The sequence below is a fragment of the Apteryx rowi genome, unplaced genomic scaffold, assembly GCF_003343035.1.
Source record: "Apteryx rowi isolate R43461 unplaced genomic scaffold, aptRow1 scaffold_471, whole genome shotgun sequence".
NCBI classification, from domain to species: Eukaryota; Metazoa; Chordata; class Aves; order Apterygiformes; family Apterygidae; genus Apteryx; species Apteryx rowi.
Window position 1 is genome coordinate 155,312 of NW_020450729.1, and position 72,089 is coordinate 227,400.

General features: G+C 40.9%; 1 protein-coding gene across 1 annotated transcript; it reads left to right on the forward strand.

Moving 5' to 3' along the window:
• Positions 1–6,323: 6,323 nt before the first annotated feature.
• ACER3 (alkaline ceramidase 3) lies at positions 6,324–53,114 on the forward strand. Its single transcript, XM_026078148.1, has 12 exons — positions 6,324–6,413; positions 7,659–7,710; positions 16,267–16,377; positions 24,494–24,546; positions 28,616–28,668; positions 30,877–30,958; positions 32,115–32,150; positions 40,229–40,287; positions 43,049–43,150; positions 46,438–46,542; positions 47,775–47,820; positions 48,047–53,114. Exons 1-12 carry the CDS (start codon positions 6,324–6,326, stop codon positions 48,098–48,100), a joined length of 843 nt encoding a protein of 280 aa, XP_025933933.1. The 3' UTR covers positions 48,101–53,114.
• The last annotated feature ends 18,975 nt before the right edge of the window (positions 53,115–72,089 follow it).

Below are 72,089 nucleotides of genomic sequence, written 5' to 3' on the forward strand. Positions count from 1 at the left end.
TTTATCAGGCTCCTTCAGGGAGCTCCCTCACCTTAGGGGACAGTATAGACGAAAACGTAAAGGGAAAATTAAACTAATTGATGGTGGCTGTAAAGTCAAGTGGAGTATATAGAATGGTGCTTAGCTGTGGGATGCTTTTTAAGATGAACACTTCTCGCTTGCTTTTTGTGCTGCGGAGAGAAAAAAAAGTTGATAGAGGGGTTCCTTTCTTCAAAGAGTAATGTAGCGGAAGTAAACTCATAAGGCAGGCAGATGGTCTCTACTGTCACACTTTCTCCTCTATTTAATAATTTGAAATAACTTTAAGTCATTGGCAAATGTCGCGTTATTTTTGCTTCCCTTCTTAGGTCACAAATGAATATACTTGATTTAAGCCATCAGATAAACTTGTGATGCTGTTCTGATGCCTTTTGCTGCAATGAATGAATTTTTTAATCCTTCCTTTTTTGTCTCTSTGGGTTTCTAATCTATGATGAAGCTTTACCTTTTACCTCCTGACAGCTTAGTTTTCTGTTTTTCCCCAGAATTTCATGGAAAGACAGGGTCAAAAGGCTTTTGAAAAGTGCAGGTTTGTCCAATCAACTAGCTCTCATTTATCCATCACRTTACCGATGTGCTTAAAACTTGCTGGATGCTGTGGTAATTCACCACATGTGTGTTTACCTACTAATACTTGTGTAGTTATTAAGTGACAATAAAATTCTTAAATATGGTTTAACAAAGCGTTTGATTACGCTATAATTAGCACTTCATATTCAGTTCTTGTACAGCTGGCAATTGGACATCTGCCACTCCAAATGTTAACAGAGCAGTGGCATTTGTACAATTTAATTTTGCTATRCGCAAAGTAAGGCAGAAAAGTTCATGAACTGCATTATACAAATTTGCAGAATATATAAAAATATACGTATTATAGTAAGGTAATACTACTGGCTTTTAAATGACTTTAAATGAGTTTTTAGCCACAGATAAAAACTACAGTTGTCATAATTGAAAGATAAAAATGTCTTTAGTCTGTTTTTTGTTTTTTGTTTGAAACTGATATTTGTGAAATGCATATTCCTTACTTGCTTGAGTCTTTCACAGAACAGTGGGGAAGATACTTTTTAAACAAAGCAAAGATTTAATAATCACTCCAAAAATGTTAAAAGGAACTCTGGGAATTCTRTCCGGCCCCAGCAGCTCAGCAGTATGTGGTCATTTTATCTTGGAATAAATGCAAGTGCTAGCATGGTTTAATGTTTCTATAACTAGCTCAAAAGCCTAAAGGGAATCATAGAAAGGTTCATGGATCATGCAAGATTAGGAAAATTCTAAGAGTTCTTTTAGTTCAAAACATGTATCATAAATTTATAACAGTAACAGAGAACCAAGAATAATTTTTGTTTTTTTGTAGTGATTTACAAATGGTTAACAGCGGTGTGGGACTCTTTACACCTGCCTCAGTAATTACAACGATTTTTCAATCCCTTAGTGGAGAAGCTGAGCTGCTGCATGAATTAAAGGTGTTTGGTTATTCTGTGTTTACAGAAGCATCACAAGGAAGGAAGAAAGGTGTCAGGAAGAGAGAAGTTCCTAGAGAATGTTACAGCTGGAAAAGCAGAGAAACACTGCTTTAGTATTGATCTTCTACCATTAATTGATTTGAATATCTGAAAATCCCCATGTAGGCAAGATCTGGGTGGAGTCACAGTGATTATTTTGCTGAGCACCATCTAGATGTAAGGTTTCAGACGCAGACTCCTTTGTCCAATTGAAAATGCAAATGTAATATATCCTGATTTTTTTTTTTTTGTGCTATCTGAAAAGGCTAAAGTGTCCAATCAAGCTATCTTTTTCTGTCTTTCTTTTTGTTTCCCAATTAATTTGCTTGAAGAAATATGCTGCATATGCAATATGATCAGTGACTGAAAAACTGACGTTTGCTTGGTGATCAATGCAGGCAGCCTCTGCAGAATCATCATTATCTCCTTTGCGGCAAGGTCTGTAGATTTCCTCCGGCGAAGTATTTGCTCCAGTCCGTTTGGAGCTTAGGAAGTAGAACGAGCCCTCTCCGTCATTCATGCACCCCTTGTGCCCCCCTACCGGCACAAGGTTCATCTCCATTTCTTTGCCTTTCCAGCAACTGGTGACTCAGGCTGCTCTCCAAACTGCAGAACTTTCCTGAGGGAAATTCCAAACTTTATTTCAAAATTGAGCAGTTCAGCAGTGTATCTGTTTCCCAGCTGTGTCCCAGGGCTTTAGTTTATTTTATCATTCTATTTTCTTTTGGTTTTGCTGGGGAGAGATTATTCCTCTTTGGGCTTGTTTTCAGAACCTCGTGTCCTCGCTAACTTCCAGGAGTGACCCAGGAATGATCTGTACAGGGTCAGTGTCCCTTAAAGGATCTCAAGCTGGTTCTGTGAGCAGAGGACATTTTCCCTTGTAGCTCAGTACAAGCAAGGTTGCCTTGATTCCCCTCTCTAATCAGAGGAGCTGGAGAAGGAGACAAGAGTGTGGGCTGGTTCTTCTGGACAAAGTTCAGCCCAGTAGTTTGATATTTGACTTTCACGTTTGGGGAGGAGGGAAGGCTCAGTCATCTTTAGGCAGGAAAGCAGACAATCAGAATTAGAAAAAGAAGTGGTGCCAGAGGGGAGCTGGACAGCTGCCTGCCCCTAACAGTTTGCATAAGGTGAGTGAAGCCAGGACAGTGTACATAACGCACACCAGCCATGCCTCTCCCTCAGTTTCTTCCTTCACATCTGCTTTTCTGTGAGTCATGGGTGTTTGGCACAGGACACCTGAGAATGTTTTGTATGAATTCCAGCGCTAGTAGGATTTTAAGGTATCAACCTTGTGGTCATAAAATATGACCTTGGATGCTCTCTGATTCATACAGTGCTTTAATGAGCTTAGTATTTACAGCAAAGCTTCAAGATGCTACTACCCTGTAGGCTAGATTTTCAGTAACTGCTGATGTGGGTGATGATTTTCATTTGGACGAGATCCAGCATCCAAGAGTCAGATGCAGTATTAGGTCAGAGAAATAGTCTGGACAGCTGTTTTAGCATGGTTAAGCATTAGAACTAATCTTTTGGAGCACTGACAATCTTGGGACAGAGTGTGTCTGTCCCCTCTATTAGATGTGCCATTTGTTCACCTTTTTTTTTTTTTCCTTCTTCCCTAGTCAACGCATTTCTTTGTTTAGGCAGAAGCCTGCTTCTCAACTGGAAAGCCTGCTACTGTGATCCCTTCTGATGGGTATTTTGACCTTACCATGAAGAAAACCAAGAATATCTGAAGAAATATTTGCATGTTGTCTTTGAGAAATGGGATCTGCAGACATGACTTTCTCTAAAGACAAATGGATCACCTACAACAGGGAGATAAAATGACCCAAAGAACTGAGTTTGTTGTCACGACATGGCATTCGCATTTGTTCTGCTAAGTAAAATAGGTGTCTTTTTTTTTCCTCTATATATACTTAACAAAATTCCCTGTGTAAGAAAGGGCATGTTTGCACGATTCTCGTTTTGGACATGATTGCTCCTGGAGGGAGTTTCCAGTGCTTTCCTCCTGCCCGTGATTGCCAGGTCTAGTGCTGGCCCCAGCCTGCTCTGTGGATTGTTGCGCTCAGGAGGAGGAGTGTTTCAAGGCATATTTTTTCAGACAGTCTCTTCATTCCTCCCACAGGATACAGACATTTTTAAATCTTGTAGACTTATATATATGTATATAAACTCAGAGCTGCTCCAGGCCATATTTTGCTCATGAGTAGAAAAATCATGCCTTCATCTTTTTGTTTGTTTGTTTGTTTGTTTTTTTCCCCCAAGTCTTTTTCACAGTTGTGGGAATTACCCATAGAAGCAGAGAGGACTAAATGTATGCAATGTGCTGACCATTGCGTGAGTAAGCAGTCTAGAAAACTGGAGAAGCAAAACTCTTTTCTTTGATTTTTCAATTTAGTAGCAGAAGTTTAGAAAGAAGTTTGGCAATGCACTTTTGTTCGTAGTCCCCTGTGCCTGCAGGTCTGGCTTCTGCAAATGGATACAGTTTAATGCCATCTCCATAAAGCTGCAGCTAGCAGCAGCAGTAATACCGGAGCTCATGGCTTTCTTTAGAAGTAGCAGAGTGAAAAAACAGATAAGCCTTGCCAGCTCGTATTGCTTGTACCTCTTTCAAACTGGTGAGTGGACTGTCTAACAAGAATAAACTCAACTGAATTGTGTAGATGCTTTGGAAAGTAGCAGAGAAATGTGCTGTGGTAATGAAATCATACAGCAGATGTTGTTTTTGTTCTCTTAAGCAAACTGCTGAGACTTGCATCTGTGATATCACAGTTACTTTTCACTCCCAGGTTTGGAACTTAGTGGCTGTTAAATCTTTAAAGGCCCAAGTTTTATGTTTCTGTGAGGCCTCTCTGAATATTGTCTTCAGCACAATGTCTAATGTCAGGATTCAGTTGTCTAATCCTAAAATTCTCAATCCATCCCAGTTTCACTTTCTGGTGTTTTTTTTCTTCTTTCTCTTTTCTAGGCTGCAGAAGAATAGTCCTTTTCTTTAAATACCTTCCCTTCCAAGCTCTTCAATTCTTTTTCCTGCCTTTAAACCCCTACATGCTAATTTCTTTGTCTTTTGTATTAATTCATATTTTTCTGCTTTTATCATATTTCCTCTACATTAGTCTCAAACCTGTCCTCTGAAAGTTTCCTCTACCACCATTTGTGCTGGGAACTCAGTCTGCTATGTGTTCAGTTTTCAACTATTTCATATCAACTTACTTCTGCCCCAGCGCTTGCCACCCACCATGTGAACTGTTTAGGTACTATCTTAAGTTTTATTTATAACAAAAAGACAGTGTTTAAAGCTTGAACCTTCAGTATGTCTTCCTGTATTTGGTTTAGATTGTGAAATACTTAAGATTTGGTCTTTGCTCTTGCTGTCTTTGTGCAGAAGTAGATTCATTCCCTGTATAGCTAAACAGCTTTTGCCAAGGTTTGTGGGCTAGCAGGCAACTGCCAAAAATGTCTTTTCTTTTTCAAGCAAGAACATTAAAATTGTCTCAAAGTGGCATTTAGAGAATGACTGAAGAGGAAAAACAGAGTTGGGGTTAGAAGTTGCAGACTAAGCCACAACTTTTGAGTCTATGGTTAGTGAATTGTGTACAGTTGAAAGTTCTTGCTGGAGGTTGGGTATTTAGGAGTGAAAGAGAAGAGCCAAAATCATTTCTCAGATCAAATATCTTTCTTTTATTGCATATTCTGGGTGGCCCTAGGCTTTTAATTTAAAGGAGTCATGCGAAAAAAAAGGAAGTTAGTTGAAGTAGGGAGTTGCTACTAGTATTGCCGGGAAGAGGGCACATCACCAACCAATGTTCAAACAGCTGCTGTGTATCTGAATGAAGCTATGGTTGCTGACCAGTTTCATTATCCCTGTGTGCCTCATTTTACATTTAGCATCAAATAGCATCTCCACTTTATGTTCCTACCGTCCAAGTGGGCCAAACTGCAAAAGAATGACATGGAATATTAGTAGGACAGACTTTAATTACGATGGACACCTGGGGGGAAATCCACGGTGACAGCAAGAAAGGGAAGAAAGCAGGAGGATTTGGATTTCTAAGAAATGCTACCCAGATTAAATCTACAAATACCTGGAAAAAAAGCATAGATACATTTTTCTATGCCACCCACCATTCAGTCAGTGCATTGGGCTCTCTTAATACGCTGGTCTCTTATCTCAGTGCACATTGCATGGAAGAGTCCTACCAGCGCCTCTGAAGTGATACCCACAGCATGTTCTGCCTCAAGTTGATATCTCTGTGCTGAAGACAGGAAATGCTGGGCTGGATGTACTCTGGTAGCTCAAAAACATCAGCTGCTGAAAGCTGTGCTTTCTGCTCCGGACAGAGCCTTAGGCTTAGAGGAGTTGGTGCAGGCACTTACATGAAGCCAGGATGCTGACAGCAGCTATGACTCATACAAGAAGAAAGGGGTTTGGAAGGCTCTAAATAAGATGAAAAGTAAATGGATGATCCCTGTAACATCATATTGGTCACCGCTTAGTTGTAGTGGTGGCTCAAGAGTAATCTTGTCCTTCTTGGCTGTTTCCTTCCAATCCAACATCATGTCTGTCTTAAAATAACATTTAAAATACATTTTATTTTGTTTTCCAGTAAAGGCTATAATAGCAGCAAATCTGCCCTTCAGCAATGAGCTTACTGAGTGTAGTATTTTAACTTTACATCATCTCAGCCTGATCTGTTTAGACTTTGATTGCATTTTCCAGCTTTGAACACTTGCTTTCAGTGCACTTGCTAGATTAATACTTCAAATGGTGTGCCTATGTCCGCCATTTTTACCTTAAATTTACTTGAGAAGCCTTTCCAGGTGTACTTCAAAGTGATTGGTCTTCTTGCTATCATCTTAAGTGAGGTATCCTGCATGTTTGCCTGGGAAATGATGTTTCCTTTTCCATGAGGCTTCCCGTACTCCATGAAAGTAAAATTCAAAGGTAACTGGATGGCATATCTGCTAACTGTAGTGCAAATTTGTTTCTTATATCCCAGTGACTTGTGGATATCCTGGATTGGAAAAAATATACTATTAAGGAGCTGTGCTCCATCCTGTTTGTCCAGGTTTCTTTTTGAAGTCTTAAAAAAATGGCCAAGGGTAGATTTCACCACTTTTTTGACTTCCTCTAAGATTGTTACATATAGTGTAATAGTCCCTTCAAAACCCACAAACCATGTATTAAAGCTTCAGAATATCCTACACTTGTGAGCAGACCTGGGTGTGGTAGACATAGTTACAGCCACAGTGAGATAATTAGCGAAACTAGGCTTTGAAAGTCATTGGGAACATGACTTTTTTGATATAGCTGGGGTAGCTACCTTTATTCTGGCCTGTCACCTCAGAATATTTTTCTTGCCATTGTGTTCATAATGATCTGCCAAACTTCATGGTTGTTCCCCATGTTTTTGTAATCTGCCCTCCAAAGCTGTGCTATTAACTCCATTCTGAAGAACACTATCTCATGCAGATCTCAGTACAAGAAGGACATGGACCTACTGGACCGAGTCCAGCGAAGGGCCACAAAGATGACTGAAGGACTGGAGCATCTGTCCTATGAGGAGAGAATGAGAGTGCTGGGACTGTTCAGCTTGGAGAAGAGAAGGCTTGGGGTGGAGGGGGGAATCTTATCAATGTCTTTAAATACCTGATGGGAAGTTGTAAAGAACACAGAGCCAGACTCTTCTCAGTGGTGCCCAGGGACAGGACAGGAGCCAATGAGCACAAACTGAAACACAGGAAATTTCACTTGAACATAAGAAACCCACTGTGAGGGTGACAGAGCACTGGTCAAGGTTGCCCAGAGAGGTTGTGGCATCTCCGTCCTTGGAGGTATTCAAAACACAACTGGACACGGTCCTGGACAACCTGCTCTAGGTGACCATGCTTGAGTAGGGTGACTTGGACTGGATGATCTCCAGAGGTCCCTTCCAATCTCAATCATTCTGTGATTCCATGATCTCAGACATCGCTCATGAAAGACCTCAAGACAGATGCCTCTGAAAAAATTTAGTCATCCTTCCCCAAAAGAACCATAAATCCAAGTTCTGGCATGTTAGGTCTTAAGAAACCTTTTCCTCATTTTGTGATTGTCTCTTCAAATGCCAGGAGGAGGAGGAGGACTCCATGATGCTAAACATTGCAAGAACTAGTAACAAAGGTGATGATTCTAAAAAGTTCTTATGTACTTTACTTAAGTTCTTATGTACTTTCTACTTTGAAGCTCTTTATTTACAAGAGGTGATGTGGTTAATTACTTCATTTTTATTGTAGCAAGGAAGGATGATCTGGTGGCTAGAGGAACACTCTGGTGTTTAGAAGGCCTGGCTTCAGTTTTATGCAGGTTTCTTAGTGACTCGACCACCCTCTTTTAACCTGTTCTCCTCCTCAAAGGGTTTTGAGGATATGTATATTAAAGACTGAGGTTGCTTAAACACTGCAGTAATGGAAACCATATAGCTAACCAATATGTTTTACATTGAGGGGGGGAGGGACAAAAAAATTCTTAGCCTACCAACAAATGTTTCCCCATCCAAGGTTAAGTAACTGCATTATGAACACAAATGCTGTATTTAAGGGATTGCAAGGGCATCAGTTTCTTATGAAACTTCATATGTTTATATGAAGGCTTAAAATTTGGATTTATATAGTATTACTTTTCATTCTTTTCTTTAGTATAATGCACACAAGAGGCAAGATCAGCATTAGTATAATCTCCTCTTAGGTTCTAATTTTTTGGTATCTTTACTACACAGTAGCAAAAGCACTTTGCAGAGAGTTGAGGATAAAGAAAGGGATAACTTAATTGTAACCTAGGGCAATTCAAAAGCGGTTTAATAACAAGTGCTTTTGTAAGACTTAGATACCAAAGGGAGGCTTGTGCATTGGAAAACACACCCACACTTTACAGGTTTGAACTGAGCTTTCTTGTACATGCTTTGTTAGTCAGGAGTGTTGAGAGCTTTTTCTTCTAATTATCTTCTACTCTTTGATTGTTTTGAAGAACACAAATGTAACATGAAATACAGTAATCGGAGTAAAGGCATCTGCAAAAATATTAGCTGAACTAGTGTTATGAATGCCAAGAGAATGAATTCTGCACAGGGATATAAAGTGTATAAGGCCATAAATCAAAACATATCACTTGACACAGCATGTTGGAACCACTCATAAACCAGCACTGGGAATAAAAATCAAATTGTGTTCTTAATAATTAATCATTTTTTCCCCAAAATTACCTCATTACCCCTCCCCCATCCACTAAATCACTTAAATGGTTTACCTGTGCAATTTTTGTTTAGAAGAGCATCAGCATCTAATTGTGTATTCTGGAGAAACGATGGCCCAGCAAGAGAGAAGCAGCCTAGAAGGCCTAGAAGCACCAGTGCTAGACACTGACTTTTAATACTAAAACCTCCTTGCTGGCCCTCAGCTCTGCACCGGACATGCTGCCTGCAGTGCTTTTGGCCTTGTCGCAGCACTTCGACCCGTCACGAGCAGCTAGCTGTTGCTGCTGGGGCTGGGATGTGTGCGGCTGGAATGCGGTGTGCTCATGCTAGTGGTATGTGTTTGTGCTGGTGCTAATATTGAGGAGCAGGCACTGCCTTCATGCCTCGTTTGCTTCCTTTCTTTGCCCGTGGAAGCTTGTTCTCGCCGTGTGTCTTGTAGTACGTTATCTAGTCTCGTTTGAAACCATTCCAAGATTCATAGCTTCTTCTGGGAGGTATTGCTGTTGCCAAGTAAACCTAATTCTAGATGTTCTACCTGAAATTCCCTTTTCCTTGTTTCAGTCTGTTAATGCTGATGAAAATGCTGTTCTTCAGCAACCCAAACCATTTCTTTCAGTGCTTGCACCTTGTAAATCTGTTGGCTTCCGTGTCACTTCCTTGCAATTGCTGCCTGGCCAGTATTTGGACACTTAGTCCTTTTTTAAGAACTTTCCTTTCCTTTGTAGTACTCTTGCTTGCTCTTATTTGAACCCCTCTGGTTGGTCCTTTAGAGATGTTTTCTTAATAGAATGCTAAGAGGCATTTCGGTTGTATTTGCTAACAGCAAAATAGAGCTGTGTTTAATATATTATTCCTTTGTAATGCGTTTACGCTATCTCATTTCTCCATGGTGTTTTATCTGTCTTTTTAATTTTATAGTTCTTGTGACTTACACGGACTTGCTGTTTAGCTATCTGGTTTTATTTTAAACAGCGGGAGATCTAATAGTCACTCTAATAACCTGTTCATTTGAATTGTTATTTATCTGTACCCATTTTTATGGTTCTTCAGTAAGCTTTCATGTATAGCTTATACAGTTCAGTAATTATTTAACTCTCTGCATGCTTGAATAATTTTCCCATTTTGTTAATAAAACCATGGTGGCTAATATAAGTTGCAACTTAATCGCCTTAGTTGCAACTTCAATTAATGTCCAGCTAAATAAAATCAAGGTTTGCTTAGTATTTGGAAGGGAGACCTGAGGAATTATGGGATGTGAGAAGTAGATCTTGTCACTTAAAGTATCCCTCCTCCCCCCCCCTTTTTTTTTTTCTCTAAAATCAGAGTAGGTCCTGAGCTCCAGCCTGGGGTAACACTGTGTCCTGTTTCTCTGAGTAACAGGAAGTTTACATTGATGCTTCTATGCTTATTAGAAAGTCGGGAGTTTAGTTTTCATATACTGGCCAAATTCCAGTTGGGATGACTCTGTTTTCTCCCCCAAGGTCATTCTGAAATATCAAATGGAAACAGGATTTTTCATTTCCTGACATTCCAAAGTGTCGTTATTGTGAACTCTGAAGTGGAAGATATTAAAAACAGCTGGTGGAAGTGAAAATCCAATTGCTATACTGTCCTCCTGGTGATAAGTTGCAAGCAAAAACAGCACAAGATGCAAGTCTGTGGCCAAAACTGCTTCATTTGTGTAGTTGCATTTTCTGGAGAATTATGAAATGCCTGCGTTTTCAAAAATAAGTGATACAAACCTGGACCTTCTCTGGGCTCTGACTTAGTTTTTGTTGATTGATAATATATAGCATAAATTGAATGGAAACTTGCTGGATTTTATTCAGATTTATTTCTCTTGTTGACACTTACAGTACTGTGATAGGTGCCCTATGAAGTACTCGCATCTTAGCAAGGACTACTGTGAATGAGTTTTATTCCTCTAAGGAAATGCCCCAAAATCCTTCTCTCTCTTTAAGCTGTTAGGCTACCTCCTTCTCCAGTTCAAATCTAATTTCCAAAGACCTTTTTATCTTGTGTTGTTCCCCCTTATCTAGTGGTGTTGGGCCACAAGACTACCCTTTTAACTTGCTTTCTTTTCCTGTTACTCTCCCCTGAGTGGGTTCATGCTTGATTTCATATGCCTGCAGATCCTTCCAAGAGAAATGCTTTCTTTAAAAAGAGAGGCTATCCCTGTGGTAGGTGGTCGTGCTCTCAAACATGCCTGAATCAGTCCTTTCTTTCTGAATTCCTTTAAATTTGGTAAACCCTCTAATAATGAGCTGTAGTCTGCACTGGAGCTRCCTGAGATGATTCCAGAAATGAAAGTCTTGATCTACAACACCTTATATTTCAAAGTAGCTGGAGGGATGGTTCAAGTACAGCATGTTTCATGATGCCATCTGACAGGCTTTGTGCTTTTAAATTATTTTTATATTGTCTTCATGCAGCGATGGAAAAAGAAAAAGCTGCACGGTCTGGGTAGTGCACTAAAACTGACTGTGCAGTGCACTGCAAAATGCACAAAGTGAAATGGATTTTTTGGGGCTCAGATTATGATGATGATGATTATTATTATTATTATTATTTTATACTTACAAAGGGACACATTGACTTTATAACAATTTAGGTATCTAGTTTAGAAAGTAGTAGCCGCTTCCCTTTCTTTTCTTTCACAGTAAAATGCAGGTGTTCTTAAAGGGAGAACAAAAACCTGTAATGAATGTCATGTTTGTCAGTCCTGATTTTAAGTGAGCTTTTTATGTATAGTCACATATTTTATTTCAAAAATTTTCTTCTTTCCTCTCTGAGGGTAACCCTGATTTATTTCTACTGTCCTTTTTGTCTTGTAGAAACTACCAGAGTCAAAAGTCTTCATTTGTTTGAGAGAGAACATTTTAACATTTGAAAAGATCCTTGCAGTTTGTAAATCTTACACTCATTCCAAGTACAAACATAGGAGAAAGGGTTTCTTAACACTGTGCAAATTGCATTGGTCACCTTGTCAAAAGCTGAAGATGATATTTGCTGCTTTTTTTTATACCACTTTTCCTTCCTTACTACAAACTTTCCTACATTCTAACTCACTGTATTGTGTTCCAGATGTTTTTATACCGTGAATAGTATTTCTTTAAGACCGAGTTCTGTTACAGTTTGACTTATTTATAACATTACTTGTTTTACCCTTTTGACTCCGTGTTCAAATTTATTGGAGAAATGACTTTCTAAAATACAATTAACTGGATTTGGGGGGGAAATTGAAAATTTATGCAAGTAGGGGCCTTCAAATTTTTGTGTGCTCTCTTACTGCACTGAGCTCTCCAGATAAGAGTAAGAGGTTCTCTGTATTGTGCCCATTATTGCCTGTAAATACTATTTCCTCGTTGGGTTATCTTTAGATTTTTTTTTTTGTTGTTGTTCATTTGGTGTGATTTCAGTATTTGTGCAGATAATGTGCATTTATGTGTGCATTTATGATACTATGTAAATTTTCTTAAGGCCTGTAAATGACTCTGAATGCAAATGCAAAGTAGAAAAGACTTGTCAGTTTTTGGTATTGTACTTGGAGAACACTGTGCAGATGTGATGAAACACTGATATAGCTGTCCTCATAGACAGAACCTGTTTAATTGATGTTTTGTGTGGATTTGGTTTAGTTCTGGTACAGCATAGAATTCTTACAATGAATTAAAAAAAAAAGTTTGAAATGATGTTGTGCATTAAAATAGTCTTGAAAAACTTTTGGGGCAATTTTCAAGTTCAGTCACAGAGTCTCTGCCGTTTACCATGATTATAAATTAAACTAGCATTTTACCTAGTGCACTAAATAGCCTCTTTGGACAGAGTCTGATCTGCTACTGTCAGAGGTCACAGTGTCATGTAATGCAACTTTTGAACTTACTGATCTTCCCCTGAAAGTAATTAAGTTTGTCATGCTGCCCGTTTCTATTGGGAAGCGGTTGTAATTGTCTGTTCCTCAGCTGGAAGCTTTCCCCTAACTTCCAGCCCTTATTTAGGTAGGGWTAGTTCATATCTTTTTATTCTTTTGTCAGTGTTGTCCTTTGKTTCAAATAGCTCCCTTTCATCCCTAGCATTTACCCGTGATGTATTTACAGAGCACAGCTTTACTCTTTCCGGCCTTTGTTTTGCTAGGCTAGGCAAGATGAGCAATTTTTGTCCCTTTTCATGATGTAAGGTCCCACTTTATCTTAGAATCTAAAAGGTGCTTCTCTGTGCCCTGATATGCTTCCTCTTTTATCGATAACTAACGTAGAACAGCATACTCCAGTGTATTCACTGCTGGCTTGCATAATGACATTACTGTTTCCCTGCCTCTACTGGAAATAAATTTGGGGGTTTTGATGCCTGCCTTGCCATCAGTCCCCCTGTGATCTTAATTCACTTTTCTGCCTTTTCAAGTAAATTAATCCCACATTTGTAGGAGGGCTTTGTATTAGTATTCAAAGGCATGCTCTTGACCATCAGATTTAGTCCTGTTTCTGGCCATTTCAGCCTGCGAATTGATTCATTTCTTCCTGTGCAGTAATCCAATCCTCCTTGCTGTTGGCAGACATCGCAGCCTTTGTGGTGACTGAAGAAAAATTAGATCACTCCCTGGGACAGTATTTGAGGAATCCAGTAGGGACATATAAGAATTCTGTACAAAGTTAAAGCCAAGGTCTGTCCACGTGTATTCATCCTCATCTCACATACTGGTTTTCTTTTTGGTGTAAGCAATTATTTCTTCTTTAATTATTTCGTATACCTTCTACCTCTTGCCTTAGTTGCATATTCTTCCATCACTGATTTTCCAAGTAGATTTACTGTTTTTGTTTTGTTTTGTTTTTAATCGGGTATAAAAAAAAAAAAAAAAGGGTTAGATTTTCTTTGACAGCTTAATTTCTTTTGCTTTCCACTTCCATATCTATTTGTTTCCTTTGAAACCTGTTTTAAATCTGTGCATGCTAATTAAGGTTAGATTAGTGGATCTATAGTTACTTGTCACCTTTTACTTCTTTCTTGGTACTATTTGCTAGTCTCTCTGCATATCCCACTGCCCTCGTTTTGAAGGATGTAGCAAAAATTCCTTTTAAAGAATTTATGAACAATTCTGTGTAAGTGAGGATAATCTGGGAAAAACTAAATAGACTTTTATGAAATATGCATTATGAAATATGCAGTCCTAGGGACCTTGGATTTGGAAGAGGCCTTGCAGTATGTGATCTTGAAAGAATTAGTTTTGCTAGCGGGATGCCAGAGGACTTCACTGTTTCCCCACCCCCATTCCCTTTTTAAAGAGTTTGCACAACTTTCAATAAATATATTTTGCAAATAGGCTTACCTAATCCCTGCTATAAATGTTCTGAATAATACGGGCCAAACAGTGCAGAGAAGGAGTGGCAGGAATTTATAGCTAGATTAGGGCTATGGTATTTCCTCTCTCAGCAAGATGGTCCTAGATTAAACACTCATAAATTTCTAATAATTTAACATAATTACAGCTTTACAGCTAGTGTTGAAACCTTGAAAACAGGCATGTTTAAGAACTGCTTTAGAAAGCAGAAGATTCATTATCCAGGCCCCATTCCATACCATATAGCGTTTACTCTGCTTTTTGAGGCTACGTGACATCTTTGCGTGATTTGTGGGAGGACACGGTAATGGTTAGTGTACCAAACAATACCAAGTTTTAGCAGGTTTCTTCCAAACCTGGTCTCTGCTGAATGTGAATCACTGCCCATTGCATCATTACAGGAATGGGGTACAAGGTTAATGGTTCCGCAAGAAATTAAGGGTGAAAAAAACCTTTTATATTGGTACAAACTTGTGCGTCTTTGCAGAGCTGGCACCTCTGTTTCAGTTGTTATAACTTGGTCAAATTTGTGGCTGTGCAGTAAATGAGAAGCAGAAATGAGAATTTGGAAGAGCTGATGGGTTAAAGTTAACTAGATATACTTCTGCTTCATATGTTCTGACATAATCATTTTTCCCTTTGAGTTTGAACTTCCTGTAAACCTCCAAAGTATGGATCTTACCCCTGCCTCCCTGCTCTGCCACCCTGCCCCAGTGTGCCATAATATTGCCATAATATTTTGGGGCTGTATGATCTCAGTTTGATAGTTTTCACTTTTCTTTGGGCAATAATGCTGGGGAGTAGGACTCATGAAAAGTAGACACTTGAGTGAGAAGAGTAATATGGGCATGGCCTGCTCACTTTTGTTCTTTGCTTTAGAAAGGGAAACTGTTCTGAGATGCTCTGCTGAATAAAAGACCCCGAAATAACTTGTTTTGCCTCGTACGTTGCACTTGTCATTGGAAATTAGGAGTTTAGATTTCAACGTTATATATATTTTTAACTGATGGAGTGTGAAAGTGTGCAGTTTAATTTATGTAAGCCTTTTTTATACATCTGCTCTTTTGGCCAAATTGCATGTCATTTGGTTCTTATTACATAACCTTTATTCTCAAAATTATGATTTGTGGTTAGGCTAAAAAGCTGAATTTGCATTTCTTCTGGTGAGAAATTTACCCATTTCCTTTCTTTTCACTTGCACTTCTCAGTGTTTCTCTGCATTTTTGTATAGGTCATTAGCACTAGTGCCAGGAAAGTTTGAAAATGCATCTAAATAAGACTGGGAAGGTAGGCTTAAAAAAGGAAGACAAAAGAGAAATGTTCATTCTTCTTCCTCTTTGCTGGAAGAGTCCTCAGAGCCGAAGATTGTTCTTGCTTTCTCTGATCTCTACAACACATATATTGTGGGGTTTTTTGTGTAGTACCACAGCTTCAGCAGGAGGGATAGGGACCAGCTATGTCTTGACGATGTTTAGGCTCTTGATGAGTCTTGACAGTTGCCCATCATGCTGAGCATTAGTGACTTTTAGCCTTATGCTCTTCCTTATCTTACCGTACTGCAGTCTTTGGACATACATTGTAATCTGTGATGCAGCACCAGGTTTGTGGTGTGTGTGTGTGCGCGCAGTGACTAGCACATTTATAGTAAAGATTGAACTGTTTTCATTTGGGAATGAGTCCTTCAGTGTCCCTAAAGTATCTGAGAGGAGTGTGGAGGACAGTTCCAAGAGTAGCTTTAAAATTAAATAAATAAATAAATAAATAAGCCCTTCTAAAATGCCCAACTTGAACTACACAGGGCTTAAATCTTCTTAAGGAATTGGGTTTTAATTCAAGAGCTGTGTAATCAAAGCAGCCCTTTTTTCTGCTTCCTGCCAAGAAAATAAGTGCCATCTAAATTAGTATTTTATTACTCTCCAAACATGAAAAATGACATAAAAGTTACAATATCATTAGCCTTCAAATAAAGTTACCCAAGTTGTAGCAAAATTTAACTTCATATCRTGTGTCAAAGTAGAATAAGAATTTCAAAATGGTGTAGCTTTCTGGATGAAAATGATTGAAGCCATCTTTATTGAGGGAATGCAGCTTTGTTCATTTAAAGTGTAGCGAACCCAATACTAAATCTCTGTTTTTTGTTTCTGCCCTACAGGGAACACAGTGAGTAACCTGATTTTCATTCTACCTCCAATCTATGGTGCGATTCAGACCTATAAAGATGGCCTTGAAAAACGGTATTTAGCTGCATATTTGTGTCTCACAGGTATGTGTAAAACTTAATTTGCTCTTTAATTATAAAAGGAGCTCAGATGAGTAATAAAACAATATCCAAACATTAGTAAATCAAGTAACAAAAGCCAAAAATTGTGTGTGTGAAACTTAAAGCTCAATTTTGTTATAGTTCTTAATGTTTTCAGAAAATTGCTATTTGTTGGAAGGATATAAAGTTAGAATTCACAAAATAACTTTCTGATGTTGTAAAGTGATCCATCCTTGGCTTTGTCCTGCTTAGTGCATCTTTGCTCACTGGGTCCTTCTGTGATGGTTTACAGAAGATGTCTTGTGTAGTCTAGTTCTATACAGTTTAACACTGTATTAGTGTTTTTAATTTGATACAGTTCTATGGAACAATAACACAACAAATGGGCAAGATCTTGGAGGAATAGGGTGAGCACTCTTTAACCAGTTTTAATTTGATCTCGATTCCTCTTAACCATATTTCAGCCAACAGCCTAACTGCCATCGTTTAGGAAGTTCTGCAAGGATGAAGAACAATGTGATATTGGTACATGGGTGCACTTCTAGGGAGTTCAGCTTTCTATAGTAGCAAAATATCAAAAAGAAACTTCCTTTGAACCTTTAATTGATGTATTGTGCAACTGGAGATCATATTTATTATCCTTCCGAGAAAAGGAGATGTTTTAAGACGGTTCGGATTTGGCAGCTGGGTCTGTAGAAGTGAATTGCTGTGTTTGCTATAGCTGCTGTCTCTGTGAAGGCTATCTTCTCCCTTCTCAGTGATAAGAGTTTGGTTTATTATAAATGTTATTTTTAAGACTGGTATACAATACTTAAATATTTAGGTAAACATCATCAGAAAGCACATATCTGTATGCTAGAAGTATTCTTGATACCAATTCAGCTGTAACATACACCTGATACAACTTCACGGTTTTTCAGGTACTCAAAGACTTGGTTCGGCTTTACTGATGTACATTAAAGATGAGCAGTAACAATGTACAACCATGGAATTTGTGTGAATGCTTTCCAGATAGCTCTTTGCAGTCTTTTTATGGTTTTGAGTAACTTTAATTTTATCTCTGTATAAAAGAGAGTTCTGTAGAAGGAATTCCTGAAGGTCAGCATTTCCTTTCTAAAAGACAGTTTCATTTCCTGACAAAGAAGCAGTGTTTAAGCACTTGCTGAAGTGAACTCTTTGCTTGCTCTTGAATCAAAGAATCTTGCACTGTCCGTTCCTTTAAACTAAATAAATGTAAAAGTTCTGTATATGAGAATCACTCTCTCCACAATGACTTGTGGCTGCCTCTGTCAGTTCACAGAGGACAAAGCATGCCCCTGTCTGATCAGAACGTCAAACCAAGAGTGCTAGAGGGATTTCCAGCCCCGAATGGGAATCTGTCTTATATGTCATTTAATATGAATGTTTTTTTAAAAAAAAGTCCATCTTCAATGACAATGAGTAGCAAGGACTTCTGCTTTTGTGTGGCACTTGGTGTTTGTGAAGAGGAACTCGGTCTGCGTATTTGACAGCAGTCCTGGAGGGCAGTCCTGAGTTCCAGCTGGGCTCTCTCTGCTCGTCTGTGGCTAGGAACGAGCCTTTGACTCCTGTCCGAAGTGATAAATGCTTGCATGGCTTGACTTTCATATCTTCTGTTGGAACCTAACATGAAAGGTCACTCCCCAAAATGTTTCTCTTATCTCTGCTTCAGAAATCATAACACTGGACTGGTTTTACAGCAGCTTTTACAGCAGTTTAAAGATGTAAAGGAATATAGAAGGCTTTATACTTTCTCAGTGAAAAACACCAACAAGATGGTTGGGAACCACAAACCTCTTGTGTTTGGTCTACTACAGAATAAAAACAGCAAGTGCGAAGATAAATAGAATTTTAAAAATAGTTGAAATGTGCCAGGAACCCTAGCATTTTTTCTGTGTTTGTGGCAGAATGAGAAATGTACTGAAGTGGAGATATGGTTAGTGTACAGAAATGTCTTTTTGTAAGAAAGTGCCAGAGGAAATACTTTTCCTTACAATGATTTTGCTTATTAGCAGATTTTACTCTCTGCAATTAATTTGTAACAAGCAAGTATAGACTTAATCCATAAAGGAAATAATGAATTTAACACAGAACTGCTGATTTCACTTCAGGTTCCATGCTTCATTAAAGACCATATAGAAGATCTTATAACTAGTTAGTAACCCTTTATGGGTTGTTTTGTTAAAACAGAAATTCTTCTCAGGTCTGCTGTGAAGTTGAGAGGGGAGAAAAGGGGCATTTTAGTTTAGTTTTAACAAATTCAAATCATTACTGAGATTTTACCAGAAGTTAAAGACAGCTGTCAAAAAGGACATTAAAACAAAATCTGTTAGCATTTAGGAACATAAGAAGTGTTGTTTCTAGACATTATTTTGATCCAAATCAGCAGTTTCTTTTGGATGCTTCCAAATATTTAGCTGATTGTCAGTTCCTTTGTGTTTTACCACGCTGTGTTCAGTGCTTCGCTTTATACCCCACCATTTCTGTTGTTGACATCTATTTCCTCTTTGAACCAAATGCATTTTGAATTAGGGAAGCACTGCGCATTTCACGTACATGCTAAGATCCAAACTTGGCAGGAGAAGAAGGGGGATTTCTAAATAGCTATTTAAATAAATTCCTTGTTCATAGTGGTGCCAAGACTGAGTTGCATTTTTCAGCAAGTTCTTTGAGATACAGCACACTGTTCTAAGTCCTCATTTCTGCTGCATTTCAGCTCAAAGGGCATATTGTCAATGAACTCAACAGGGACTGAATATGATTTTTAAGCTTTAGCTAACTAAAATAGCTGAGCTATCTAAAATAATCAACCTAAAAATTATTAAGAATATTTTTAAGAAATTACTTCAGCATTTTGCATCTCATGAAGTAGGTAGAACAAATCAGACCTCTAAGAATATGCAGCTGCTTTTTGGATGGTTCCATTTAATGCTTTGGTACATTATCAGATTCTACCATATGTAGGTACATTTTTCTCATGTTTCCTGAGGAGCCAAGATTCCCAAATGGTTTGTAATCTAGAAGGGTCTTGATTATAAAATATATTCAGTCAAGTACTGAATCAAGTAACTGTTTTGGACCTAAGGAAAAGCAGAGTCAAAGTCATATACTTCATCTGATGCTTTCCTTGAAATTTGGGGAGTTTCGTTGCCTTTTGTATTTGTCTTTGGCCTGTTTAGTAAAATTCTAGGGCTCAGTCATTCAAGCTGTGCCAAAGTGGAGAAAAAAAGGAGGGAAGAAAGTTGCTACATTAGACATAGCCATAGGAACTCGTAAACACCTTACTAAATGTCATTTCCGGTGAACCTCTGCATCTGTGAAAATAGTTGTTAGAAGCCCTTCAGTCAAAATTAATTCCTTTATTCTTACCCAACAGCCCAAGAGAAGACATACAAAGCGATGTCGATGCTAGTAAATCAGCTGTGCTCAGGAATGTTCCTGAGTGCTGAAGCCACACAGTGTGGAGTATCCTGTGTCTATGTTAGTCTTAGCCTCCAAAACAAGGTGACTGCATACAAATTCCCTTCTGGGCACGGTCCCTGGACTTTTCTAACTGCCAGGCTATGCCTGGGAGCTGCTTGGAAAAGTCCTAGTCAGAGCAGGCCAAATTCATGCCATAGTCTGTTCTAACAACTTATTAGTTGCATTATAGTGTGTGGGAACATTCCCAGCCATACTTGAGTTTACTTGTAGAGCTGTACCCTTGGAGTAATCAAGGTCACTCCTGTTCCTTAGGTCCTGGGGAGAAACCATTATTAAATGTACAAATGTTCTTTTATTTCTACTTTGTCTTCTTACCTCATGTTACATTCTGTGACCATATATGATGTAATATGCTTGTTGTTGTTGTTTTGCTTATCTTTAGTCCAATCTTATCGTTTTAGTAAACCATAAGTGGGATTCAGCTCCGGATTCAAACACCTAAATGTGTGTTTTCTGTGCGGGAGGCATGTGTCTCCCATTGCAGTCAATATAGCCTAGAGACTCATTTAGCTCATTCTAAAATAACTCCTTATACTTGGCCAGCTGAATCGCTCATATAATGCCATTCATTTTAGTGGAAGCTTTGACACATAGTTCGTGTGTACATACCTAAATATAGGTGTTTGGAGTGAATCCTATCCATTCCTTCAGAGTATTTTCATACAGCATTTGCATAGCTTAAATTCAAACTAAGTTCATGGAATCCTAATAAAATGCTTCTTCCATAAAGGCATTAGGCTTGTGATAATTCTGAAGGCTGTTGGATAGTCTTATATCAAAATAAACTATCACTGATTATATGAAACTTCTAATTCTTATTTAAACTATTTTTAAATTCTTAAGGGATATGTGTTTGTGTCCCTCTAAGATTGGAAGCATGAGAGTACATACGATGTGTATGTATAGTTGGATCTTATGTATAATGTCAAATTCTTTCATGGATGAAAGCATGGATGTTTCTTTGAAGTCTCTTATGGTAGTAGAGCAATGTGAAATAACTGTGTATGAACTAGAGTTTGTAGATAGCATTGCATTTACATCACCACTTACACTTAAATATAACTGTTGTATCAACTGGCAGTAATCACACGTTGTGTTTGGTGCAGGAGAAAAATGACCATGTTGCTCTACATATAACACTTAATTTAACCATGTATTTCCAGTCCTTTTAAGTGGTTTTCTGATCTCATAGTACTGCATAGAAATACTGTGACTCAATGTGTAGTCAGTGCGTAACACTTTTTTTTTTTTTTTTGTAGTTCCCCTGTAACTTGAGAGGTTCCTCAATGTAAAAAGCTGAGTGACCTGTAGTATCTGTTTAACTTTGAAAACTGAGTTATAATAGTTAAAGTGGTATTGCTTCAGATGGTGTCAGAACTCCTCAACTGATATGTAGCCTTCAGTGAGTTGAAGCTTCTTTGTAAAAGGAAACACTCAAAAGGAAATCAGTAACCTCTGCTTACAAGATAAGGAGCAAATCTGTTTCTCAGTTTGTCATGGGAAAGTTACTTTTATTGAAAATTGCTGTAATTCCTGTGATCAAGTTTGTTTATATTCTGAAAAGTACAAAGCTTGATAGAGGATGTCGCGGTAGAACATCTCATTGCAGTGGTATCTTTTGTGAAGCACGTATTCCCTAGAAATGTCTTGATCCTGAAGTTACTGTGTGATGTGAAGTATATCTAAAGGTGGCTGCATTATAGTAGAGCTTCAGGTAGAAGCTACGTGTGAAGACAGTTAAGCTGAAGTATTTAACTATTTAACTATTTATTGGGGAGAAATAAATGTCAAGAACCTTCTAAGTTTACTAGTTGTATTGTGAGCATGATAGAAAGAGCTGGTGTGCCCTTGACATAGCAGAGGAAATAAAGATTTCTGTGATCCCTGGCATACGATATCTGCTTCCTCTTTATACTTTGCAACGTGTTCACTGCAGAATTAAACCATGAGATAGCAACTCTGACTAGCACAGCTGTTGACCCAGTGGAAGCAGTTTTAAGATATTAGTTCCTTTCTGCTGAAGTTTACCAGTAATATAGTGAAGTTAGTGGAACAGAGTATGGCTTATGCTTCTGCTGCAGCTGTTCAGTTCACCATCTCTTAATGCACAGTTTCCTTCTTTCTTTCATTTTGAACAGATTCATGAAGCATTCTGCACAGTTCTGTGTTAAGCCAAACAGATTAACATATGCCAAAGGTAGCAAATCTTAAGCTTGGTTCTTAGCTCTTTCAGTGTTTTGATGTAAAACTTACTCTACTTAAGTTGTCCCCTTACAATAAGCAGGTATGACGGGCTAGGTACAGAATCATGTTTCATCCTTCAGTCTTCGTTTAAACCGTCTCGTCAAGAAGATGGTGTCATGCACGTTTCCACCACAGTGTTTGAGGAAATGGTGGCTGTGGCTGTTGAGAGGGAGTGTCACCTGATGAATAACCAGTTTCCGGTCATCTAAAATCCTGGATTTTCCACTGAATGCTCTTAAATGCCAAACAGACTTGACCCATTGCTCTTAAACACCAAACAGACTTGACCCATTCCTGAACTCTGTCAAGATTGCAACAACTAGTATTAAGGCCATTTCCTAAAGAGGTTTTTATTTTAAGAAGGACCATATGATCATTCCATGCAAACTCCTGTTACTTCATAGAATTATTCTTTTGGTACAAAATATAGCTAAAACATACAGTCCATAGTAAACTTTCATAATCAAAGAAGCTCAAAGTGTGATCATTGTACAGAAGCAACAGTTTTTTAATTAACTATTCTTGGAAATTAATTGTAGATCGGGGATTAATGACCTGAAATACTAGAAACTGCAACATTCTTGATTTTTACAAAGACTGGAGGGGAAAAACTGCTAGACATAACTGCTTCTAATGATATGGGAGGGAGGGGAGGAGTAACGATTCAGTACAGTTCAATAACCGATTGAGATATATAACCCCAGTAACATTAAAAAAAACCCAAAAACTTAAGAACATACTTTGTTAATTAAAAATCAGTTAACRTTTCCTGTGTGATGAGTCGGCCCATGTTTGAAAATTACAATTGTTACAAATCATAAGGGATTTTATCATGAAGATATTGAAATCACCATGACAGCCATGATAATGGAAGGTACTGTTTTAATGACAATCTTAATGCTTTTTTTCTTCAGAATGAATGGTAGTTGCAATATATTCTGTATTCACAGAAAAATGGCTATGAGAATATCTTAATGAAGGTGCAAATAGTTGTTGATCATTGTGTGAAAAGATTTTTCAGAAGGAAAACAGTTTAATCAGAAGTGCCTTGCAAGTGACAGAAGTGCATGTGGTTGCTGTGTGTTTTTACAGACAGCCATGCCTCGTTTACGCAAATCATGAATGACATTCAAGTATTTGGAAATACAATTTTAAATATAGCTATATTGCAGTTTTAGGTTTCAGTAGACAGTTATGGGTTTATGGACTTAATGAAGAGAAATACCTGTAATAATCCCAATTCTAGTCTAATAACATCTACAGAAACATCTCCAGAGATGTCTATCAACTGTCTTAGGATTCTTTCACAAAATGCACCATTTGTTAGTGATACGTTTATGCATCATTAAAGCGTAGCTGTTATGTTTAGAAAAGAAGGTTATGTTCTTGCAGCAAAGCATAGCATCCCTACCCAGTGATCAAGGATTGAATGCAAAGTACTTTGCTTTCCCTGAAACTAGGGTCTGAGGTAAAGCATAATTTCTTGAAGTAACAGAAGACAAAAATAATCTTATTCTTGCAAAATAAAAATGTGCTGATGCTTAACACAAGTATTTTATTTATCACATTTCAAAGCAATGAATGATGTATTAAATAATCTACCAGCTTTGCTCTAAGTAAAATCTAACTTCCAAGAAACATTGTCTTTGTCTGGCTGAGGAAAATCCAAGCAAAGTATATGTCTTGTAAATTAGTCTCAAAAGTAAATTCAGAGTTTAAAAGTAAAGCATTGCAAATAAATAAAAATGCAGGACATAGAATGGGCTTCCAAGAAGAAAGCTCAGAAAGGGGGATCTCATTGCACAAAAAAGAATCGTACTGCCTTGATTTTGTTTGTCTACTCTGAATTTCAGACTGAGTGGTAGTAGCAATTCAGTATTCTGCTTCTATAGCTGACAAAAAGCTCCTTGTAAAATTTACTTTTAGAACTGGAGAACAAGCAAAAATATCACAGGCTTTTTGTACGGCTAGCTGTAGAATGATGCTTTCATTTTGGAAAGATTGTGACAGATAGATCTTAAGGCACTAAAATTAAGAGCAGTAGAATAATAATACTCCATTAATTCTGGGGTTTTCCTCCACTTGTAGTGCCAGGGGTGTCACACCAGTTCATAAAATAAAGTGCTGAGAGGAGCATCCTCCTCCCTTCCTGGCTCTCCCCCCACCCCAACCCCAACAACAACAAATGTTCAAGGACATCACTAATGACTAAAGTGTCGAGTAGGAGGCCGTGAAAGTTTGGGAATGTTTCCCTGGAATGGGATACTGATGGTTTTAAAATTTGTTTTTAGTAAAGTTTACCTGTTTAAGTTAATGTACTTGAAAGAGATTTTTAAAGGACTTCTATGCTAACCATGTTTTGGTTTGGTTTCAGCTGTGGGATTGGGATCTTGGTGCTTCCACATGACCCTGAAGTATGAAATGCAGGTCAGTATTCATAAGCAGCTGTGGATCATTTTATACATATATCTCACTATATAGTCGTATTGTCATTTCTTGACTAGATGAAACTTGTAGAACACAAGTTAATCTACCTTAAATATAACTGCCAGTGAGTTCCACCCTCAGCAAATATCTAGTACAGATCTTGTTTCATTAGATATTTTCACCAGTAGATAGACAGGAATATATACTTATATCTAAAACAGACGCTGTAATTAATTGCTTATTTTGGTAGAAAATACTTTCGCCTTTAGGGAATTATACAATCTTTTTACTGGGGATGTTATTTTAAAATTCCTACAGCTTTGGCTTAATAGCAAGCAATATAGACTATTGTTTTTCATTGTATCCTTCTGTTTGTCTTGTTGTATTCTTGTTACTGATCTGGATGTGCCTTTACACAGAAAGCAGAAGACGAGTCTCTCCCTCTTTCTGTCTCTTCTTTTGTTCTCAGGTCAAAGGTATTCAGTAATACTTCACTGGGCATAAGGATTTGGTCCCAGTATTTTCCCTTTGCTAAAGGGAAGAGTCTTGTACTACTTTAGATTTGAAGACTAATGAAATTCATCCTTGAATCAAAGTCAGGAGGGATTCAGTTCAAGATTGAGAGACCTACATTTTAAAGTGTGTGCTAGAAGTCTGTGCTCCACTGTAGTCAGTGGAGATACAGTTAGTACAGTTGGAGTTTAGAGGGCTAGGCAGGTGGGCTGAATCAGTCTCTAGGCACCATTGGCAGTCTTAACTTGTATATTTTTGCCTAATTATAGGTATTTAGCATCATTTTAAGCCCTGTGAGTATTCTGTCTGGCCCCCAGCTTCCATCCCGCAAGGATGGAGGTACTGGAGATCCCAGAGCATCTCAGATAGCTGTAGGCACCTGTGCCTCGGCAACTGAGTTGAATCCTGGATCTCTATTGACCATGATGAGACCTGAAACACTTCTTGCATATGTAGACACCAAAATTTAGGTGTCTTAAGCTTGAACTGAACTATAGTCCCTAGTGATTTTTGCCTTTATAATGCTCTGCTTCATGCCTCTGGCATGTGTTGGAGATTGTCAGCCTCAGAGGAGCATACCGTTGCCACCATCTAAGAATATCTGGKGATTTTTTTTTGGCATTAAAAAGGTTTCTAGAGCCATTTCTCCACTCTCTCTCATCAAAACAAAACTTGGTGTGATTTATCTGTATTCTTTTCAGCATTGAAATTGCCTCAAATTTCCACCTTTTTCACCTCTGTTACCTCAGCTGTCCACTAGTCCTGCCACTGTTCATGTCATCTTTCTTGCACTGATGCAGATGTGAGCAGTGCCACCCTGTATCCCAGATCATTGAAATGATCCAGGCTTAAAACATCCTTAGTGGTCTTTTTGTATGTAGAGGCTTTTTTAACACACGTAACTGCTGCTTATGGCATAGCTCCATCAGAGCAATTCAGGGGCCTGTGAACTATGGTATAAAAAGGGTGGACAGAAGCAGATGAGGGGAGCGGGAATTTCTTAAATCATCTTTCCCCCCGGAATAAAAGGCTTGGTGTGAGACGGAGCATTTTTGTTACTTTGGCAGCCTAGCTAAATCTGCAAGTGGTCCATAATTACTCTGACTGCTAACTGATGAATCACCAGAGAGGAAACATTTCAACCAGTAAATAATCTTTTCTTGTTCACTTTATTTCTTATTATGATTAAAAGTCAACATTGGTAGCTGTTTGAAGAGAAATTTTCTTYTGAGCTTTGTTTCACCATCTTAATATTGTAAATGGTCAATTAGATTGCTTAACTAAGAAAAATATAAAAACTTCTGTTCTTGAGAGCAGATACTTAGAATACTTTTTCTGAAGCTATCACCCCTGTTCTCTCTCTCTCCTGGAATTTTAATTTTATTTGTACGGAAACCATGCTGGATTGTGGCTTGAAGAACAATTGAAAATGCTTGTTTAAACAGCTAAATCAGCTCACCAAGTTTCCTTCTATCCATGTTTCTTCTGTGTTCAAACATCCTGTTAACAGGATTTCTGTAAGGATGAATTCCTTTTGATGAAAGAACCATTCTCTTCTCCAAGCAAATTCTATTCAGGATCTTTTGAGAGGCTCTTTCTATTACCTTTATGTCCCTGGAAAGCTGCCAGCAAATGAGCTTGAAAGTGTAACCAGCCATCCAAATTTGAAAATGTTTGCTATCTTATATTTTTCTTTTTTTTCCCCCTGATTTTTTTATTATGAAGTCTTAAATGAGGCACACTTTGAAATAAAGACTGGCATGAATTAATGCTTCAGCTAATTCATATCAGGCTAGACGAGAACAGTGTTCCATTTCTAAATAATAACTATTAGTATGTAGCTAAATTTAGCTATGGCTTCTGTTTTTTTCTGTAAGGCTGTGGCATAACAGTGGAGATTAAAAAAAACAATCCGATGGCAAGGTGCCGCTTAACAAGCTGGTCCCGTTCTTACGCTGCCATCTGCGTTCCTGACACTTTGTGGTGACTCTTGCAGTCTCTGACCCAACGGTACACAGGTTCAGGGATTTAAACCAGCAGAATATTATTCCCTTTTTTTGCAAGGTTAGTTTTGTGCTGGTTCAGCGCTCTGAATTTGCTCATTGTGGATCAGATAGGTGAGCATGACTACAAGCTGAAGAGAAGCTCTGGGAGTGTGGGTAAAGAGGCAAGACGTGCCCTTTCTGTGGCTGCTAGTCATTGAATCTGCTTAGCTGTATTGTGAAACATTTCCCAAAGTTTCTATGACCAAACCCAAGAAAAGGTAATAGTTCACACTCGGGGTAGATCACTTTTTTCTACATGAAAGTTCAAAATTAAAGGAAAGTTTTTGCCTGTTCAGTTAGATAAATTCTCAACTGAGCACGATCAGGATGGCTGTATAAAAAGGCTTATGTTAGCTCGTATTGCTCTTAACGTTGTTCCTTATTCAGAAAAAATGTGATCTCGTTAAGTACCTTGCACCAGTAATGGCAAGGGATTTTCTGTACAGACACACAGCTTTCAAAGTGATGGGGAAAACCACCAAAATCAGTTTGCATCCAGTTCTTGTTGTTCTTTGGGAAATATCAGTCCTGGTGGCAGAGTAACAATTGTAAGATGTGTAAGTACTGATGTTTGCTTGACATATTAGAAATTAGAGGCAGTGGATCTTAACTGATCTGTTTGCATGCTTTTGCATTTTCATGATTTTCAATCCTCTTTCAAAAGAAAATCAGTTAACTATAAGTTTATGAGCAAAAGTTTGTTAATGTTCTTTGTTGAGCAAAGTTTTAGAAAAAAGTGATGCTATGATGTCCTTATTTTTAAATATAAATGCATGATGTATATGAGCATATGGGTACCTATTCTTGAAAGATCACCTTTCTTGTGTTTACTGTAGTCCATCAAAATTGGTTTGTAGAGTTCCTGGAGAAGTAACTATTTTAGCTGTAACATACCAGTATTTTCCTACAAATGGTATAAAAATGATTTAAAATTATTTAAGGTAATAAAACTGCATTATTTGTCAGTCATAATTTGAAAAAAAAAAACCCTTGAGTTAAAAATGTAAGAAATTTTCAAAATTGGAAAGTAAACAGATGCAAACCCATCACAAAGTACTTCTTACTGGAGTAAAGTTCTATTTTATGTTACGGATAAAAGATCTTGTTACATTTTCTCTGTGAAGCTTGCATAGAAATGAGAAAATGCTACTGACTGTTTTRAGCAGGTTATAAATGGTGCAGTCCTGTTTGATATGGCTTAAAAAAAAAGATTCTTATAAATGTTTAAGGAGGTATGAACATTGAAAATGGCATGATTCTTTGAAGATGTGGGTTTCTTATGAAATGTAATATTCAAAAGGTTCAGTATAATAAGCTTACTAATGCAGCTACCAATTTCAGTAGTTGAACAGGATTTGACACTGCCATGTACTTGGGCACAGTCAAGAAGGTGGCTATCGAGATGACTTAAAAACTCTTTGTTTTCTTAAAATGTGTCTTTCCTTAATTAACTTACCCAAGCGTGTGAGTTAAAAGTAGTTTTCATGTTTTGATGTCTCTGCTTTTTGTAGCTGTTGGATGAACTGCCAATGATATACAGTTGTTGTGTGTTTGTCTACTGCCTGTAAGTATTTGTTAAATGTTTTTTCCTGAATATTTTTGAAACATTAATATTTATAATATAGGATATGTSAAGCCCAGTTTAGTGCTCAGTGAAGCTGACACTGTGAAACTTCTACTGATCTGAATGAGATGTCAATTTTGCCAGCAGAAAAGCACTGCGRTTTAGCCATTAGAGCACCAGGCTGGCTTTAGTCCTAGCTTTTGCTAATTTAGAGATGTTACACCAGTGTTTGTTTAGTAAGAAAAAAAATGACTCTTATTAAAGACTTGGTGCTGTTTACAACCAGAGCGTAGCATCATTTAGTATGTAGACAGCAGACATAATAAAATTAACTTCAGTAACGCCCACTGAATTATCAACACTGTTATTTATTGGAGCTATGTTTCTATGATATACTCTGCCTCCAAATGTGAGTCTCAGACTTCTGGTTAAACCTGCTTTCTACTTATCTCTAAAATTAAAAACAAAACCAAAAACAAACAAAACCACAGAAAACTAAAAAGAGCTGGGTACGTATGTTATAGAGAGTATCCTGGAACATGCATTACAGCTGTATGCCGTGACAAGAGGTTTTCTCTAAATTTAGTGACGAACAGTGTAGCATTTGGTGACTGTAAAGACACCGTGTGCTGTCTTTCTTACCTGTTACTGCAAGGCCTAGATTTAACATGATTTGTTCTGTCACTTGGAAAATGAAAATGTTAAAGAACTCGCTGCAGACGGAAAAAAATGTCTTTTTTTTCTATTTGAAGCTATGATCAAATCTTCAGCTATTGAAAATTAGAGTATCTTTTGGTGAAGGTTTCTGGCAGCTTGCAGCTGAAGTGGAATGCTATAGGACTAAATCCATATCTGTGTAAATTACCATCAGTTTGTGGTTTATACATTAGTATGATTTGTTCAGACTCGGGACTAGAATCATGTCGTTTCTGTTAGTGGAAATATTTCCCTTGTAGCTGAAACTACCCTATCTCTTTGAAGKCACCTTTGCATTTATTTTGCCTGATTTGAATGTGGTTGGGGAAAGAATGGGAAGAGGCTTTTAAAAAACTGTTTGAAATAATATTACGCAGTGTAGCTGCTCTATCATCTTCAAACCACTGAAGTCTGTTACTGCACATATAGCTCTAATAACTTTTTATGTATATGTTTGATAGTAATTAAAATGCTCTGAAGAATGAGCTAATGCTTGGTATTTTGGAAGGCAAAACAGGAGGCCTTTAATAATCTTTTTGGTTTTCTTGAAGGTGGTTGGCCGGGTCGTTGCACACAGGCCATTCCCTTATACTCCATTCAGTAATTACACAGCTTGAGTAAGCTATGTAATTACTTTAGCAAGTTGTTTTGCAATGTGATGCACTGTATTGTCTTGTAGAATTTTTTTTCTAGATATTCCTCCATTTTTCTTCCTTGTTTCCTTTTATCCTTTCATGATGGTCACCATTTTCAAACGGCTATAAACTGTAATAATAAACTAGACAGATGTAGTTTCATATACAATTTCCTCTAGCCCTAATAAATTTGTTCTTAAAGTTCATTTTGAGTTTTTTTTTTCACTTTTTTTACGGTGGTGATATGGTCTGCGATGTGTGTGTAATCCCATTACAACTGTGACTGAAGTGTAATGCTAGGATCTTGAAGCTAATTTTAATTAGCTATTTTGCATACCAGCAGCAATTAGCTGTTTTTACCTTCCACTTCTACCAATCCAAAACTAGCAAATTAACTGCACTGCCACTATAGCAAAGCCATAAACAACTTGTGATTTTTAACAGATCTCCAGAGTTCACTGATTTGTAAGTCAGGCCCTTTTCCACACTGACTTTTAACTCACAGATGTAATAATGGTTTTTGGCAGCTGTATTGCATTTTAAATTCGTTTCTAATTTGCTAACCATTATCACCCTTTAAGCACCTTTCAAAAATGCTTCTGCTTCCCAGGCTACTTCTATCGACTGGATTATTTTTTGTATGTTGTGCATAAGCGTAGTGGTTTTTCACAATATATTTCTGAAGCATTTATTGGTAAAAGTATGAATTTTCATACTGAAATGACAAATCTTTGGAGGAGGAGCTACAATTTCTTGAAGGGCCTAAAACTCATTTGGGTCAGTGTTCTCCCAAATCGTCTGATAATATACCTTGAAAAATATGTCCTTTATGTGGTAAGTGAGGAACGTTATTGCTCTCCTTTATGTTCTGTTCCAGGTATGAATGCTTCAAGTACAAGAACACAGTCAATTATCCACTGCTTTTCTTGTTAATAACCTACAGCTTCGTAGTCAGCATAGTAAGTAACTCTCTCTAATACAGCATTTTCACCTGTGGGTTGGCAGTTTTTCCTGCCACTGGAGGAATGTTATACAGGCAACACTGAATCTCCCTCACTTCCAGCCAAGAAGGGGTAAATTATTCTTTTGGTGAGAAAACTACATTCTGGCCAGAAAAATCTGAAACCTTTCTGTAAGCAAAGATGATTTTAAAACACTTTCTATGTGAAGAAGAAGAAATGTAGTAATCCAGGTGCTAGAACGGGACTGTGTGGAAAACAGTCGCTTCTGACTTGTTATGAGACCTTGGACAAACTCTGATTACCTCTCTGGGCCTCAGTTTAACTCTGAACAGAATTATTCTCATTTCTGTAGATATGCACTGCAAAAAGTGCACTGTGATATACAGTGCAATACATTGACTGGTATTTTAAAACAAAAGCCAGAGTAAGAGAGAAACCTAGCTGTTTTTAAACTCAGAAGAATTTTAACTGTGTCATGGTTAACTCTGTTCCTTTTCTCAGTGTGGTGTGCTCCCTGTCTGAATAAAATTAATTATGTACTGTCTGTCAAGCACAAATGAAATCGCTTTCATTATTTTTATTGATAACTATTTTTTAAAGGAGTATTCCAGGTCTTGTACCTTTAAAGAACTTGACTGTTCTGTGTCTCTTAATATTTATTTATTTATTTGTTTATTTAAACTCATGGCATGTTAGTAGTAGTGCTCTTCTCACTTCAAAAACAGAATTTGAGTGACCTGCCTAAACAATAGGAAGAAATACCAGCTTTTTGTAATGTGAATTGAAATGTTGAGGTATAATTTTTGAAAACAATAATAATACCAAATCAGACTTAGAGTGCATTTCCTTCATACAGTGAATTTCAAGAATGGTCTGGTAATTTCTGTGTTTTAATTGTTCTTGCATGTGGTGCAACTTTATTAAATGAGATTTTAGATATTAATGTCTCTATTTGTGCTTCTTAACTTAAAATACTTCCACAGTTAAAATCTGTGGAAGAATCCACAGGTTTTACCAGAGGAAACTGCAAATGTTTAGTCAACTCTAATGGTAAATTTATTCCAACCGAACAAATCTTCATGATATTCARATTAATAATAATATGATAATTCTCTGTTGCAAATTACTCTTTTTTTTTTTTTAATCTTTGCAGGTTTACTTAAATTTGAAAGAGCCTGTATTCCATCAGGTAAATCTTGCTCTGTTGAAGAAGCTAATCTTGTTTAAATCTTGCTTTTTTAGAGAAATGCTTTATAGTGTTTTCTAGTTGAAAGGAAAGAAAGGAGAATGGAAGGCAAACACAGTTTGCTGAGTATTGCTGCCTGTCATGTTGCCATCCTGTTACTTGGTGGTCTGAAAAACTAGAATGTGTTTAATGTGTTTTTTTTAGTATTTGACCTAATATTTTTATTTGGTTACTAGTATAATAAGAGGTGATCATAAATATAATGTAAGGTACCTCAATTTAAGGTAAAATGTAATATAAACTGAGGTGTTTGAGAGCAAGGGAGTAATGAATTCTCATCTGCTTTACTCCATTAGTGCCTGCTGTGAAATTGTGCCCCAACGTAACATGGCTTGGGTGACTCAGCCCCATTTTCTTTTCTCTCCTTTAATATATTAAACTTTTTTAACAGCTCCATTGCATTTTGTGTAAACTCAAGCTGAATTTAAACACAGGCATGTCTTTTAGGGTTATATAGAGGACTAGGTGTTACGGTCTTATAGGCTTAATGATGCATTTGGTACCTGTTCTTTTGCAGTAGCCTAACAGTAGTAATATGCATTCACTGCCTTTGGGGATAGGATTTGTATCACTTGCCTTTTCACAAAAGGTTAGAAATCATGCTTGCTTATCTATGCTATAAGTGGTTTTCCCTCTTTTATAACTTTATGGTTAGGGATAACAGCTGAAAAATTGCCAAGTAAAAGCACGGAGCTCTTAGCAAAACAGAGCTTTAAAGCCTTAATTTCTGAAATTGGTAGTGCCATCACTTGTCAAAATGTGCCTGCTGGATCAGCAGTCATGAGAAATGATATGTGATTCCTGTTGGTGGGTTAGTAAAGGGCTGATGAATAAAATTCTCTCATAGAATCAAGAATCTTTACCTCTAGATTAAGAAGAGAAACTTGCACGCTGTTTTTAATCATGTTAATTAGATACTTTCTTTTTTTCTSCTACCTACATTTTTGGCAATATGATGTTGGCCAGGGTTAAAATGGCAATTTCTGATGCTTTTACTGAGCTGCCCTGGTTTTAACTAAATTATTTCAAAGAATTTCATTTATCAACAATGGCAGAATTCATTACTGATGGTGGACTGTTATATTTAGTAAATCAAATATCCATTCAATATACACGTGTTATAATAAATATATCACAGCTTCACTCTACCCTGATTTGGTGCTTTCACATAGGTATTGTTCTGTRTTAGAGATATTAAGGTGGTAGATACTATGACTTGTCTGAACGAAAGAAATAAGGAAACATTAAGCTGTTTCCCAAAAGCTTTAATTTTTTGCATCTGGTTTCTYTTAGATTCAGAATATGAATTCCATGTTGTAATTTATCCATGAGGAATTAATGTGGAAAAGATTTAGACACATAAAAGTACTGGACTCTTTACAACAGCTCTTTCCAAATTGATTTTTATAGAGTCATACAGTTATGGACAAATTCCAAGCATTCAAGTACTGCACTCATTTTTTTTGCATAATCTTCACAAGCTATGTTGTAAATTCAGAGGAGACATTTCTCTGACTACACAGCTAAGCAAGGTTGCTTTCTTAATACTTGTCCTTTRTTTTGGAATAGACCAAAAAATCTCTATATAATTTCAATAAATATCTTCCAACTGACTGGGTTGTGCAGACTTAATGTAAACTTAAACTATGATTGCATGTCTATATTTAACTCTTAGTCTCAGTCCCTACCTCTGTGGGAAAGCAGTTTTAGGACATAAAACAGCTTTTGATTCCTCTGGGAATTTGTCTGTGTTCATCTCCATTTATCAGCCTTGCAGAAAGGGGAATAACTACATGGCCAGCTTTGAACTGTTCATTGTTTTAGTGCGTTTCTGTTGCTGTCCTTTTAGGGAAAAGAATGGAAAAGGGTCCTATTATATTTAGTAGCCAGGATTCAAGTCTCATTTTTCAGTGAATTACTTCTTACTTTCCTTCCCAATTTATTCCCATAAATTGCTCAATGCCAGCAGGGCATGATGAAGGGAATTTCAGTTTGTTATTCATGGTAGAGTAACAATAGTCATCATCTCTCTCTCTCTCCATTCAGATATTGCAGGTCTTTAAGGGTCTCCGTGCTTTGGTTGTGGGAGGGATGGGATGCATATTTTTCGACTAGTTGGAGACTACACATTTTTAGTAAGAAAAAATACTTGCCTGCCTGACAGCCTACCTGTTTGGGGGTGGGGGACGCATTTTTTTTTTGTTTGGGGGGTTTTGTTTTTTCCACAGCTTTTATCAGTTAAAGATACCAGTGCCCCTTACAATCATATATTGTCTTGCTTATGTCTTAATCTCTGTGGCTGGAACACTATTACTGCCTAATTTCTATAGCACTGAACAGGCCTAGGTGCCAGTTTCATATCTGTTTTATCTGTTTTATAAACCAACATCATTGTCAAAGGAAACGGCTATATCCTCTCCTCTCTTTCCTGTCTGGCACAAAAATTAACTTTGTGACGTGAATTTTGTTGAGGAACTGAACAGGTTAAAACTCTCCTCGGGATTAGTTTTAAATCAGATTAGTCGCTCATCCCTGTTTACCACGTATATATTTGTGCTTACACAAGGGAAAAGGTGGGGGAAGATTGCCTGCTGGTGTGGACTGATCCATGGACAGGTAGAGATATAAGACAGTCCTGTAAGTGAAAGAAATGACCCTGACAGTTAAAATTTTAGACTTATGTCTTACAGGTGGCCTTCTTTCTGATATAAATAGCATGGATAGCTATCACCTACAAACTTTCGTTTTCCATCCTGATTTATTTACTTACTACATACGATATGCTGGCTATACACCTGCAGTGATCAAAACCTGATTCATCTAGTTGGCCAGGTTATGTGTCTRCTGAAATAGATCTAAATACCTGTTTTCTTTGCATAGTCTTCTGCTACAAGACTTCGAAGCAAATTTTGAACAAACAAATAATAAAAAGGTAAATATAAAATGAGATGAAATGTCCAGGCTAACCTGATAGCTTGTTGTTGTTGTTGTTAGCTGCTTTTTCTACATTAGGAAATGTGGTTAAAAAGTTGTCTTTTGTCTAGACATGACAAAAACGTTGAATATGGTGTCCCATGAGAAACTAAGCAAGCTGGAGAAGATGAGTGTAAGAATTGCAGAGAGGGTAAGGGAGCAACTAGTGGAAAAATGACAAAAAAAGATGATGAAAAGCAGCCTCTGTCTGGACTTTCTCAGAATCTGTAGTGGGAGTGTTTTTGTTTAGTGACCTGTAGCCGGAAAAAGGGAGTCATATATTGATGGAATCTGTGATGATATGAAGTTGTGAGGCATCACTAAGGACAGCGGAGGGTGAGAAAGGTAGCTGGAATACCTTGAGGGCTGGAATAACAGAAACAGGACAGTATTTGAAATGATTCAAAATGGAACAACTTGCACTTCGGGGGCAAATACCAACCATTCTTGTTCTAAGCCATCCACTGATCACTGACGGAGGAGTGAGTGCCTGCATGTGTTCTTTTATCACAGCATAAATATGACCAGTGAATTTCCTGCATCAATGATGAAAGTAAAATGCAAGTATTGGATTTACCAGTTAAGATGACTTTGGAGAAGGGAGGAGAGAAGACAGAGAGACACAACATGGGAGAAAAAGGCATTTCATTTGGCTAAATGAAAAATGAATGAACAGGATTATCCTCCACAGATATTTTCAATATATAAATGCAGAGAAAGACTAGAATGATTTAGGGTAGTATGGAAAGTGTGTATGGGAGTACATATGGGAGCCTGAAACTGCATGAAGAATACTTTATGGCAGGGTACAACCTTTTCAAACGTATAAGACTCCTCATTTTGGGGAATCTCTGTAGACCCACTCAGTGTCTTACAGCTCTCCAGAGTCCTCCTGCTGCTAAGGCAACAGATAGTTGAAGGCTTGTGACTTAATATATTGTGCCTTTAGCAGAATATGTTTCTTACTTTCTAAATATTCAGGTTACCAGGCAATCTGTTAAAAATGACCTTTTCAGTGCATGTCTTCACCATGGAGGTCTTTATACTTTGACATTGCCCTGCTCAAGACCATGTATAAAACTAATCTGAGGAAAGTTTCACTCTCAGTTACATGGCCTGTTTGGGGATGTCTGCTGAAAAACAAGTACAGCTTTTATTCCAACTAGTAGCTTTACCTGCATAATAGCTTAGGAAATGTGGAAGGTGTTCAGACTGTCCAGCAGATCAGCTCTGCAAGTCATCAAAGGAGAGCTCAGGAGAAGCTCAGTTTACTGCTGCAGACTGTGTCCCAGAAGCTCCGGAGAGCTGCTCTGCTCTGTGCAGCAGCAGTGAGTTGTGTGTTGCTTTATCATCTGTGCATTTAAATAAGACTAAACCAGGTGCAGGTCATCTGAGTTAGCTCTGTTGTTAGCTCTCTCCTCAGTGTGTTTGGACAGTGTGTAGTACTAAACAGCCATAATTTTGCTGAATTCCTAAATGTTTCAGTGTCATGGTGAGGATTTTCCTTCCTCTTTGTCCGCTCAAATTTCTTCCCCAGAAAGCCAAGAACACGCAGAAGTCTGGGGGTTTTTTGTTGTTGTTGTAAATTGCAAGTACKATTTCCAGCCTCAAGGATTTAAGATAACTCCTTTTTGATAGATGGTTTGTATATTAATAAATAAGTGGTGACCAAGAACCCCAAATCTCTCAACACAGTTCTCAATGTCTGCACTAATGTTTGAGGCTGACAAATTGACTTTATTAACAAAAGATGGGCAGAAAGCCAGGAGCACAGGGAATAGTAGAAATCCCAGGCTCTTGAAGCTTTCTGTAGTAATGTATAGATGGAGAACCCGTTTTGTGCACTCTCCCCAGTGTGGAGTCTCAACCTTGCCTCTGACTTGCATAAGAAGTGAATTTATATGTATTACTTAACCGCTTACACTTCATCTCTGAAAGTGCTGTCAAATAGTGCCCAAATGCTTACCTTCYGTTTGGAAGCTAGAAGCATGTTCTTCCCGTTTGGCCTTCTTATCAGGTAACATACTCCGTATCAATAAGATTTGGGGGTTTTCCCCGTTGCAAAGACAGGGACTTCAAAGCTGAAATACATGCAGCTTTATTTGCATCTTAAGCAGCAGAGAGGGAACTGTCTAGCAACAACAAAAGATGATGAGGTGCTGCTGTTTCCTTTTGTTTAAACTATAGTGCCAGYGTGTTTATTTGGCTTACAGTTGGGAGGCACTTTGAGGCAGAATTGCACAAAACTAGCTTGGCTTTTCATCTGTCACTGAAATGATGCGTTAGTTAAAGCAGAAGAACAAAGGGAGCTAAAGGAATTAAGAAATTCAAGCAGACTTGAATAAGGTGGGGCTTTTGACTTATGCTTCTTTGGGTGCAAAGATAGTATCCGACGAATTTGTTGCGTGATTAAAACAGTAAATCCGCAGGTAGTAGAGGAATAAAAGTAAGCAGTGCTCCCATAGGAATGAGCTAAGTTACATCGCTCTGTTTACAGGCCTCTGGTAAGAAACGGTTGTAGCGAGACGTACAGCTACAGTCTCTGCATGTCACAGCAACACCTCCTCGATGTTGCCCTCAGTGGGAAGAGGAGGATTGGAGCACGCGGAGAAGAACAGTTTGTTGTTCCAGGCTTTCACAGGCTTTTAAACACAAATGTGTTTTACTGCTAACAACCTGTTTGTGTGGGGAGCGGAAAAGGCAAGAAATTGAAGTGTCAACTATGGGCATGTTTTTCTTCAGTCACTGTAAGGCTTTTTTTTTTTCTTCCTCCCTCCGACAAGACTATCTTCTTTTGCGAGCCATTAAGCAACTCGCTAGGAGATACCAAGTCAGCAGCTCTACGAAGAAAGCTTTCCTTTAGCTTTTGCTCTTCCATGCTTTTAGCARCCGCCGCAAAAAAATAGCAGTTTTAGCCAGTGATTTACGTGAACTTTGGGCTGGCTGTAAGCCACGTTTCTCTAGATGCTCTTAACACTATTTAACTCCTTGTACAAAGAGTCAGAGAGCAAGTGAGTTACACGATAAAAGCTCAAAGATGGTCATGCCASTATGATAGAAAGCTGTCTCTTCGTGGGTAGGTTTTTCTGTGTCTGCGCAGCAGACCTTAGCAGTCAAAATTGTAGGAAAGAGGAAAGTCGTAAGGAAATGGGGTGGAACTGTCTCCTGGGTTCCTTTTTATGAGTTTCTTCCTCAGTGCCTTCCGTCTCTTGGAATAAATTACTGGATTTGATTAGGAAAACAAAATAGGCTCTTCTAAATGAGTTTCGCAGAGTAAAATGGTTGTTGACTTTTAAAGTTTAGCCTGTGTTTGTCATACAGTGAGATCTTTCCAGCTTCAGGTTGGGACTGATAAGCACTTGATACTTGGGCCATGTCTAGCAGGGCGTTTTCYGGTTTATGTGCTATGCCCCAGCAAGGGGATTGGAAGCTAGTTAACAGTTTTGTATAAAGTTCGTCCAGAACCAATTAGCCTTTCAAGCAATTTTGTTTTGTTTAGCTCTCCRGAGCAGAACATACAGTAGCAGTAGTTCAGTTACTGGAGTTATTTGATCTCACTCTGAATGCAAATAAAGGACTGCTTCTGCTGAGTGACTTTACATAGTCAATACTGGAGCTTTGTCTTRCCTGTTGTGAAACCTCGGGACTGAGTTGTGTGTCATGTTCTGTATATATACATTGATAATACGATGTGTGCTACTAACCTCACCTCTAAAGTTCAAATGAACTTGGAATTTGCCTTTATGTATTTTTAAAAGGTAGTTTTTATTTCACATCGGTGCACCAATCTGTATTATGTCAAATGACTAGAAGTAGGYGTGTGCTTGCAGGATGGTAATAGCTGAATTGCCCTAGTTACAGCAGRGTAAGAAGTAGTCCTTGCCTTGAAGACATTATAGTCTAAAAGAACGACGAAAGGGGTGAGGAAGTCGATAAAACATTTTAAGAATGCTCATTTGTAAATATGCTACTTCTGTGAAGTTGGGTGTTTTTTAAAAACAGCAAAAGTTTCTCGTTCTATTTCATGTAAAACAAGGGAGAGTTAGGTGGGAATTGACTAAAAGCAAAAATGAGAAAGGAAGCTCAATGGACGGCGAAGCGAARGGTAGAGAGGGGCTGGTGGGCCACTGGCRAGAGTCAGAGAACAAGGCACAACTGCTTGGGACAAACTGCCTTTTTGGCAGGAAGAAGACAATATTAGGGTAAAAAGCATGAGAAAATACTCTGGTGTTGCCAGTGTCTGAAAATCCTCACTGCTGCAGTGGCTTCTGCATCACTGTGTTCAGGAATGGCTCTGGCTGTATTTCTTCTCTTTAGTCTGTATGCCTTGGGGATGGTGTTATGTGGATCCTAAGCTTCTGAATAGAGAAGGGCAGGGAGATTGAGAGATCTCAAGACAGAAAAGAAATGATGACTTTGACCTTTTATATAAGTCAAGCCATTACGTTAAATTTCATCAAGCCTACATTAAGCCAGGTTTTGATCGTGTCCTTTTTTCAGAAAATGCAGCCTTCTCACTGTATAATTAGAATCCTAACAGCCTGTAATAGTTGATTTTTTTTTTTTTTTAAATGCTTCCTGGAAAGTTTCTTCCATGGTCGTGTTCAGTGTGGGCATACTGCATAGTCTGTTCAAGTTTTGGCTTTTAGTAAAGAAAATAAATCTGAAATATCCATGAAGGAACTATAACTTTAATGCAGAAGAGATGACAGGAGTTACTTACCATTTTGACTTCAGGATGCTTACTGAGTGCCACCTAGCGTTTACTTTCTAATTCAAAGTAGTAAAACAGCAGTTTAACACAACAGTTTTCCTGTAATTGTATGAAGATCATGGATGTAATCGTATTTTTGTTTGAAACTTTTTTTTGGAGGCTTTGTTGGAGAGGCATTTAGAGGGGAAATTTTCTTGAGACTAAGAAATAAAAAWCAACAGAGGCTTCAGAAATTTTTACTTCTGTAGTATTCTGTGTATATGTTCCTTATGTGTATGTGTTATGTAGTGTTCCTTGAATACCACTGCTGAATTTTRTCTGTTTTTATTTTCAGATCATGTATGGAACGCTAGTTTCCATTATAGTTCTACGATCTGTATATATAGTATTATGGTAAGTAGCCATTTAATTCTTCATTGTAAGATAGGCTAAAACTTAGCATTAGCATCTCTTTCTATGAGCTTAACTTGAGAAATTGGCATTGACAAACTTTCTGGAACTAGGTGTGTGATGCTAGCTCCTGTGCTCTCTTTGGTTTGGAAGGGAATGGCTCACCTCCTTGTATTTTCTTGAAGCCAGAGGGATATCGCTAAACAAGAGWAGCTTCTCTGTGCTTATGATCAGTATTAACCGCCAGGTGTTCTGCTAGTGGCTTCAGCAGGGGCTTCAAGGGGGACAAAGTTTCTGTCTTCATAGAGCTGGAGAAAATGGGAAGGCTACTGCTGGTGCCCAAACTCTAGGGCTGATACTTGGGGAGAAGTAAGAGTAGGACTGTGGAGATGGAGCATCAATGTTTTCCTTTCCTCTCCCATAGTCCGATATCTAAAACTCAAATGGAAAGTATATTAATACAAAAGGTTTAAATGATAGTTTGCTTACTGTTTTTGACTGTGTAAAGTTAGATATACATGATGGAAATTCAAATAAAAGCTATTTATAAGCAGCAAAAGGATATTAGAAATGTTGGAAGACAGTGATAAGAAGCACCAGAGCACAGAGTTGGTGGATGAAACTGAAGAAGAAGGAATTGAATTGCTATTGGAATAAATATTTTTGTTTAGCTTTCAGGGGCCAAGTTCCTGGCCCTCTGCTGTCTCTTTCCTGTGAGCAGTTGGCATTCTCATGAATATGGGGATTGCCTCTGAAAATTATTGATTTCTCTATGCTACATCTTTAAGCTAAATGTGTTTTTCGTTAAGCTTTGTTTCAGGTTACACATATAACTGTTCAGCAACACAAGGAAGAGTTTAACAAAAGSCGTGACTTTTAAAGCAGACTCATTCAATCATCTTGCAATTGCACTTCTAGTTCATTTGATTTAACTTTTGCTAGGAAATCTTCACAGACCAAGCATAACTATTCACAGACTTTTTAAGAAAAAAAAAAAATTAAAATGGATTGTGTGTTTTCCTTCCTCTATAGTAAAAATTATCAGTTTAAAGTCACTTTTTGAACCCATGAACATGGAAATTCTAATCCTAAATTAGAGATCTTAAATGTTACTGCCTTTATTCACTTCCAAAAGAAACTGAATTGAATCAAGTTCCAGTCACTTTAATTTTGTGTTTGCACAAGGATTTAGCACAGTTCTAGCCATTCAGTTTAAATTTATGCGTGTCTGTTTAGACAACCCTTTAGGTCTGCTATCTTTCCAGTTTTGCAAATTCCAGACACTGGTATATTATCATTAATTCTGAAGCATTTTGTTGTCTTCTGTTAATACCACCATCCTCCCTCTCAGGGTCTTGTTCGTTGTTAGGCTTGCTTCAGCAAAGACTGTCTTTGATGTTGCACCTACTTTTTTCCCCCTTTGATTGCAGTTTTTTCTGGTGTGTATTTTCTTCATTGGCCACATCACTTCATTACAGCATGGCCCTGCAAAGACCAGCTTCTCCCTTCACTTGTGCTGATGCAAACAGTAGTCATAAAGTTGAGATGGGGAAGGAATAGGTACATTTTAAACTAATTCTGCTGCTAAAGAAGCAGTGCCAGCCTGACAGTGCCCTTTTGCTTCTCTGCAAGTCAACCCTACTTCCATTTTCAGATTTACTTCCGCCACATTGCTAAAATGTATTTCTGTCTCTCCATTCATAACGCTAACACTTGTCCAAGCGTGTTTTAACACATTTCTGCTTCTTTTCAATCTTATTTCCTTAATATGTAATATTAGCTTCACTTATTGCTTAGTGTAAGGCTGGAAGTCAGTCTGAGCTCAGCATAAAAACCTCGAAGGAACAGCACATAGAATTCTTTGGAGCCAGGCTTCTACCTCCTTCTATCCTCATCGTTTGCAGTGTATTCCTACTTATTTCCCCCATGTTCTTCATCTGTTTCTTGGTTCTCTCTGTTTCTTTCCCAAGATTATGACTTGGCATATGTTGGCCTCTGTTCGCAAAGCATGTTCTCTGTTACTAAGTCATGCCAGCCTCTCGCTCCTTCACAAAACCACCCCATTTATTCCTTGAACCATTTTAGCTATAGTTACCTAATTACCAGCATGTATAACATACCATTTAATGCTCTTTCGTGTCCTGTGACATGTGTCCTTGTGTCTCTAGAACGGGCATACTGAGTTGGGAATGTTACAGTGTGRCTCCGCTCATCTAGTGCATGGTGCTCTGTGCATTTATTTGACTAAACAAATACTGATTTTTGCCAGTTTATATTGGCAGTATTCTTGYTGTTAACGTGTACAAAGGGTATCTGATTAGTTTGCCTTATGAAAGAAGCTATACCTGTCTGTTCTGCATGTTTCTGTTGCTTGTGCTCAGAGCTCTGAAATGTGCACTGTGTATAACATGTTGGGGAAAAAACAGCTTAGGAATGCGTTTTAAGCTGAAATCTAAACTGTGTACTCATATCGCTTAAAAATAACTTAAACTATATTTCCTGGAAGCCTCTTGAGACTGGAATTGGGCTTTTCTTTGGATGTGTCTTTTTAGTGAAAAAAAGGAGCAAATGCCACAAACTTCTGTTAGGAAGTTAACGATTCTGTGACGCAGCATGMATGCACAAAGTGAGGGTGGGTTTGTTAATGATGCACTTAAGTCAATCTTTATTTTTTAATCAAGCAGTTTATTTGTATGTAGTAGTATTATGTATGCTACAAGCTGCATCTTGAACTAAATTTTACATTATTTGTCTCTCTCTCTAGGGTATACCCATGGCTTAGAGGTCTGGGCTATACATCTTTAACTGTATTCTTAATGGGATTTTTTCTCTGGAATGTGGACAACATTTTCTGTGATAAGTTGAGGTGAGCACTTTCAGTTTGTCCAGCTAGCTCTCAATAATCTTTCAGCACGCAGCTTTGCTTTTTCTGTGGAGGATGTTCAGATCCATCTCGTGGTGTGTGTGRTACATTGCTACAAAACATTCACAAGGGCTTTATCCAGTTTGCTCATGACTAGATTCAGTGCCCAACAGTTTTGTTTTGGGTTTGTTGGGGTTTTTTTGGTTGCCTGATGATATAACTATTTGCAGTGTGAAATACTCTAATTTCCATTACACTTGAAAATTTCTTTCAGGAAATAAAAGGTAACTTAAGGGCCAAGTAAAAACAAGCTTTCTCCAGTTAAGCTGGTTCAACAAAGTTGATTTTTGATAATCTTTCTCTCTCATTTAAATAACATTCTCAAGCACTGAAGTGCTCAAACAGCGCTTACTGCCTGAGAAGAGTTTTTATATCACCCCTACTATGAAACCATAGGTAGCTTCTAACCTGTATGCCCTTAGACTGCTTTCCCACGCTTGGCTCTGGATATGCACTCGGCCACAGTCTGTGTGTTGGAACGGCACCCGAGTGTGTCCCCCCTGCAACACCTGCAGCACCAGTTTGCCCTCTGATGGAAATCAAGCATAGACAGGGAAGTTGTCATTTGCTCCAACAGGGCTCTACAGGCTAGACAGCTAGGGTACAAAGTGCAAGGCAAATCGCAGAGCTTTAGAGAGCTGTAATCCCTAGATACTTGGTGCTTAGCCACTGATAGAGAAGGGGTGTTCTGCCATAGCTTTCTTATTTCTGCTTATTTCTGAATCAGAACTCAATTTTCTTATCCGTGAACAGAGAGTTTTTTATAGCTGATATTTCTCTTTAACTTCAATTTAAATTGAGTCAAGGATCTGTGGCATACTGAAATCTGCTATTCACGCTTGATTTGATCCGAATGAGTTTTTTTATCCTGCTTTTCTTTGGTTTCTGCTTTTGTCATTTCCCAGGAAAACATTAAAAGCAGCAGTTTTGCAGGTTAAAGAAATATCTAATGCAATATACTTGTCACCAATAAACAGCAGCTGTTTGAATGTCTCRGAATGAGCAGCAACTCCATGCGCCAATTCATTGTGCTTGGCTGTCATTATTAGCCTGAAGTCTTCTGGCTTAGCACTTGTGAAAGAGGCCAGGAAAGACTTCATTTCTGTTTAGTCTATTGCCAAATGGGGTAAAAAGGCCTCTAGACAAGGCTTGTAGGAAGCCACCATCTAGTTGTATGACTAGACATCACACCCATGCCTGTAAGGACACCGGTCTAACAGGTTATTCTCTGAATGTGTGTTCCCCCGGAATTGGACAGCTGCCTCATGGCACCTCTCTTTTGCTTAGTTGTGATGGTTTTGTTCCACCACAAGCTGGAAGAGATGGAAAGATTGATGCCAGTATCAAGAAAGTCCCATCTGACTCTGATCTGCCTGTTCTCCTTCAACATACACTGTTACGCTCTTCAATCTGTGGCATACAGAATTGTCCTAGTAGGTTGGTGTGGGCTCAGATCAGATTGTGCTGTAGGGAAGGAGTCTAGTGTTTCCCATCTGTCCCTTTTGGCTCTGTAGGCCTTACACTATGTTAGGCCAATTGATTGTAACAGAGTTTTCTTGAAACTTTCAAAAATGAATATCATACACAGTGCTTCCACCCTAAAAACACTTGATATAGCTGGCATAAAGTTATTTGCCAACACAAGTGGGTGGGTTTGCAGTGACTTTGCAAATTCTGGAATCGGGGCCGATTTTTGCAGCTGCGTCAGATCAGTGGTGAGATCATAACCCCCAATTCATAGAGCCTGCTGAGCTGCTGGAGGTCCATGGGGCTTTGAAAGTTGTTCCTGGACTCAGAGATTACACCAGCTGCTGAAGCACTTTTTTCCATCCTCATTTTGTAAAGGGAAAACATGTCAGTATATTTCTTATTATACTTGTTTAGTTATGGTGCTGGGAAAAAAAACAATTAAGCTTGTTTACTAGCTTTAATCAGATGTGTGCAGAGCCTTTGAATTTCTCAAAGTGGTATTATACTGGAACCTTTGGAGAAAATATATTCCAGTTCCTTGTAGTTTTTTATTCTCTAAAGATCTAACTTGTGAATCATCCACCCACCTGCTCTTTTTGTTTTTAATGTTCAAATTTGTATTTTGATTCTGTTTTTGTTTTTCCATATTCCGTGAAGTCTGGAGCTGATAAAAAAACAATACTTCTGTAGCACTCAGCTTCCCTGGACGGATTCATGAGCTTTTGAAACTTGAACTTTGAGTTTTCTTGCCATCAAAAGGCCGTGAGGCTGTGCCAGGAGTGACAGTTCGGGTGTTCCACTATGTCATTCCCAGCTGACTGAATCGTGACTCTGTGTTCATCTTTGTGACTGGGCGGCTCTGGAAACTCAGTAGCAGCTCGGGGATTAGCGTTTAGTCAGGGGCACTTGATATTAAAACATCAAGCACTCAATAAGTATTACGGTAGCTGCAGGTTTTTCTTCCTACAAATCTGCAGTCCTTGTTATTTTCCCTTCTTCTTTTGTTTTGATTGAATGTGAAATATATGTCAAAAAAGAAGACAGTCAGATGTGAACGTTTGCTCCACCATCAACTAAAATAGGCATCATTATCAGCAGAACTCTGTAGTGAGCAGGAGAAACCATGGCAATTCAGTTCCTTCCCTTTCTTTCTCCATCTCTGTCCTTTAGCCTCTTCTTGAGCAGCTCATGCCCCATAACAATTCAAAGATTAAGCATGTTGGCAGAGCATTTCTGACTCTCCACCTTCTGCTTCCTCACTCTACACCCACTTTGTCCCTCTTCAGTGTGCAACAGAGAAAGGCAAGCTAAGCTTCCATCGAGCTGGAGAATAGGTGGCATGATTGCCAAACATGAAGCAGTGATGCCTTATGGTTCCCATTTCCCCTCTCAGACCTTATCCTCAGCTTTTCTTCCTATGGACAGTAGTTCATAGGATTTGGGGGAGAGAGAATAGTAAAACTCATTTAGGACTGTGGGATGCCATAAATATATTCCCTGAATTTTAAGTCCAGAGGTAACTGATCACTCATTGTATGGAGGAGTGGGTGCTTTGTTTCTTTAAATATGTGAACAAGACAGTTTGCTAGTAATCTTTCCAGACTGTCAGTAGACCTGCTGTTGCTGACCTGCTGAAAGCCTGTCTACGTGAAGCACAGGCCTGGGATAAGGAATCAGTAATATGTGATCTGGCAAGTAAGCACTGCTATTGGAGATTGCTTAGCTTTGAAAAACATGTCGTGTGGCATTTCTTTTTGCAGGGCACTACGAGAGAAGATGCCTCCTGTTGTGGGAGCTGTGACACAGTTTCATGCTTGGTGGCATATACTTACAGGCCTAGGCTCTTACCTTCATATCCTTCTGAGGTAGGAAAYGTTTTCTAAACTGGATGATCATAAAACAGCCTTAGGAGTTTTCCCAGGGTCATATTTACTTCAGATTGTTGTATCAGCCAGAAGAACGGGAAAATAACTTATTAAACTAGAGGAGGTGGGGATATCTTTCTTTTTAAAAATTATTTTTAGAGAGTTTTTAGACTAGCTATATGTTCTTCAAAATGTAATCATAAGTCTTTAAATAGACATGGACAATGCAATTCATAAGTGGGAACCCTGTAGTAATTACATTGAAAATGTATTTGACAGTATGTTATTCAAAATATATGCTATTAACACCTTTCTGTTCTTGTGCAGCGATGCTCAAACACTTACAAATGTTTAATTTTAGAAGTATTAACTAATCTTTTTGATATGAACTGTCATTCCTGAAAACTCGCAGGCATTGCACTATAGAGCAGGAAAGTGACAGCTGAAGTGGTTGAAACCAAGGTGGTGTTCCCAGAAGCACAGGATACTAGTTTTAGAAGAAGACTTGGACAGGAACCTAAACTAGCAAGTTTGCAGCAGCAGTTTTTGGCTCTGTTTTTGCTCTATACCACCATCTACTGGAATGAGAACTGAAAGTGGAATTTAATATGAAAACTGAAGAATTTCTGTATTTTGTTCATTATGTAATGAAAGCTCTTTTACCACTTAACCAGAACTATAAAATAATGTCTGTTTAAGAGATGTTTTCTGAGTAGCTGAGAAAACTTGATCACGTATCAACTTTCCTACATCAAATAAACATAAGATTCTAAATTGACTAGTAAAAGGAAAATGAAAGGAAAATAAGTACAGTTCCAGCAGCTGCTCTGATAGTGGGTGTTTTGGGTTTTGTTTTGTTTTCTTTTTTCCTGGTATCTGATTGCTCAGAGAGCAATTCTGCTTCATTTTGTGGTACACTGATGTACTTTCATCCTTCCAAAGTTGCAGAGTCTAGTCCCTATTTAGTCTTTCCCCTAATGGAGAGAAAATTAACTTATCTGGGTTTCTTTCTTCCTCCCCACATAGGGGCAGGGTAAATTCATTTGCTAATCATAGTCTAGCACTAAGGGATTTGCTGTAGGCTAACATGTCCTAGGCAGAATGGGTATCCCTGCAATGACAGAGGCAATTCTTTTCTAGTTGGAAAATGAAACTGGGATTAGTACATCATTATTATTTTATATGCTTTATTATATATTGAATTTTAAGCACACTTTTCCTCTCTCCCTCAGTTTATACACAAGGACACTTTTTCTGAAACACAGGCCAAAGGTGAAGGTAAGCAACCAGTATTTTGTGTCCATTGATGCGCTGTGGCATTCAGATGTTTTGTGTTTGCACATGCATTGAGGATCAATGGTTGTCCTTGTTAGGGTTCTGTCTTTGATTTCTACATTGATCACAAGAAATACGGTTGAAATCATGTTAATGTTATTTGATTTCTGTTCCAAGAGGCTTAACATTCCAAGAAATTTTTCCCCTCTCCCTATTTTTCTTTTAACAGTTTGTTTTTGGAATATGGCCTGTTCTTCTTGTGGAGCCGCCCAAGAAGCTTTGACTGAGATCTAGACAGTTGCATTCAACCACCTAGCCTGGCTGAATAAAGAGATTCAACAGTTACTACAGCTGAAGTGTCAAAATTATGGATCAGTTCAAGTACCATTGCTATAAAAGGACTTCTCTGCATTACTTGGCCTCCCAGCCAGACCAGAGTGAAGAGTCGACACATTAGGGAAATAACATTTAGTATGGTTTTATTCTAAGTTGTTTAAAAAAAAAAAAAAAAAGATTAAGACACAATATTTTTATGTATATATTGTATAGCTGATGATACTGAGCTAATATTTCGTGCTGGTCACAGAAAACTAACCATTTTTGAAGTGGATTGCATACATTTTTCATTCAGTTTTTGTTCTTTCTGTGGTTTAAGCTAATATTAGTAACTGAATGATAAAAACAGGCCATTGATGGCCAAGCTAAGCATCTGTGTGGCCTATAGTGAACTGAATGCTTAACCTGAACTACTTTAATCTTGCACTTTTATACAATTAATGAAGTATGTAATGATTTAGGGCTTTATTCTATCTTGCTTCTCCACAGCCTCATTTGCAATTTATATTTTAAGGAAAAATGTTGGGCTACATAGTGCCATTTATTTTATTTTGCACCAGGTTTCCATTATCTCTTTAGTCCAACTGAGGTAAATCGTGGAGGATGTTCCAGGGTGTGATCAGGAGAAGACACTTAAGATGGTGAAACCTTTGTAAGGGTTCTTGTTTGGTGTGTGGAACATGAACTCCTCATTTTTGACCAGTAGTGATCTATTAGGAGACTGCAGGGTCCTTTGGGTGACTGTATAACCACAACACTTTTGTTTCTTATAATTATTGCTTACATGCCTCCCATTTTCTCTCCCCATATCCCATTCCTACTACAGATTCACAATCGCCTTAGAAATATGCTAGCGCAGCTTCAAATTCATGTCTTTCCCTTATTTTTCAAGTCTTAAAAAAAATATTGGTCTGACTTCCAGAAGCAGCATCTTATTAGGAAATATTGAACAAAGAGTAAAAAATGACTTACATTGAGGATACCCCAAAATATAATTGGCAACATTTAGATTTTTCTTAATATTTCCATGACGCGGTTACTCTGTGGAAAGTTTGAGATTACTCCTCATGACCATCTCTTCTAAAAACAACCTTTGGGTCTTCACTGGGGACAAACCCTCTGGTTTCTGCATGTTTTTTTTTTTCCTACCCAGCCGATCAAAATTAATAAGTCRGCATAAAGAAAACATTGAACTAACACAGTTTTTCAAAATATACCTCATATCAGAGTCTGTGGTTTTGACTCTCCGGACCTTGGGGTGACTAATGGAGCCTGTCTCTGGGCCTCCTACCTGCCGTGCTATGCAATTTTCATCACCTTTTGATGCTCTGAGGGGTTTAACCTTCTTGATGTAAAGGGAAGCGCAAGGGAAATGCTTGGGCTATACTGGAAATTCCATTCTCTATTAATTTAAAATCCAGCAGTAGCAAGGCACAGTAATCCAGCTATAAAGCTGTTTCCCACATCCCAAAGCCCTGGCTAGTGTAAGCTTCCTTGCTTTGACTGCTGAAAAAGTCAGACTGAAATCTGTATTGTAGAATCAGTGTTAACTAAAATTCTCTCTTCTCTTTAATGTGTTTGTTTCCTGCTTGGAGCTTAACTGCATCCTCTGTGTACATCGATAGCACCCCTACTGATGTGAATCTCCATACAAAATCATGGCTTTTGGTCATGGTGACTGACCCTGGACTCTTGAGATTGAATAGACCCAAACACAGGGCTAGAAAAAGATGCTTAATTTTCAGTGATTCGGTGAGGTTTAAGCACATGCTGAGATCAGCGCATTTCAACCTGTAATCCAAAAACCACTGTAAGGGTCTCTGAATGATAAGTTTAAAAGAAATCTACTGTCAGTAGGCTTCAGTTCCATAGACAAGATCTGCATCTGTGCTGGACAATTTGAGGGACCTTCAGACTGAAAGATGTTGAAACACCTGGCACAGAGGCAGGAAAATGCTGTCTTGGATCAGGTGCCTTTAATTACCCAGAGGGAGTATTTTTGGTAAAGAGATTTGAGAACTGTTTTAAAAATGTAGCTTAAAAAAAAGTGCCTGCCTGTTCACCTCCAGGCTCCCCCAAGCATACTGTTGCTTCTGCACAGTGTTTGATTTTTTTTTCTTTTCTTATTTAGTGTGTTTACATGCTTTCCTAAACTATGGAAGAGAGTCCCATAATAGGAGTGGTGCAGCAACTAGAAATATCAACAGTCACTAATGACATCTGCTTAGCATGGTATTATTTTTTTTGAAAAAAATGAACAAAGCCTGTATTCCAGTGGCCTTCATTTTGTTACTGGAGCCTTTGGGGGATCTGTTTGACTTGCCTGTAATTGCAGTAACCATGGTGTGCTAAGCCACTTTCTTAGTGACAAGGCATCCCTACAACAGTGTATTTTAAAGAAATTTGTTGATTGTCCTACACACTTGCAACAAGGAGGTGTATGTTTCTTTTCAGATCCTGTTGAATTAACTTGTTGGGGGAGGGGGAGGTTGTTTTGTTTTTTTGTTTTTTTTGAGAAAGTTGGAAAAGCTCTTGCATTAATATTGTGTTGCTGTTAGCTTTTCATTCACAAATCATTTCTCACTTATGTTTTTATCTTAACATTATGCAAGTTGGCTTCTTCCTTCACTTTAAATGACCGAAACATGCACACCTCTACCACCCTTCCAGTAGTGGTTTTTTTTTTTTCAAGTTATGTTAGTTCCTGAAGAATGTAATTTACATGTGTATCCTTCTGAGCATAAATAATCTAATTATGGGTCTTGGGTTTTCTGCCTTATTGATCTTCTAAGTGATATTGAAAGTGTGGCAAGCCAGTTGTAACTTCATGTCACTGAATTTCAGACTACCTTTTCTAGTGCCTGGAAAGACGTAAATCCTTTCCCCTGTATTTTGTTATATGTCTGTTACATTGTTCTTTATTTATATCACTTGTATGAGGTGCTGTTTTTTCTAAGATCCTTGGAGCAGCATATCCCAAACTTGTCATGTACTACATCTTTCAAGTGGGTCATCTTTGATCCTGTCTTTTGAGTGGGATTCAGACAACAGCTACTTAAAAGGAAGTAGCAGGTGTCTTATAACATGAATCCTATAGCATGTGTTGAACAGACTTAATCACAGTAATGAACTCTTCTGTTCTTTAACATATGTGAAGAACCAGGAAATCTGTCACCATGTGACCATCAACTTGGCACAGATCAGCAGCAAGTAGTTCTGCAGACCAAGATCTGAAAAATTCTTCCTTGGAAATAATATAAAAATCTCACAAGGACTCTCCCAGTGCAGATCAACACCGTACCTTACTCCAGGAATCAGGATTTTCTGGTTAGAGCTCAAGACATGCATTATCAACTGAAGATGAGACATGATAAACAAATCTGCCATCAGGAGGAATCTCATCTGTGTTTCGAAGGCAGTGTTAGAAGTTGGCTAGCAGTATTAGTCATCTCCAGACCTCATTTTAATGCTCTTTCTTTTAGCACAAGGGAGATGCGCTACCAGCAAGTGTTAAGAAGACTACCCTAGAGTTAGAATTGGAATATGCAGTCTGTCACTTGCCAATCTACCTCTGTCATGTGTTGTACAATACCTGTGCCCTTAATTACATCCGCCTGTGAAGGGCAGACCTTAGAGCAGCCTAACTTAGCACATTCAACCCCTGAGGTTTGCAACAGTATTGAATTGATCTGTGGCTGATTCTGCTTGCTTTCTGTAAATGTATTGCCTTGTTCAKTGTCTCTCCGACTTTTAGGTTGCGCTTGGTCCATTTTCATCTGCACGCAGAATTCTGACTGCTGCACAAAGAGACGTGAGCAGGAGGATTTTAATTCAGGACAGTTGAAGTCTTTTTGGTATTATATTGTTAAGTTAGATTTAACGCTAAGATACAAACACTGTACAGTTTTTTTGACATGTGACATGGGAAGAGATAGGATGGAAAATACTGTTCTATAATTAATTTTAATTCTCTTTTGAGCTGATATTGTGCTGTGTTCATTCCCAGGTCTGTCTTGTTTGGCTAAAAGGAAATTGTATGATTTGAAATGCAGTTTATTCTTTTGGCTTTGGTGCATATGCTTCCAACACCTGGTTTCTAACAGTTAAAAGAGTTTTTCAGCTAACTCTCCCACGTGAAACTCTTAGCAACAGAAAATCCTCGCAGTATCACTAATGTTTCTCACAGTTAGTGCCACCTTGTTTAGTTTGCATTGAACAATTTTGGTAGTACAGCTTTTAAATCTGTTTCTCTCCATGGATGCATTCATGGCATTTGATGGCAGGTGATGAAGTGATTCAGTAAAACACTACTTATTGGAAGGCAAGCTGTAATGAAGCTGCATTGCTCTTGTCTTCAGTGGACCTGTGAATCCAGAAACACATCTTCATTTTGATGGCCTGTGTGCCCCATCATTTTAATTAACATATTCAGGTGAAACGGTTGGTTTACTTTAGAAAAACCCTGTCTCCCTGTCTGCACTTTACAGTAGGCAGTGGGAGGCTTTAAATGCAAAGTTCTGTTTAACTGTGGGACTTCATTATGAACAAGGATAAACGGTGGAATCTTTATTACCCATGAGAAGCGAAAGCCAGAAGGAGATTAAGAAATTTTACATGGAAAGAGAATAACAAGAGATTAAGCACAGAATCCCATAGAATTACGTCAGCCACCCCCCTGATAACTGCACTTTAGATACTTGTGTAACAAGCTTGAATGTTCTGCTGTTTATACGTTTAACTTTTAATGCCGATTCTGCACTCCTTACCATAGAGGTCACGTAGACAATATATCACATTCGGTTCATTATAGATTATTCAGCTGTTGTTTTATGTGGGTGGAACATGACATGGATTGTTGGATACATGAAAGAAAATGTTTATTACACATCTGGAGTGTTCTCTGCTAGCTTTGTTTGAGAGTCCCTAATGTAACTACAGAGAATATACAGTATAACTATTAAGACTGGTTTGGGTTTTGTTTGTTCAGTGTCTTCAGTGTCCCAACTGTCTACTGCTGCCAAGTGCCTGATCTCTCTGTCACAACTCTTTCCCAAGAGTGGAGGCTATGTTTTCTCTTGGGACCCACAGGCAAGGTCCTTGGCAGTTGCTGGTTTGTTTTTTTTGTTAAAAGTTCTCCTACTGCAAGAGTCGTGGCTCTCCACTTAACTACGTTTCTGGAAAGCAGCTATCCAGTTCATGGCTGTCTCTGCTCAGCTCAGACCATGTGCGTGACTTCGCTCCATCCCAGATGGTGTTGCATCCTTTCAGATTTTGAAAGCTGGATGGGGGATTTAGCCTCACAGCTGTCATTTATTTTAGTGGGTATAGCTCAGCGAGCGGCAGTGCGAGGGCCCAGCAGTCAGCCAAGCACTTCATGCAGAGCCCCATTCGCTTACAGGAGCTCCCGGTCAGATGCTCCAGACAGTTTGTACGTATAATTTTGGGGGCASGGTTGATGCCTGAATCTCTTGCTTTGCTTCAGCACTCTCCATTTTTCACATTTTGAAGGTGTTCAGATTTGTTTTGTTTGAACATGTAATTGCAGATTTAAGACAGGCCAAGTTCAGAATCCAGCTAACGCAAGACCTAAACCAGTGCCTGCAAATTTTTTTTGCATGTATCTCATACAAGTTGAATACACGCATCTGTCTGATGTTGAGAGTGGAGAGTTGAGATTTTACAAATGCAAAGTTAAAGACCTTTGGGGTTATCTGCCCTTCATCACCAAAACATTCAAGCATAGTTGTAAGCACCATCTCAACTTCATCCTTCTTTCCCCAAAGCCCTGGAACATGTTATGCTCCTCCAAAGCAAATGTTGACTAGAGACGGGCTTTCACACATGCACATAGCAAATCATGTACCAAACTGTTTCCTAAGTTAAAGCCTTGATCAGTGGCTGCAAAAGAATTTAGGCTGTATGTAGTATTGCTCCCTGGATTTGGGAAGAGAGAGTCTCAAGGAGTATAAACACTAGTTACTCCTTAGATTGAACAGAAACGGATTTTTCTCTTGATCTTCCGAATTAGTGTTGGCTGTTTGTTGACTATTGAACTCAGCTTAATGCACTGATGATGCCTTGTTTACTGTTTTAGCAAATAGCATCTGTCCAGCTGTAACGGACATGAAATACCCTGCTCGTTACGTGACCAAACTTTCTTACATTGACACTATTAGTTTTAATGTAATATTTTTTTTCTGAAATTCAGTATATTGTTGCAGATAGATAAATACACTGTGACAGATAAACAGCAGTTGACTTGTAAAACACAGCTGCATTAAGCAATGTTTATTGAAAATKTTGATATACTGATTATTTGTGCCAGACCAACTGGTAACTAACATAAGGCTTGTACGTATCAGCGTATCTTGTTTTGCAAAGCACAGGAGCTTTGAGATATTTAATGTATTTGATTTGTTACTCATACTGCAGTCAAGCACTAATTTGTGTCTTTATAGTTCAAATTATTAAAGAATTTTGTTTTAAATACTTTTTTTTTTTCCCCAGGCATTTCTTGGTTTTTGTGTTGCACTGAGCTGGTCGGTTTGTCTGAACGCTATTCAATAGCTGGATGCCTCGATTAGTGGGCACGCAAGTAGAACAGCGGGATTTGCCTGTACATTTACCAGAGAAATCCCAGACAGTAAGCTGAGAAGGATTTACCCAGAGGTGGCTACACTGTACCCATCTTATTTTTTTTTTTTTTATAGTTACAGTACTTAGTTTTTTAAAGCTGTTTTTATGACCTACAGTGGTTGTCACTTTTCCATTTGCTCTGGCAATTTGTTTAATGCTGTATTATCCTTAATGTTTGTTTTTTGTTGGCTTTTTTGTCATGATGTCTAGCCTTTTTTCTATAATTTAAGCCCATTACTTCCCCGCAGCTCCAGTAGGACAAGAACAAATTATTTTCTTTTACTTTCCATCTCCCTCTGTTTCTCGTTTGAAAAATACTATTTGCCTGTGGCACTCTGGACTAAGTAACTCCAGTTTGTTCAGCCTTACCATGTAGGTCACGTTGCCTCCATCTAATAACAGGCTCCTCTCTGCCTGGTCTGTGCTGCAGCCGGTTTGAAACGTGTTGCCTGGAGCTGGACACTGACTTCCAGTGGTTCTGAGCGGGATCCCCCAAAACCATCCTCTCTTTCTGCACATCCAGTGAAAGTGTTTGCCTTTTTCCGAAAGCCACAGTATTGTTGGCTTGTGCCAATATGTGGTCAAAGCGTTACAATTCCCAGATCGTTTTTGGCAGAACTGCTGCCTGCCAATCACTGCCCCCCCCCCCCCCCCCGGTATTGGTACCATTAAATATCCCTGCCCCAAAACACAACTTTGCATTTGTCCCTGTGTTCTGAGTTGAGTTTTTCCAGTTCTCCCATTTATTAACGTGGCTTTAGAGTGCGACTGAAGTATCCCTCTGTTATTCTTCAGTTCAGGGTTTTTGTGTGAGCTAAACCTGCAAGCCTCTCCATTTCCTTCACTGGAAGCTTTCATGAAAGCACTGAATGATACTGGATCAAGCAAAGACCCTGCAAAAGCTCATTTGATCCATTCTTCCATTTTGACTGTGTCCCTTTTCATCAAGAGCATGCTTCCGTAGCTTGTCCAAGAGCAGCAGGGAGAAGTACCAAAAGCCTTGCTAAAGCCAGGATATGATGTATGACGATCTCTGCTTTTGCCCTGTTCACAAGGCCTCTCACCTGTCGTGAAAGAGATTAGATATGCTCAGCGTGCTCTATTGCTGATGAATCTGCTGGCTGCGGGTTTTTTCCCCCCTTAGGAAATTCCTCGATGCTCAGTGGTTGATTTTTTTTTTATTATTATTTTTTTCCCCCCTCTTCTGGAAATTAAAGTAAAAATGACTAGTTAGTAATCCCTTGGCTCCTCTTTCCCCACACACACACATCCCCACACCCTTTAAGGATGGACAGGGTTTGTCCATATCTAGTTTTCTGGCAACCTCTCTTGTCTCCTGATCCTAGATCCTACAGTGTGTCATCCTGGCCCTGTTGCTCCAGAGCAGGCAGTATTTCAGCGYTCTCTGTCTTCTAACATTCGGCGGTAGCCTGAGTCACTTCTAACCCACGTTCTGTGAAAGCAGCAYGGCAAGACTTGAGCTGCAACAGTTGGCTTCCTAAATACAACCTCACAAAATGATGCTGGAAAGGCTGTTGCAGAGGGCAAAGAGCTGCCRTCTCCGTCAGCACTACTTAATTGCCTTCAAAGGGAGCAGGGAGGCATTTGTCTGACCAGAACAGAACATGGCAGCAGCCTGGCAGGGGCAGAGGGTCCTTGCAGCTCTTCACATAGGAAACGTTCATGTTTCCCCTTAGATTACCTCCCTGCGGAGCTGGCTTTCACTGTGCTTTCATCCCCTCTCCTGGTTCAATACAAAACCGGCTCGCTCACTGCACTGGTTCCTTGCGCTTCCTTAGGGAAAACAAATAAAACCTTTTCATACTCTCCACTGTCTTCGTTACTAACCCATGATGATGCTACCTTGGGCTATATGGCTAAGTTTGTACTAGAAAGCGCACGTCTCATGTGGTGTTTCTGCTTTATATTAATTTCTCCTATCTTCTCATTCATTAGCTGCTTCCACTCTGCTGTCAGCCAACAGCATGGTATTTGAATGCTTATTCTCTTTTTCGCTCCTTATGAAAGTCCCACGCGGGAGATCCAGGTTAACACGTACAGCAACAGAATTGGAAAGCTAGTTCCCAAGCAATCTGCTGGAGGGTTTTCAGGGTTCAATCTTTAAGCATTTGATCTTTGAGTGGTCCTAAGAATGTATCAGCTGTGTAGAAAGCCCTCGAGTCTCTAGACTGGCTTTTAGTAGCCAGTGCATGCTCCATGCCTTCCTGCTAGTCCTTTGGGATTTCAGACTTAAGTCTTTTGTTCCCCACTTCAATCAGAGTTGGAGATTTTTTTGTTATTGGTGAATACGTGTCTAGCATTTGCAAACTGTAAGAGGCTGGCGCACAGCACTGCAAAACTTACTGTCTTGGCTTCTTGCTTGCGGTTGGCCAGCAAGCATAGAAACATGTTAAAAGGAAGCAAAATGCGATTGCAGTCATCTTAAATTCCAGCTTAAGACTCTGGGGTTCCCACCACCACCACGCTCTTCCCCAGTCTTCACACCCTCCTTTCTCCTGCCCTGATCGTCTGATGCTGATTGAGGCTGTCAGCGATGTTAGCAGAGCACTCAGCCTATGGGAGCACTGATGCAGAAGATGATCAGATTTACCGTTGATGCCCAGCCCTTATCAGAGGCCGGTGATGGAGTAGGCCCTGTGGCATTGGGCTCCCACCTGGAGAACATACCTTTTGCTGGGACCCTTTGAGCACAGGGCCCTGCTTGGAGGTGCAGTACTGATGGCAGGTAGCGCAGGGGCTTCTCTCCTGCTTCAGAGCCCCTCTCCAGCATGCTCCTGATGAGCTGGGAGTGGAAAAGGTGGGAGTCAGGCAGGTGTTTCATCAGCTCGGAGCATGTGGTTTGGCTGACAGAGTGGGGAATGGCAGGTCCCTCCTAAACCTCATCCTTTTCCTGCTTCTTTCAGTGGCAGAAGAGGATAATTGCTGTGTGGCAGAACCTCTCCAAGCTGAAATCTTGGACCCATAGATGCTTACCTAGCAGGTCACATCATACCTCAGCAACTGGGGTCAGAGAGCAGCCCTTGGTTATTTCCCCCACTTCTGGCCAGTCTCCTAAGTCCTAGTCAGACCCATTTCCATGTCCCAGAGAAGAAGGAACAGGAGGAAGGTAGACACCACAAAATCCCACTCATAGGCATGCTAAAGAAACTCACACTCATGTGTCACCTGTGTGACAGGTAGGACCACAGTATGCCAAGACTCTGCGCTGCATCTCCATGAGTGGAGGGATTCAAGCCTTCCCCTGCCTCCATCTTGCAGCAACCATATAATTTCTCTGTGCCTTCCTCCCTGCTTGGTGACTGCACGTGCGTTAGGTTAAGGTACACAGGTATCATAAGGCCGGCTCCATGTCAGCAAGAAATCCAGCCGTGTGCTTGCATCTGTGCAGCCGTGTCTCTGCAGCAAGAACCTGGAACTAGATATTCAGGATCCAGCCTTTGAGGGGGGGTTGATGCTTAAACATTTCTCCTGGAACCCCTAGAATTAGTGAATCTATCACAAAGGGATCCGTTAGCATTTCGGATGGGTCATCTCGGCTTTGCTTGCCCAGTGCTGCATGCAGGGGCACATCCAAACTGCAGCCAAATGCCACCTGAATTCTGGGCTGCGTGAAATCCAGCTTTGCATTTTGAGCTTGTGGCTAGCTTAGAACTGACTAATACTTTGAAATTTCCCTGGGGAAAATAATGTGGTTCTGTCAAAGACCTCCTCCCAACCAGAAAATTCAATTTGGAGCTTGATGACTCCCTTTCAAGACTGCAAATTTACTTGCAGGTTTGTTAATTTCCAATTCCCTCTTTTCTTTTCCTTGTTTTTCTTTACTCAGCCTGGTGAAAGGCTAAAAGTGAGACTATGTATTTGCAATGCTTTAGTCTCAGTGGCTCTAACCACGGACTCAGCTATGTTCAATGCTGCACCCACGATGAAGGACCTGGCGACATGGCTGCCAACTTGGCAGAGGAGCTGGCAATCCCAGCTGGACCTTTGGTGTGAAGTGGATGGAGATGTTGGAGCTAATGGAGTCACTTGTGCCAAACTGCAATAGGTCCGTCTCCTCTGTGGGTCAGTGGGTGACTGCTTTTTGCTGCGGGGATGTGTAATGCAAATGTACCTAGAGCAGTCCAGCTGATCCTGACTTGGCTCTCCTCCAACGGGACCAAGCACTTGATATGCAGCCCCCAGGTCTCATGGAGAGCAGGACTTGAAGTGACTGGAGGAGGTGAGCACAGCAGAGGAGAGCTCGGTGTTCTCAGAGGCCAACTTCAGGGCCGACTGCCATGGCTGTGCCTCTTCAAACAGCCCCATCTCCAGCAGCCAGGACAGGGCTAACTCGGGTTGCCCAAAGGGGTAGGTCCAGTGCCAGATCAGGATCCAGCAGGCTCCTTGAATGGGTCCCCACAGCCACAAGATAGATCCACAACTCCATCGCAGCCGTACTGGCACGGGAGGAGATCAGCAGGAGAGGTGGGATGAGGACGGGGCTGGATGGAGCTCCAGCCACCTGAAAGCCAGGGAGGAACAACAGGRTGAGACCAGGAGGTCAAGGAGGTCCCCTGCACCCAGAACAGCAGCCTGAGCAGGGACAGTCAGGGCTGCAAAGATCTGCTCGCTCACCTCGAGGGGGAACCCATGTTTATCGAGAGGGAATTAATGTCGCGTGGGGTGTCACGTGTGATAGATAAAACATCCCAACCTACAGGCAGAAGCTGCGTGGATTTACTTTAGACCCACTKCCCAACCACTGTGGTTAAATTGGCATCCCGCCTCCTGAATTACTTGCCATGCAGCCTCCTCAGGCTGGGTATCTCAGTTTGCTCCCATGCAACACCCAAGGGTCTCAGTGCACGCTGCTTTCCAGCTGCTACCACGATCCAAATAACCAATGAAAAATGTCCAACCCTGATTAATGTGCTTCGCTCGGAGGCTGATTCCATAATTTGCGCACGAGGGGCACATACTGGCATAATGCAATCAGCAGCAATTAACAGCACCAAGGCGCACACAGGGTGAGCGCGTGAACCAGCCGGCGCCCGGCGGGTGCAGCTCCCCGGCAGCCCTGTGGCACCGTGCACCCGCAGCACGGCGCCTTCAGACACCGAGGGCCTGAGCCAGTGGTTTCTCATCTCCCAGATCAGGCAGGTGAATGATAACGAATAACCGCTTGCATAATCCCACCGAAACTGAATTAATTGAATAACTGTGCTGATGTAAACTGACGTCAAAAACTCTCGCATTTATAGACCGGCTGAGCATCAAAACTGGGCTGATTTATGCAGATGCCTAACCTTAGCTGTGCTTTCCCTCGTAGCTGGCGTGTTGACTCACCGCCGAGCAGCGGAAAGGAGTAAATTTGTTAAAATACTGCAGTGTTGTGTTAGCCTGGGGACGAGTCCAGCTTCCTCGCCTCAGGTGAGAGAAGTGATGAACCGAGCAGGCAAATCCACTCTGCAGCAGGGCAAACCCGTCCAGGCACTTCTGAGTCATTGCTTAACAGGATTTTGTTAGCTTGAAGTTTTCTTTTTCTATTTGTTCAGCTTTCTTTTTAATCATGCTTTTAACATCCCAGCTTGGCTGGAATTAGAACAGGATTAAGCGCTAGTTACAAGATTAAAACAACCACGAAACTGCAAGCAACAGTGTCAAAGCAGAGCTGTTAGAGAGGGGATATTTTTATGCAGGTGATTTAAAAAGCAAACAAACTACAGCTGTGTTTTCTTGCTGCCGGCATTAATTTAAGTAGGAGGGCTGATCAACGCTGAGGAGTTGTATCTGCTGAAGATGTGATATCTCTGCTGCTTGCCCCGAATTTGACAGTTTGCTATCAGCTTGCTTTGCAACTCACGCACACCCCTCCTTTGCAGCGCAGGCTCTTCAGTAGTGCCAGGTGGAGTTAATGCTAGCCCAGCCCGCCAGCTTGAGACCTAGCTAATTTAACTAGAGGCGTGAGCAAACCTGGCTGTTTTTGCCTAAAGTAGCTTTAAAAACACTATGCAGAGTGCTGGAGGCAATTACCGCCAGCAAGGGCGGTGATGAGTATCTGAAGCAGAAACATCCTGAACTGGGAAGGCTGGAGGTGCAAGAGAGCATCCCTTTATATATATATACAAATCCCCCACAATTTCCAATGGTGTTTTCCTGCCTGAATCCATGCCCAGCCTGGCTCTTGCTGCTTAGAGATCTTGGATCAGGGAGAAAGAGTGAAATGGGAATATACTGACTGGCAACTGAGATATATATTAAAAATATATATGCAGTCTGATAAGATCAGAGAGGGCTCCTGTTGCAGACAGCTTGAATTCGGGAGTCAGCAAATTAGCGAGAGCCAAACGAGTCCCCAGTGTTATTCATTAAACATGCGACAATATTTGTAAGTCTCATGCATCGGCCCCGGAGAGAGGCATACATCTACGCAAGCTGTGAAGACGTGGTCCTTGTCCATGTGAAGTGTGAAACCCTACTGAACTTAAGCCAAAGGCCTTGCTTCTTTTTTCTCTTGTCTCCACTAATGGGAAGTAGCTGACCCCATTTTTTTGCTGTTGGCCGATGTGATTTCTGCAGTCGCCTGCCCTGACCCAGATATCAGGCCGCAGGTTTTCCCCCCGCGGAGCCCAGTTTGACAACGGCGATCTGTGGGTAGTGCTGGAGCGCGACTTTTGAGTCAACACCTCCTTCATCCGGGCGCTTGGAGCAATGGACACTGCCCCATATMCCTAACTAAGCTGTTTCACTGATTAACTCACCCCCTCCAGGCAAAAACTGGGATCTTATTTCCAAGCGGCTTTTTTAGCTGCAGTGCTGTGTTTTGGAACGATGCTGCCACCTCCTGCGCGCTAGCACAAATTGCATTAGACAAACATCAGCCTTTCAGGTTACTTTTGCAGGSGTTGTCTGTCCCGTAAGGGGCTAAAATCCAGTTGCCTGGGCTACTGTGCTTTTTGGGCAGCGGTCAGATGCTGTCAGCTGGACAAGCAAGGCCGGTAGAGCGTGTGAATCTCTTATTACGTGAACTGCACCAAACAGGGATGCAACCAGCCCCACGATTGCAGAGGGTGYGCGCTGCACTACCCAAAAGCACAGGGATGCCACAGTCTCCCCTGCCTTCYCGCTCCAAAGCAAGACTTGGAAAGTCTTCCCTAGCATCTAAACGAGATACAAACCTTGTCCCTCCTTTGTGCTTTGCTTCTTGTAATAAGCTGAGTGTGACAAGGGATTTTCTCTCTTCCTTTTTTATTCCTGTTTGTTTTATGGAAAACTACAGGTGTCACTGAACTGGATTTTTTTTTTCTTTTGCTGTCCTCACAGTTGAAATAGAAACTTCTCGTTTCTGAACACCCTCTTTTCTTTCCCTCTGTCTCTTTTTGGCATCAATGCCTATTTTTTAGCAGAGACAAATAGTGATAAATAGAGATTTCACTGGCTGGGCACCATCAGACTCAGTAAAACCCCATGGGCAAAGAGGAAACGATCTGGATGCTTTGGGATGGATTTATTTCCTTGGGCAGAAGGATTTCACAGCACCGGACATAGTGATGGGTCCTTCTGTGCTATAGTGCCCTGTGGCTGATCACCTCATTGGATTTTGCACAGTTTCTGCTCCTTCTGCAGCTCTCCGCTGTCCCGGTTGTGCTGCACGCAGCAGTCAGCTCAGAGCTGCTCAGGGTGCACGAGAGAGCATCCTTCACCCCCAGCGCCGGCTCTCCGGTTTTGGAGCGGGAAGGACGTGAGTCAGACAGCCCTGCTGCCGCTCAGGAGAGGGCATGAACGCACGTTCCCACAGATAGAGGAGGCTCTTGCAGGTGTGAGAAAACTGGTTTGGATAGGCCTTACCAGAGCTCCARTTTACTGCGGGATTCGTAAGTCGAGTCTCAGTGTATCTGGCCTTCCAAATCGCCTAGAAATCCTTTTCCCTGCCGTGGAGATCCAGCAAGTCTAGCAAGCGTCCACACGAACGCCAGGCCGGAGACAGGCAGCGAGGACCCGCTGCGTCCCTCCGAGAGCGCGGGGCGGGGGACGCCACCGRCTTCGTGTTAGCACGTCGCACGCAACCAGCGCTGGCTCCGATTCTTCCCTTTTTCCTCTTCCAAAGACRGAGGTGCAAGGTGAAATGGTGCCGTCTCTCCGTGAGCCCGCTGAGCAAGACCAACGGCGTAAAGACCTTGCAGAGGGCTCAGCGCCCAGGCTGGGTAGCCCAAGCCCGTCCTGCCAGGCCCGCACGGCAGCAAGCGTCTCTCCTTCCACAGCCCTGCACCAGCCAAGACCTGCTGAAACCACCAAGGAGATTCCCGGGGCTGGATTTTGACTACAAACACCCGCCCAAAGGAAACGAGAGGCTCCGCCGAGAATTCAGTGCAAAGTTAGCATTTTGTCTTGCCTTTCCCTTCCCAAATGCTTCGCACGCTGCCAGCACAACGCAGTTGTTTGCTAATTGAAACAGCCCTTTCTTCCAGGGTGGCAAGTAAGTGAGGTCACTCCAGTTATTAAAAAAAATGAGGAGGTCCTTGGATTATAGGACTGTATAATTAAATAGCTGGCTGGTGGCCCCTATTGCTAGCCTGGGATAATAACGATTTTTGTGCTGATTCAGAGGGAAGAGAGCCAAGCTGTGAATCAACCCGCCGCTTCTTGCAGCACCTGCCTTCTCCCTACATCTCCTCGCCAAACCCCAGCCAGGTCTGGCCCCGCTTCGTTAATACGAGCAGGCGCAATTACAGTGTGAGCTGGTGGGGTTGCAGGGTCAGAAGAAAACGGGAGTAACTGCACTTTCTGCCTCACTGCAGACAGCAGGAAATGTTATCTGCTAGTCGGCAAAACCTTTTTCTCAGAAAGACTGGTCGAGAACTGCTCTTGTGCAGGATCGGAGGCTTCCTGGTGCCTCGCCCATTGCTCTGACCATGAAATGCACAGTGTCATCTCCTTTACAGAAACCRCTGAAATACCAAACGGGTCCAAACGCTTGACTCGTGCACACTGCCCGGAAGCAGAGCCACGCGCCCTTGCGTGAGAGCGAGCGCGTGTATGACACAGACTTGATGAGGCAACAGCCTCTCGGCAGCACGCAGGCTGCTCAGAAACTGCATCGTTATTTGTCTACTTGACAAATGCAGAGCTGTTGTGAAAAAGACTGTGGAAAGCTATCTGGAGGGCTAAGTAGTGGGAAGGAGATTTTGAAAAAGAGTGCATATAGCCAACTCGGCAGGGTCTGCTGGAGCTTGGATGGGCCTCGGGCATATCTTTGCCTTGGGGTGAGCAGAGGAACCCTCTTGAGAAACCAGCCGAAGATTTAGGGTCCTTCATCTCTGTGCATGTAGTGGTTGAGCCTTCACTGCTTGCACAGACCACTTAAAATCAGTGTCACGTTCTCTTCAACGCTTCTGATTGATTGAAACATCCCCGTTCTCTAAAACTGAGAAGCAGGAGGGAGCCAAGGCATGCCACATGCCATCTGCTTCATTGTCATCTGCATCACTGGTGTTTGAGGGGAGTATCTGTACAAAGTAGGTGGTAGCTAGCAGTCTTGCTGGCATTGCTGTATAACTGTTGCTTCTTCCAGTATATGATGATGCAAGATAAAAAGGTTTCCATGGTGTAGGCAGAGCTTTTAAAATGACGGTTGAGTCCATTTCCCAAACAGGCAGGCAACAAAGAGAAACTACCGTTTCAAAGATCTCTTTGAAAAACTACCTTTAAGAACATCTCCTTCTCCTGCACTCTGTGTATCAGCTAATTTTGTCTGTAATACAGTATTTTCCCCTAAAATACAAGGTCTGCAAAGAGGGAAAGGGCAGAAGTTAATCGCTAGACACTGCAAGAAGAGGACAATTTCTGAGCATACACTGAGAAGCTGTAACCAAGTCAAGGCTCATGTGGATTCCCAAACACAGCAGCTGAATTACGGTTCAGGGGTTAGACGAGGACATTGAGTAGTGTCTTGCTGCTGAGAGTTTACACTAAGATTTACATTGCTGTTGTGTTTCCCACACCCTCGGCTCCACCTTTTTAGCCAGTCTGTACTGCAGCAAATAAATCTTGATGGTGCTAATAGTTTTTATGCTTGCCTGGTGTTTGAAGCTAAGCCTGGATGAAGCTGACAAGTAGAGGTGACCCCTCTAATCAATAATCAGGCTCTGTAATTGGAGACAGTTGGGGGAGCAGAGGTTGGTGCTGGTTCCTTACCAACTGTGGGAGTCAGCACAAGTGCTGGAGTTGCTGCGCGCTGACATCGGAGTGAAAGGTTAGGCTGAGAAACCATGGGTAGAAGGAGATACCCCAGRAGCCTCCAGAACATGTCCCAGAGATGTTCCTTACAGAAGGCGAGAAGGTGGTTGAGTGAAAATACCTTCCTTAGAAATGGTGGGAAAAAACTCCTGGATGACCAGTTCTTGTGGTGCAATGGAAATAAGAGTACACTGTAGCTGGCACAGGGGGGTGAAGGGACTGTTGGGACACAGTCACCACAGCAGGTCATCTTCAGCCACTCTGAAACCTCCCTGAAATGCAACAGATGCGAGTGGCCAACTCACAGGGCCTGGTGGGTGTTGGAAGCAKCTCATTCAGAAACATACTGCACAGAATGGGTAAATCCCTAGGRAAATCTGTCATTTCAGAGCCACTGGTTACTCAGTTTATTGTCTTGTATTGTGGGGAATCATCTGTCCCTGTGTCTTCTTTGGCCCTGTCTTCTCCTGCTGGGAGGTTTGCTCTACATATGTAGGAGCAAGGACTTGGTCAAGGGTGTTCCTGTGAGATCCAACTTTTACCCACTCCTCCTCCAGAGATGGCCACTCCAAAAGCCAGTAAGGGCAGCCCAGAGGTGACATCTAAGGATCACTGCCTGGAAGGACAAAGTCTCTTCTGACACAGGAGAGACACATGGACAGCATTTCTCATGAAATTACGTTGCTGTGCAGCTGTCTCATGCGTTCAGACAACTCTGTGCTCTTCTCCGCAATGGGATATGGTCACGAGGTGTCCTCACGCTGGGCTGGAGCCGGACAGTGCCAATTGCCGTGCCTTCTCTGCTGGGCGTTCRAATAGCTCGTCCCCTTGTCACCAGGTCCGTCAGGTGGGAGGCGAYGCTATTTGGGTTGCATTTTACAGCAGAATGTCGCTGATGGATGGGTTTTGGAGCTGCTCCAARCTTCCCTATGGATGACTTTGTATTTCTCCTGTGCCTCTTCGTGACATTTGAGATATCACCTTTTTCACAGCACATCTGGAGACTGGTAGGACCTTATCTGGGGCAGGGTTTTTCACTCGGCTCATATAGTTCTCTGCTTTTCTCTTCTAAGCAAGTTATCTGACAGTCACACAGGGTGGGTTTAGTAGCTTTGGAGAAGAATTTGTCAGGAGTATCATGGGCTGAAGACAGTATATAGCTGTCAATCTAGCAGGATTTTTATTTTCCCCCCTCAGTGGTTTTCTGTGATTCCCTTACAGTCAAGGATCATAGTTATTATGGGGTAACACTGAGTCGGGTGGCAGTGGGGTAGGGTTGGCTCAGTGAGAAGATACCACAGGACCAGAAAACTACTATAAATGGGAAGTCAGGCAGTGCTTGATATATCTACAAACTATAGATATGCAATATTTTTAGGGGACTGGGAAAAAATAGAAACTCAAAACACAGCAGAATCAGAGGGGGGCTGACATTTTCTAAGATTTGCCTAGGAAAAGCAAATGCTGCCTTTCTGTGAGTCCTTCTGATGTCAGAAATAAGCCAGTGTTTTGCACAGTGAGCGTGACTTGAAGCAGAGGCATGATATTATCGAGTGAAGTYCTGGTCTCAGTTACACCAGTGTAAATCCAAAGTAATTCCACTGATCCCAGCATTGATTTAGGCTTGCGAAGCCAGGACCAGAAGTTGTTCTAATATCACAGCAAGCTGCTTATCTGCAAGAAGAGTTGTGTGGAAAAGCATTGATGTGCAGCTCTGCCTTTGCCAGCTCTCGGGGGCTGCTGGAAACGGGATCTTCAGATGTCTGTCTGCTGGGAGCTGAAGGCAGAGACGGGGAGCAGGGGGAAAAAACAATTTTGTTTTGTTTTGTTTTTTTGTCTCTGGGGTCAGGAAGAGAATCAGAAGGGAAATTGCCTGAAAGGCTCTTGGCGGGACAGTCTGGAGTCAGCATTTGTTAGGGCTGCTTCTGATTTACCATAAATAAAGAGCAGCTGAGAGGATGGCAGTGCCGTTTGCTCCTTTCCTTCCTCTCTGCTCCAGAGACTTAGGATTGCTGGCAAGTCTCTTGTTTTTCAAACCATCTTGTTCCTCACTATGGAAAACTCTGTGGAAAAATCAAGGTTACTGATTAAACTCCTCCTATAATGCTGTCTGCTCCCATGCGGAGGTCTATCCCTGCCAAGGTAGCTRAGCCCTGGTCGCCTCCAGCTGGGTGGTCACACCTGAAATGGGAGCAAAATCCCACAGGGTTTGTAGCCAGCAGATGGCATTGGCTTCCCAGCACTCTGGTAAGCAGAACCTCCACCATGCTGCTTATGCCAAGAGAAACCCTGGGATGGTGGGAGCTCTTGGCCGCCACTTTTATCTGCTGATGTCTCTGGGCTTTGGCAGAGGGCAGCACCCGTACGTCAGTCTTGACTGATCCCTGCATCCCACTGGGCTTTCAGGAAAGATTTTGATCTCTTCACTTGAGGAGGAACATGAGGAACGTGACAMTGGGAGATATCATCTCCTTGTTTTCTATATTAGTCCAGCAAAAGGTGGATGACAGATATGCCRTCCTGGCACGTGGAAAATAGACATTTACCACTGGCTGTATTTCAGTCCTCTGCTATTTCTCAGCCCATCAGCTTATGTCTGGAAGCCGTGGCAGCTCAGGGGTTTCTCTGCTCTGTTGGGAAGATGGCCYCGGGCTCTCAGCATTTGAAAGCCCAGGCATAACGGGGCCAGGTTACACTTGGCTCCTGGAGCCCGGAAGAAAYTACGGCTGGGCACTTTGCTGTTAAGGGGGCTGGGAAACGCTCACACTTGCATCACTCAAGCTGCTGTTTAGGTGGTGGGGTACTGCAGGGGCATCTGGGGCGGAGGAGACTCCTCGCCCTGCACAGCGGTTTAGCTCTTCAGCGAGCCAGCTGCAAACCAGTAATTACCCAGCTGAAGTTTAGCCAAGGCCCCAAGCTAATCATCTCCTTGCATGCAGATTACCCCAAAGTGCTTCAGGCCAGGGCTGTTTGTGTTAATATTGCAGCACACCACCAGACCAGGCTGGAGCTTTGTGACACCATCCTTTTTTCAGCACTTGTGCTTTTTCCTCTGAGATTGCTTTTGCATAAGCAGGCAAGTCTCTGCTTAGGAGATCAGATCGATGCCGGATAGGAAAGCTTCTAGAATAAACCCAGCTCTGCTCAAGTGGCCAGGGCACAGGGCTGGGACCGGGGAGACCTGAAACCCCGTTTCCCACGCTCATGTGACCTGGAGTCACCCCAAAGGGTGATTCAGCTGCCGCAGGGATCAAGGACCAGAGTAAGTGCTCAGGCAGCCCCACGTTGCCACAGCTTGATTTCTGTGACACCGGAATTACCTCCTCTAGGTATAATCATGCACCCCTTGTCTTCCTCCRTTGTTGTTCCCCGGACAGGTACCTTTCCTCTGTCAATTTAGCTTGTTTGGTGTTCAGGGGAAGGCCGGACTCTTAGCATCCCTCTGGGCCACGGCTGTCTAACGAAACCCTGATCTCAGCTAAAACACCACGTCTCTCCTCTAAGATAAATCACCATTTCACGTTTTTATTACTCTTCAAGCAAGCTTCTTGCTGTTCGAGTTCTTTGTCTTGCTTGATGGTGGCTGGTCCTTTCCAAAGCTCTGATTTGTGCCTGTACAGAAATAAGCGCTGATACAGACAGTTAAGCACTGAATTTAACGGCGTGGATTTCCCAGCAGAGCTATCAATTAGCACGAGCTGTTTGCAAGGCAGCCGCTGTGCAGATCCAAACACGGGCACATCCACTCTGCATGGGTGCGTTGTGTTCATGTTTCTGCTGAACCCACGGCAGGCCACGGCACAGCCAACGTGATCACCAAGGGATCAAGGCAGAGGGAGAGTTTTGTCAGGGCTTTCGACGTGTTATGATTTCCTCTTTTCACTTTATGTGGAAAGGATATGAAAAAATGAGCTTTCCAGTGATGAATGGATATGGACCTTTGTATGAAAAGGTCTCTTCTGACCAGGCATTGCTAGTGTTCAGGAACTGAATTATTTATATCATTGCGGTGCTTTTCRCCTATAGCAGGTGGTGCTGGGAGCTATAAGGTGTGGATCCATATTTGTTGTCTTCAGTGACTCCAGGTTGTACTTGCCCAAGTTACTGATTTTCCTATGTGAGCGGCACCAGTCAGTATAGGACATGACAGAGAAGACTGGAAGATCTCTTCACTTGGGTGCTCTCAAACGACAGCGAATGTTTGCTGTGATTTATTGGCTAAATGGCCAAGTACTGGGTCCAGTGATCCACTGGCAAGTCCATGGTGCCAAGGCAGGTCCAAGGTGAGGCTGGTAAGTCAGCCCAAGTTGAGGGTTCCTGACCTCAAGGAGGAAATACCTAATCTTAAAGAGCTCCTAAACTGTGAGATAAGGACATTGCAAGATCTACTAGCTGGATGTTGAAGTCAGTGAAGTTCAAGCGGGAACTGAAATACAAGTATTGACAGAAAGGATACTCAGCTGCTGGACCAGCCACCAAGAGAGGTGGCAAAATCTCCATTAGCCTGACTTCACTGGGGGAATTCCCCGGATTTGACTACATGGAGGTCTGCGGGAGTCTAAGCGCTCATCATAACACTGCCTTTTAATAGACTAAACTTCTCCATCATGGTCAAGGACAGTAGTTTGATTTCTCATCCACGAGCTGCTGCTGCCAAAAAAACAAGAGTAGTTGCTGTAGTTTACTTTCTTGTTTGCAGCTGCTGGTCCATTGGTTGCAACGACCCCCATAAATAAAATAGTTAATTAATACCCTTTTTCTCACATCAGTGATTGAATATGACCTTGAACGACCTTGCCTAATTTAACTGTCTCAACCAGCTATTTTTGACAGCGAATAATTTAGCATCCTTGTGACCCCAGCCTTGTCTCTCTCCTGCCAACTGGCTCTGCAGTTTAAATGAACAGCAATAAATAAATACATATCTGCAGAGGGACGTAAATGACTCCCATTACTGGAGCATCTGAAGGCCTGCTTAAATAAATCAAGTGACTAGGAGATGATGCTGCAATCATGTGGAGAGGAAAATGAGGGAATACATTACTGTTATTCCAGAGGCTGCAACTGGGGCAAAGAACTTAAAAGATTCAGAAAAATGTCATTTAATTAAAGCGATGATGCACCACTAGGAGAAACAGTCCAGAGGACCCGCAGCAGGTTCATGTCTCAATGTCTTCAGAGAGGAGGAGAAGACAGCGACCTGCAAGGCTCAAGAGCGTTGGGCTCATCATCGGGATGGGGCGAAGGGAGCCTGCTCCCTCCCCACCCATGAGGATGCGGAAAGCAGCCACACACCTGCAAGTGTTTCCTCCCTTTCCTCCTTGAAATCCCTATGGGGGATAATGAAATTCCTTTGTTTTTGTTGAAGGACTCCCTGGGTGCAATTTGCCTTCTGCACCTTGACCTTTACCTTCCCTTATTTCTACTTTATTTACGGGATATGGTTTTAAGGCATCCGTATTTCTTCCCGCCCCTTTGCACAGCCTTGCTGACGGTTCCCCTCGCCGTGGCCTCGTTTGCATGTCGCTGAGGAGCACCGAAGCATCGTTATAAATCGTATTTGCAGAATTCTTCCGCTGCTGAGGCTGAAATCGAAAACGAGGCGACATTAATCATCGATATTTGGGCCGGCGACGAGAGCGGGGCTTGGGCTAGGCGCTGCCGCAGGGGGAAGGGACGCGCTGCGCCAGGCGGCTGGGGACCCGCTCGCTGCGTTAATTCAACAGAGGAGCTTCTCCCTGAAGCCTTCCAGACCGTTAACAACATAAAAGCAGGGCTCCTGCTGCTGGCTTGTCTCCAGAGAGAGCTCCTTTTTTTTTCCTTCCTCCCCCCTGCCCCCAGCTCATTCACCTGTTGCAGCTTCTTCGTTCCTTTCTTTCAGCAGCCTCCCAGCTTGAATTCCCGCGGCGAGAGGGGCCACAGGTGCCCGGGGGGAAAAGAGGCAGAGAGGGAGATCCTCCAGGATGAGGCCGACCACAAGCCAAAAACGCCTATCGCTGACGGAGGAAGTCCTCGGCGGCTCATTTGCAGGAGGTGTCTGCACGGGGCGGGGAGGAAGGACTGATGATGACATTAATTGATATCGATGGAGCTGCTCCTGATTTAAGCACATTGCAAATCAGAAYGGGCTGTTCGCTCTCCCTGCCCTCTTAGGGAGAAACAGCAGCGCCCTGTCCTGTCCTGTCCTGCCCTGCTCTGCCTGGGAGCTGCTTCCGGGCCGTTACAAGACTTGAGCCTTGGGGYTGGAGCCTCATCCTGCAAGTAGGGGTCCTCCTCTGCCTTACAAACCCTTCGGAGACAGAGATAACGTCCTTTCTACTGCTGGAGTTTTCCCCGCCGGTGGATATGATGGTTCAGCGGACACATAGCCAGACTCCAGACCCAATCTGAGAAACCATCATGGATTTTAGGATTTTTTTTTTTTTTCCCCTGAGAGATTTTTGTTGGGGCATTTGGTGAAGAGCAGAAGGGGAGGGAAAAGGGGTGCGTGAAATTGGATAGTGTCACTGACCCGGTTTTGAGCCCAATCAGATCCCTGCAGCTTGAAGGCCTGCGGGGCAGAGGCAAAAGCAGTAAAGAGGAGGGAAATACTCAAAAATGGCTTTTTCTGCCAGAGAAAACGTTCCTGGAGCTGCAGACTTGGGCAGTGGCAAAAGAAAGGATGGGCTGGAAGGGGCAAGGAAAGGGACAGGTGGAAATACTGACCCCAGACATGAGCTGGGAGAGTTCAAAGAACCAGYTCTGGGGAAAGAAAATGCTCCAAGGACCCAACTCCAGGAGCTTTCCTATCCTTTGAACCAATAAATCAATTAAAATAATCATAATGCAAACATTGCATGAATCGGACAGGTAATAAGATTATCACAAGCTTAAATCTAATATGAAAAGTCCAGGAGGGTTTTAGATGGTAAGAAACATAAGAAAGTGGCCGCGGATGAATTGTGTAAGCCTGCACGTGGCTGCAGGTGGAAACCTCAGCGGGAACAAGAGCTTGTGCCAGGCCACAGCTGCTCCAGGCAGGGCCCTCCTTTCATATCTTATCTTATCCATTCCCACCTCTTCAA

Excerpts from the sequence above, each read along its gene's own strand:
- ACER3 (XM_026078148.1), top strand. The coding sequence starts at position 6,324 with ATGTCCGCCATTTTTACCTTAAATTTACTTGAGAAGCCTTTCCAGGTG. Across the intron at positions 30,959-32,114 it reads ACAGCTTCGTAGTCAGCATA|GTTTACTTAAATTTGAAAGA; the intron begins GTAAGTAACTCT and ends TAATCTTTGCAG. Across the intron at positions 40,288-43,048 it reads TCTGTATATATAGTATTATG|GGTATACCCATGGCTTAGAG; the intron begins GTAAGTAGCCAT and ends CTCTCTCTCTAG.